Source organism: Haliotis rubra, unplaced genomic scaffold, assembly GCF_003918875.1.
Source record: "Haliotis rubra isolate DU_JTF1 unplaced genomic scaffold, ASM391887v1 Scf658, whole genome shotgun sequence".
Classification (NCBI taxonomy): domain Eukaryota; kingdom Metazoa; phylum Mollusca; class Gastropoda; order Lepetellida; family Haliotidae; genus Haliotis; species Haliotis rubra.
In genome coordinates, this window is record NW_025767366.1 from 525934 (window position 1) to 598022 (window position 72089).

General features: G+C 41.0%; 3 protein-coding genes across 3 annotated transcripts in view; 2 read left to right on the plus strand and 1 right to left on the minus strand.

Moving 5' to 3' along the window:
• Positions 1-8136: 8136 nt before the first annotated feature.
• On the minus strand, positions 8137-39064 carry LOC124257313. The gene is made up of 27 exons (XM_046691347.1): positions 38972-39064; positions 34304-34393; positions 33554-33746; positions 31819-31959; positions 30143-30290; positions 27431-27552; positions 26382-26555; positions 25744-25818; positions 24968-25045; positions 24012-24230; positions 22748-22939; positions 21406-21627; positions 20559-20720; positions 20129-20287; positions 19300-19495; positions 18933-19123; positions 18455-18607; positions 17681-17911; positions 16915-17085; positions 16503-16703; positions 15372-15665; positions 14799-14993; positions 14338-14493; positions 12489-12530; positions 10207-10321; positions 8778-8873; positions 8137-8747 (listed from the first exon to the last, which is right to left on the minus strand). The coding sequence occupies exons 2-27, from the start codon at positions 34382-34384 to the stop codon at positions 8582-8584; spliced, it is 4173 nt and encodes a 1390-aa protein (XP_046547303.1). The 5' UTR covers positions 34385-34393; positions 38972-39064; the 3' UTR covers positions 8137-8581.
• A 102-nt stretch (positions 39065-39166) lies between these two features.
• Positions 39167-48785, plus strand: LOC124257316 (protein eyes shut homolog). The gene is made up of 6 exons (XM_046691351.1): positions 39167-39618; positions 40361-40555; positions 43047-43160; positions 43396-43642; positions 46955-47152; positions 47860-48785. Exons 1-4 carry the CDS (start codon positions 39294-39296, stop codon positions 43452-43454), a joined length of 693 nt encoding a protein of 230 aa, XP_046547307.1. The 5' UTR covers positions 39167-39293; the 3' UTR covers positions 43455-43642; positions 46955-47152; positions 47860-48785.
• Positions 48786-57971: 9186 nt separating this feature from the next.
• LOC124257314 overlaps positions 57972-72089 on the plus strand; it is a 26302-nt gene continuing 12184 nt past the window's right edge. Inside the window, exons 1-14 of the mRNA XM_046691348.1 lie at positions 57972-58045; positions 59771-59875; positions 63487-63616; positions 64123-64247; positions 64573-64764; positions 65939-66121; positions 66235-66489; positions 66808-67011; positions 68044-68256; positions 68551-68720; positions 69188-69479; positions 70353-70514; positions 71004-71165; positions 71725-71932. Of these exons, the coding sequence (XP_046547304.1) occupies positions 58024-58045; positions 59771-59875; positions 63487-63616; positions 64123-64247; positions 64573-64764; positions 65939-66121; positions 66235-66489; positions 66808-67011; positions 68044-68256; positions 68551-68720; positions 69188-69479; positions 70353-70514; positions 71004-71165; positions 71725-71932 (2423 nt within the window). The 5' untranslated portion in view covers positions 57972-58023. The remainder of the gene's footprint in view (positions 58046-59770; positions 59876-63486; positions 63617-64122; positions 64248-64572; positions 64765-65938; positions 66122-66234; positions 66490-66807; positions 67012-68043; positions 68257-68550; positions 68721-69187; positions 69480-70352; positions 70515-71003; positions 71166-71724; positions 71933-72089) is intronic.

Here is a 72089-nt window from a genome sequence, read left to right on the forward strand (position 1 = left end):
TTTAGCGAAAGTGGGTATGTCATACAATTACATTACGAAACATAGGTTCATTAAAGAAGTCACATAAGTCGAAAGATGTGACTGGCAATTGGTGGAAACATGCAGATAAAGTCACCCCCACTCTACACACACGTTTCAAACAAACCAAAATAGCGCTACCCAATCGTCAAACGTAAACCTCTATTTCCCCGTCTTCAGTGTGGGGAAGAATTGCACCGGTCTTCAAAGAAATACATTGGGTACCAATGGGATAGGGAATCATGTTCAAGCTACTGATACATATTACAATACATGGGACGATCACAATCTGGTGTCAGGCCAAGATTTCTGGCGTACTTGGTTGCTGTTGTCGCTTGTGAAGAAACTAACATTTCTGAACATCCATTACGTCATGTTGTATCAATATGTTGACATATGAGAGACATGTACATTTTTTGACAAGAATGCTTTCTTTCCTGTACACCTGTTACTGCAGTCTTGATAATTTTGTCAGGCTAATCCATATTAACTATTGTCTTGAGAATTTTACTATGCTAAGTTTTTGTACCAACATAAATACATTAAATTGCCTTGTACGTATAAAGAAAGTAACCAGTAAATCTGATATTAAAATGTGAAATTCAACGTAATGCAACGACATAATCATAATAATTCGTCTTGGACGTCTCCCTTGTCACATAAAGTAAGTAAAAAGGAAATCTGATATCACAATGTTTTATCCATTATATACATTGTATCTAATACACTCAAGCATGTATGATGCGATGTACCTATTTGTCTGCTTTTTGTATTATGGGCCTCTGGCCTAGAACTACAGAAATAAATCTGTCTGTCTGTCTGTCTGTCTGGTGCTCAATGCACTGAATTCCAAACCATGTGGATTTGAAAATGCGGGAATATGGCTGTCACTCAAGAAAAGGTTACGTTTATGTTTGAGATAGATGTGTTAAGAGGCAAAATGATAAGGGATGAAAAATAGATAATAGCAAGGTTTTTCCGTGATCCGATTGGCAAGGAGACTGACAGGCCTCATACGAAGGTTGATAATGACAAGGAACAGAAAAAAACAACTTCTAACAAAGGAAAAGAGCCGACGGATAGTTGAATACAGTTCTTGTAAGAAACCAAGGGTCATCCATTCCGACAAATAGTGGTGGACAAAAGCTGAAGTGGACTTGAACATGCAGTTAAAAGTTGATCTAAGTTTCGATTTAATTTTAATGACAAAGTTATGAAGTTTCTTTTAAATATGATTAAGAGCGTAGTGTATCAGTATTTAACAGCCAGTGTCAATGTATGTTAATCTCATAAGCACTATTCAGAGAGCTTTTAAACATATATAACCAGGATCTGTCAGGACAATGAATATTTTCATAGACTTAACAAATATGGTGACTTTATTATTTTCCTGAATGTTTCTTAATAATAAAAATAATGCTTCAATTGTTTCTCATTAATTAAGGCAATCCCTCAAAATCTTTTGAATAATGAATTTCGACTGAGTGTTTTTAAAAGGATTTTCTGATGTGTCAACAAATAAGATTCATGATTCAATCTTCGTTATTTGTTTGCATACAAACATTTCAAGACCTGTTCTCCCTAATTAAATTAAATTAAGAAGATGAAGGGAGTAATTTGTTTAACTTGCATATTCTGAAACACAAGTACCTAGAGGTTTTTGGACAGTTTAAGGTCATTGCTACTTTGAACAATAAATGTACACTAACAAATTAGTTTATAAGTTATGTTAACACGTTTCTGATAGTTTAGGGTATTCATGACAGAGAAAGAAAAGCTTCATTACCCTCAATGGGAATTTGTTTTACATCATCACAGAGCACACATTGGTACTTAAATAATTAAGATATAAAAGAACTTTTCACAGGCAAATGTACTGTGAAATAACACACACACACACACACACACACACACACACACATAAATGTACATGCAGAACAGTAATAGTAAAAAACAACAGTAAAATGAAAAAACAAAGGTATAAAGAAAACAATTGTTTGTAAAGTATACTTTTTACAGTATTTGAAAGTATGAGATTGAAATAATACCTCACCTGACTTGAATTTAAACTCTTTTATAGTTGATGGTCCCTACAAATGACCTTCAGGACAGGTTCACAACAGTCCTGTGGACCTGCAACCAGTGTGTGCTACCACTTGACGACAGCCTATGACCCGTTGCAAAGAAACCGTCAAAAAGCGATAAATCTCTCCAAAAAAAAACCAAAACAAAGTGGCAGTTTTGAAGAACTGACTTTGTTGTTGTACTGTGATACAATGTGACATTTAAAGAGTCTCTATTAAAAGTTTGTAGCATATCTTACTTAATTAAGAGTCAATACATGCATTCTGTCAGGATTTCATATAGTTTCCTTATATTATTGATATATAAACTGTCTAAATCTGAGAAATAAGCATTCTCACAATAAGGAAACCCTCCTTTTATTGTCAGGGTACAGTAGTTGGTTCATTAGAATTGAGTGTCTATACGGTCCGCCGCCATCATCCAGGAATAATCCTCTCACACACTGACTTTTTAGATGATTTGTCAAAATAGTTCGCATCATATCCAAGAAAACAGTGCATGTTTTTTGGACACTTTAATTTTCACTTTGACGACAAAGCAAAGTCTGATGTGAAGAAAATAGTGTCATTGTTAAATTATCACTCGCTGAAACAACATGTCACGTCAGTCTACTCATAAATCTGGTCATATCCTAGACTGGATTGTGACTGCTCAAAACAATACTTCTCTTGTCAACAACATAACTGTTTCTGATCACTTCCTAATACTGATATCGCTTAACATGCAGAGACCAAAGAATTCAGTTGTCACAATGGAAAGTCGGAATATCAGAGGAATTGACAAGGTGAAATGTAGAAGTGACATAGCAACGTCTGATCTTATAACCAATCCTTTATCAGATTGCGATGTTCAAACACAGCTATACAACATTTCACTGTCTAAGCTTCTGGACTGCCATGTCCATCTTAAGGAGCGAACTTTTGTACAGAAAACAGGTTGCCCATGGTACGATGACATTGAGTTAGCACTATAAAACCAGCTTAAGTCTGGGCTGGTACAAGCAGCCACACACATGCAGGCACGTTGTCATATGAGAGAAATATTCTTAAGTACAACGCAAATGGCGAAGATCCCAAATTGAAATACACCGTCAAATATACAAATCCCAAAGAAATGCCTTCTGCAAGATTGTAAGAGAGCAAAGGCGCATTTATTGACAGCAACATTGACAGTAGTTCTTCCTATTCATGACACTATGTCCGTCTTTCCCAGCTAGCCTGTGATTTCAATACTTTCTTTGACAATAAGATTCTTTAGATCAGGAAATTCCTTGAGGAGTATCAACAGTCTATTGTGTTGTTCACAGATACGTTGTTTGTTTCATACCTTGTACTCAAAAAGAAGTACTGGCTCTCATCAAGTCATCTAACACGGCCACCTGTCACTGTGATCCGATGCCAAGTAATCTTGTGATAGATCATCTGCTGCAAGTTATCACAGACATTGTCAACAAAAGCCTTTCGCCTGGAGTTGTCCTTTCCCGCTTAAAAGATGCTGTCGTCACACCATTGTTAAAGAGTTCCAAACTAGATAGTAACATTCTAAAGAACTATCAACAGTTCCAAATTTGACTTATATATATCTTTCAAAACTAGTGGAGAAAGCTGTTACAAAAAGACTGATGGAACACTTGAATGTGCATGACATCCTGGATGACTATCAGTTTGCTTATCATCCTCATGACTCAACAGAGACGTTGCTCTTGAGCGTTGTGAATGCCCTATAGTGTGTTGTAGATTCTGGAGATATGGCACTGTTGACTCTCTTAGGTATTGCCGGAACCGTGCTCGCCTGGTTCACATCTTGACTCTACAACAGAAGACAATGTGTGTGTGTCTCTGGAAAGTTATTCTGAGATAACAGTGCTCTCTTGTGGTGTGCCGTAAGTTTCAGTACTGGGTCCAGTTTTGTTTCTTATCTATGTCAATCATCTCAAAGACGTCACCGACAAGTTTGACACTCCTCTCTTCTCATATGCTGGTGATGTGGAATTGATGAATAAATTCAATATAGGCTCTTTACTTAGTACCCCTCAGCAGATTGAAAACATGCACGTCTGTAAATAAAATCGTGGATGACTGAAAAGAAACAAAAACTTAATGGCGAGAAAACTGAGGTATTGTTAGTGGGAAGACAGCAACACACCGACAAGGTGAATATGGATGAAGTGAAGATTGCCTCTGCCTGTATCTCTCCCTCAAGACGAGTCAAGGATCTAGGATCTAGGAGTGCAGCTGCATTCTGACCTATCCATATCCTCACAAGTTGAACATCTGTGTAAGATCTGCTTTCAACATCTTCGTACCATTGGCACAATCAGGAAGTATATCACCAAGCAGAGTGCACATCCTAGTTAGATGTCTAGTAGTTTCCCGTCCTGACTATTGCAATAGCCTTCTCACCAGACTCTGTAAAGAACCTATAAAAAGGCTCCAGAAAGTTCAGAATACCACAGCCAGAATTATTTCTAAATATGACCATATATCTCCTGTCTTACACTCCCTACATGGGCTTCCTGTTCAATACCGGATAGACTTTAAAGTTGTGTGCATCGTCTATAAGTGCCTCAACAATCCTGCTCCTTCATATCTATCATCCCTGTTAACCCAGCATGTTCCATCCAGGATTCTTCGTTCTCAAGATCAACATATACTGGTAGTTCCCCCGGCTCGCCTCTTTTCCTACGGAAAGAAAAGTTTTCACAACGTTGTTCCACTCCTATTGAACTCTCCAAATATAACTTTGTGAAACAACTGATTCTTTCAAGAAAAATCTGAAGGCCCCTTTCTTCACTAAAGCCTTCCAGTGACTCTTCATTTTCCTTGTACATAGATTCTCAGTGCCATAAGCATGCATTCGTTGGTGGACACTGGCGCTTTAAAAATATCCCAATTGTTATTATTATTTTCTGTCACCAACTTGAAAAGAAGATGGCAAACTGCACTTTTTTCCTTTAAAGTTTCCTTTTTTCGACTACCCGGCCCTCATCATCACCAGTTTGGATATGAGTAACCAAAATAATGAGCGGTTGTGAGCATACGCTTTGAGGATAACTCTGTATTTCATTATTATCATATATTAATGTAAATATTCTGATCTTCAATATTCTGAGATTTACATTGGCGTAGAACGGTTATAGAGACATTGAATTCAATACATGTCATAGGTTTCAGTTACGTTCAAATATGTCAACCACCTCCGTGGCGTAGTGGCTAGAGCGTCCGCCCGGAGAGCGGAAGGTCGAGGGTTCGATACCTGGCTGCATCATACCAAAAGACGTTAAAATATGGTACTTGTTGGTTCCTGCCTGGCTCTCGGCAGTAATGGGTACAACAAGGACTGGTCGGCTCGGAGTCAGTATAATGTGTCTGAGTGGGATATTCATGCACTAGCACTATAAAACCAGCTTAGGTCTGGGCTAGTACAAGCAGCCACACACACGCATGCACGTCGTCATATGAGCGAAATATTCTTAAGTACAACGTTTAACCCCATTTCATTTCATCTCAAATATGTCAACGTATCTCCGGGTGTTATAAGTCAAAGATGCGTAGTCATTGGTCAAAAAAAGAGAAACAAAATTGGATTATACCCATCCAAAGTCTGCCTGCCCTCCATGGAAGGTCTGGAGTTGTTTCCACTTACAATGCCTCAAGTAACGTAGCCCTTATATGTAGACATCATAAGGTAAATTGTTTGATGAAAGAGCTTTGGTATGCGTGCCAGCACGTGGATTCTCAACAACGCAAAGGATTTGCTTGAAGTTTTACAATCTCAGAAACAGACCGAGTTCAGTTATATCAAAACAAGTGATTTTTCAACGTTGTACACCACTATCCCACTTGACAAACTTAAGGAAACACTTCATCCCTGATGCATGGTGCATTTGTAAAAAGCGTTGCGAACAAAGATTACCTACACATCTATTTTAAAAGGTTGAGGACAATTTGTAAAAAGCTACAGGAAATGCCATTTGAAATGCTGGCCTTCCCCATTAGTAACATCTTTGTACAATTCAGTGGTAGACATTGTGCTACACTCCTTGTGGATCTGTTTTCTGCACGGGTTGGCAAAATCAAAACAAGGTAATTTGGCCAAGAAGTTTAACTTCCACTGATTTACTAACCTTAGCTTGAAATTAAGGAGACAAGTGAGACAGCCTCAACTGTTTCATATTTAGATCTAGGCATAAAGATTCAGAGTAAACACTCTCAGAAAGCTGTATGGCAAAAGGGATGACTTTCCAATAGTCATCTTTGAGCACTATTCAAACAGCTCCAGCCTTTCACATTTTTTTAAGGTACAATATAGCATACTCTTATGACTCAGAAGTTGTTCGATCAAGCTTACAATACTCAAAGCCTATGGAAGGCCTGTGACGGACATGATATCCTATGCATATCCCTATTTTGACTTCTGACTCGATTGTTTGCAGACTGTGTCTTACAGCTGTTATACTGCTGATTGTGTCGTCAAACATTACGTACAACAGGCAAAGGGCCATATCTGCTTGTCAATGCACCATTCCCAGATCTGTCTGGTAATTTTGTTACACAGAGGTAGTTGATCTGCGCTGCTTTTTCCTCAAAGAACCAATGTGTTGAAGTACTGACCCCATTCACTACTCCTCCCAAAGCTGAGTTTAAAAGCGTCTGATTTTACAAGCTGAGGTTGAGGTTGTTCTAAGACTTGAGGCCATAGGCAAACAATATCCATTGTAAATCATCCACACAATCAGTGTCTAACTTTGCTACAGCACCTTAGTTTCTCTATTGTAACTTCAGGTATTTTTTTATGTGATTTCTAAATGTTTGTAATACACTGGTCCGAACTTAACCCTCGATGAACTAGCACTCAACTGTCCTATCACAGCTGACAGTTCTCTGATTGTTAAGTTTCCTTAGGAAGTACACCAGCACAGGTCTGTTTTATTTTGCCACACAGCCCGGTGGGAAGTGCGTCTTGCCATTCTGAATCTCATATGCTTTGATCCAATATGAAAAGATTAATATCTAGTTCAATTCGGTAGCCCAGTGGAAGAAACTGTCTGTTTGACCGTTTTGAAAGATATCATATTGTGAATGGCTAATGTCCATTGTTTTGATTGTTTTGCCAATTCCAAGCAATAGTTGCACAGGAGACAATTGGTGAGGAAGACAATTGGTGGCCTTAGTATGACTACGTCTTGTGTAAAATTCCCATTCCCATGATTACACATCTTGTATGCAAAGATAAAGGTTTCAGGAAATAATGAACATCCATGACATGGCATCTTACCTTTTGATTTTATATTTAGGTCTTTCAGTTTCATTCATTTTCTAGTTGCCATTGCCATTTTGACAGGTTAGGGTACATTTTGATATTCTATTCCCAAAAGCAGTCAACCAACTGCTTGAATGTATACGTCAAGACAGGCTTCCATACTTTATTTCTGAAAGTCACTGCAATATTTCGGAAAGGCTTAACATAGGACAGACTGACAGAAACCACTCACAGAACATGACATACAGACAACTTTTGAAAATTGTGCGTGAGGAATAGTCAAATGTTAGCAGTATCTAACGTGTATAAAATGTCTTCACATGCAGCACAGCCCCTTGTGACTTTTATTCTGGATTTGTCCTATTTGTGTCGGATGACCGTCTGATTATGATTTGGAGATTTTATGTGCGCTTTCAGATATGATGCTTATATCGCACACGTCTTCTTTACATGCAGCACAGTTCCTTGAGACTTTTATCCTGGATAAGGTCGTTTTGTCTTGGAAGACCATCACAACTGTGGTGTCTGTACACATATATACTCATGCCAATAATGGTTGTCACGGCCCTCACCACCCATACCCCCCACACCCCCTCTCCAATTAAAAAAATTGAAGGGGGTGACAACCATTATTTGCATGTGTATATTTAAACATGTCCTTTTTTCGCTGACATGTACGTGTCAAATGAGTGAAATCATGCAATTGGAGGACATCGACGGAACGGTCAATTTAACATAGGTTATCAGAACAGAACGAAAAACGAAACATCCTGACCTCTAAAGAACATGTTTTACAAATACAGTTGAACACAAGAGAAGATATACTCAAAATACAGAATGTGAGGCTTATCAGCTTATTCCTACATACTCTCAGAACGTAACAATATATATATATATATATGAATTGTATTAGACTATCAATGACTGAACCAAAAGAGGAGCACACACTCCTGATACATAAACCTGATAATCTTTATAAATATGTAAACTTTCATGTTTCAATAACATGTTCCTCGTGGTCTAAAGAGGTATTTTGTCATTATCGAACGACAAAGGCGCACATGTGCCTGATTACTAAATGCAGCTTATAACATTTTAGAACCTAGCAACATACATAATAGGTTCATAGCTGTGTTAGAATGTTTATTGGAATTGCGTTTCAATTGTCGACGGAAGAATCTATTGACCGTAGGTTCGATTCATCATAGGTTGCATTTCAATTGTTGACGGAAGGATCTATTGGCGCTTTCTCTGCTGGGACTTCCTTTACTTCGATTAAACTGAGCTTCGATGTAGGGGTCATATTTGTACTGTAGGGTGGCGGAGCTGTGGGTGGCGGAGTGGAACTTGTACCGTTAATGTCAAAGAGCGTGGCCGGAGTGGTAATAAATTTCAGTTCATTCAATTGAGTGGAGGGTCTCTTAGAGTAGGGCGGCGGGAGGGAAGCTACCGACACACGATGATGGGACATCTTGTAGAACGATCCAGCAGTGGATGGTCTTGATGGTCTGAAAGTAGATAAACAGCGTGAATAATATATTTCAAAAGTAAAGAAATTCAAATTCCCATAAATTCATTCAAGACAAGTTTATTTCGGAAACGGTTGTGATGAAATCTCCTTGTGAGAACAACAGAAGTCCCTGCCGAATTCCTGAAACACTGGAAGTACCGGTCAAACCTCGTACAATTGATGTATTAAGTTGGTGACCGTTATACTTCCCAGTTGGCCTTTCAATAGAGAGTAATGTCTGATTTAATCTCAATTCGTCCAAAATAATGGAGCCAAGGAACTACAGTACATTCGAGGAATTACGCGGATATTTCCCTACTTAAATTAGATTTTGAGTGACTATGTGAAACATGTCATGATACATTTCCTACATACCATTGTAGAAGTTTCAAAATTATTGCGAAAACATATTCAAAAATAATAATCGGTGAGTAGCGGCCCCTCATTAAGTGACTCACGCTGTTGTCCATAACTGCATAACATGTACACAGCGTGTAATACATGCACGGCAATAACTACACTGCTGTCGGCCTATTTACTTCTGCTACTTCTGCTATACTTAAATCAGCCAAGAACATGAACAGAAGTCAGACGTGCTGTTAATTCTCAACCATGTGTTGACTCTGACTGTTTATTATGGCATGGAAAGAGATAGATTGCTGAAGACATTTCGGCGATTAAGGGAAAATGTGTCACGTCAGAACTTTGTTAACGCTGGGAATAAGTATAATACTATCATTCGTGACAAAAAGAGACATCACATATGGGACACATGAGCTATAACCTATCACCCAATATAAACAATGCGAAGTTATTCTAGAGGACGTTGAAGAATGTCAAATTTGACGTTAAAAAGCCACCATTTATATCTTCAGATCATTGGCTTAATCATTTTCATAATTTGTAATGGCACTGTGAACGATTCATTTAATACGTTTAACACCCAAAATGATGATACTGTTTGATAACATCTTGGATTCATCCATAACAGAGAAGGAAGTCTTGAACGGTAGAAGTTTGGCACATCTTCTGGGTTGGATGGCATCATTCCTGTATTTATTGTTTCAGCCCAAGATATTGAGCACAAACAGTGTATCATGGGCTTCAAGTGAATGAACACTTCTTCTTCTACTCTCCATTCCCTATAAATAATAGAGCACTAAAACAAAAGAATGACGCCACAAATATAATTGTGGCGTAAAATTAAAACTAAAATACAGGGTTAACTTCATTATGTGCCCTTAATTCATTCTCAAAGACTTCCAGGCCCTTATGTTGGTACGGAAAATTGTAATAGAACGCGTATTTGAAATAATTAACATTGTTCTTACCTGTTCGTGATTTTGCAGTTGCCCTTCTTCATCGCCACAACGATAACACCAACAACGATGAAGCAGGCAGCACCGAGACAGCCCAAGACTATGGCTGTTGTCTTCGACTGAGGTTCTGTAAACATTATTAAACAGCTACATTGTTTATTAGGCCACACAGTGCAGATGCAGGTAACTAAAACTGTGCACTTGACTCAAATATCTTGGGATTGTGATTAATATGTCCTGGATTTATGAGTAATATATCTTGGTATGCATGTTACAGGAACTATTTGATCAAACACGTTGATTGTGTGAGGAGAGGCTAAGATAACTCTTCTTCTACTGAGCGTTTATTCCAAAACGTCCCAATCCACACGTTTCTAATATATTACAATATACATGTAAGCAAGAATGTACAAATACTTAGTTTAGACAGTTTAGATAGAGCATTTAGTAGACGTTAGTCACGAAGACGCTCGGAGACTACAACATAGGAAGTTAAAGCGTTTTAATTAATGACGGTTTGGTTATAACTTATTACAATCAGTAATTATTAACCATCATATTCACAGGTCAAATAAAACTTAAGAGCCATTCAAAGTCAAACACCTCATCCAGATTTCAGGATAGTGCCCCGCTAATGTGATTCCGGTAAACCGCAAAGGAAGCTTTGTTAAATGTGTCAACGGTCCAGGATAGCTGTATAACCATTGTAAGTAATCCCCAAGACCAGAAGGAAGTGGTGAAGGAACGTTATTTGATGTTTGTGATGACCACCAAAAGACGAATGATTAAGAACCAGTTGAGACAAAGATTCCAGAGACAGATCAGGAGCGTCCGACAAGAAACTAAACCATTTAAGAGCTCGAGTATTCCCGTTGAGAGCAGTACTAATACCAAGAAGGATTGGATGGGTCATTATTTGAAATTCTTGAAACCGTTGGATGAAATACATGGCAGGACCCCAGAGAATCGATACACACCTTGTGAACATAACCATCAGTGAGTCCACTGAAGGTCATCCCTATGCCCAGAAAAATGTGATGGATCCTCCCTTAATATCCACTGGAGCTGCCATGATGGATGAAATGAATGACAGGACTCCAGAGAACACACATTCAGCTCCGCTCGCAGAATTTGCGCCAATACGGTGGGTGAATTCGACCAGTGGAAGCCTAAGCTATTGATCATTTTGTGATCGCTTGAAATCGTATTAAGTTTAGAGTCTGCCAACTATTAACATTAGGTGTCATGATCAGTAACCCCAATGATGTCAAAAGGTACGTTGGTCCAGAAAGGAATAACTTGCTATTCACACGGACGTGAATAAACTACCATTGGTGAGGGGAAAATTGACTTATATAAAATGCTGAAAACACAAAGATCTCCTTTGAGTGGCACAAAGATCGAATGAGTTTCCACACACAACTCCCAATATGAATCTAATGACACCAAAATAAATACAGGTATCTTTGGTAAATATGTTTATTTGGATGTCCATGTACGCATACAAACATGACTGCCATTGTAATCAGCTTCCATGTGACGAAATGCAAAGAAAGCCTCAAAATGATCTGGAAGCGAAACATGAGAAGTACTTAAATCCTGGAAGAAGGTTATTTCCACGAAGGTTAAACATTGATGATTTTAGAGCGGTTAAAATTGCAAGTTATGAGTACGTTGCAGTCTTCATATTGGTAATTTGTATATTGGGTATTTTGTATACTTCTCAAAACACTTTCTGGTTCCCCAAACAAAGTCGCGTGTTTGTCTCTGTTTTACACTTTTTGCATGTTTGGTGCTTAACGCCGCATTCAGCAGTTATACAGCTATTTCATCGCGGTCTGAAAATGATTGAATCCGGACCAGACAATCCTGTGATTCAAATCAGGATCATCGATCTACGCAATTCAGATACGATGACATGCGTCAATCACGTCAGCGAGACTGACTACAGAATTCCCGATTTTATACAATTATTCACCACTTCAGTAGGAATTCAATAGTAGAGATTTCGTTGTTTGTTGATATAACAGAATTACCATTCATGTTATAATATACATAAATATACAATGTCAACGGCAGAACATAACCTGTTATCTCTATTATCTGCCGAAACACATTCTGCACATATATATGTATATTATATTTATGTTAACTATGAACTAAATATACTACAAGAGGGAGCTGGTTTGTTGTGTCTATACAATATGTTTCTAGGAGTTATCCCCCAGACGCCAAATATATTCAAATGCACTATGTTTAGAATGTTTCATAAACCCCCTTTCTTGCACACTTACCATGCTCTTCTTTCGGGTCCTTCTCATTCTTCTCATCTGAATCTGTTTCGAAATTGAAGAAATATTACAGCTAATGGTTTAAATGCCACCCAGTTTGTAATATCAATAATAATAGTCACTGCATTAATATATGAAAATTGTTTTAACATTATCAATTGAACAAATCAAATATATATACTCATCTAAGTGTGCATTTGGACCAATGATTGCATTTACATATACTGATTTATGTAAAGATTTGACTATAAGCATTCTTTAATAGTTTCAGTCACACTGCGTATTTGACAGCCACATCTGATGATATAATGAGTAAGCGAGTAAGTGATTGATTGTGTGAGTGAGTGAATATAGCCCGTAAAAGTGTACACAAAATTTAAGTGTATGTGATCCATGAAGATCATAAAAGGATCAATGTTAAAGCTTAAAGCGTTTTATACTAACGTGTAAATGACGTAAGATGGACAGTACATGCATATGTTAAGTAAATGATTAGTTATGTGTTGAAAGTGAAACGTTTACATGCATCACAAACCGAAACATGAGTCTCATTAACCTATTCAGACAATGACCTACTTTTTAGCCGATCCGAATTTTCTCGTGTGAAAGAGAAAATAGACATTACAAACAACTATGGTTACACTGAATTCCAATTCCTTGTTTCTTCAGAAAATGGTATTTACAAATGAATTTTAATTCTAAACTTTAATAACATCGTATTTCTATATTTTATGGCGAGAGGTTGGCAGCATGACCATAACTAAGACGTCACAGACTGCCCCTGTTTTATGAGGACGTAAAATGATTCACAATGCATCTGGCTCACTGGTTACACCTGTTATGTGTTTTTACGCATATTCAGAGTAGTTCTGTAACACACAATGTGATTGATATACCATCAGTTCCATACCAGACCGCCAAACTATTCTAGCGGCAGAGCCTCGTTTTGAGATTTCCACGTTTCCGTTTGTCAGAGCTCGCTGTACGACAGAGCACGCTGTACGACATGTTTGCAAAGATTAAAAGGAGCGTAGTGTTGCAACATACATGTGCTTAGATGTATCAAATAATACTGATTAATATGTATGTATCCAGTTAAATGAATTGGTCTCAAAATTCTGGACTGGTTATTGTACTAAGTTGCGCAATAGGACGGAACCGAGACTGTTGTGTAATAAATGTTCTGACTTGTGCCACATACATCAGTTCCATCAGATATTTCCTCACACTTGAGTGATACAAGCAATGGCGTTAGCGGCACATTTGTAGATTAAAGCTGAGATGCTGAGAAAAGCTGTTGTATAGCGATGATGAACGTGGGAACACACAACACACACACACACACACACACACACACACACACACACACAGACAGAGAGAGAGAGAGAGAGAGAGAATGAGGGGGGCACACACAGAGGCACACACTCACACATACACACGCATGCACGCACAGACACGCATACAAGCAAACAACACAAACACATCCTTATGAACAACATTTATATAAAATGTCATTTACCTATTTAAATACTGACACTGTGGAGCTGGAAAATTTCATTCTTATCCCAAGTGTCAAATGATAAATATATGATACCATGATATTGAACTTTTGATCAGTAATCGTTTTAAGTGCATTTATGGTGAACGTATGGTGATACTGCAGGAGGTAGCGACCTGGAAGTTAAAATTATGTTAGTAACTTGGTACTATGGATAATTATATAGTATTATAACAAATACATTTGTTTCAAAACTGTCAAAATCGTAAGACCTCTTTCCTAACTTTGTTAAGGTTTTATAGACAAACAGCGATATTACATCGTTGAATTCGAGAGAGACTATGAAAACACTACCTATGCACTGGCTGACATCATCCGCGCCCACTCCAGGAGTTGTCGTTCCTGACGGGCACATCAGGCAGGAAGTGCTAGCTGTTTCGTGTTGATAAGTGCCTTTCTCGCACAACTCACACTTGCCGTTTACCTCCTTTGAACCCGCGGGGCATTGTCCTGGACAAATGAGAGAATATTGCAAGACTGACAATTCTAAGATTTCAAAGCATGACGTTTTTGCACGACATTTTGCTTGTTGAAAGATATGATAATTCGAACACGTTGCCAAAGTATTGGACTTTATTCTTTTAAGAATGGTATGAAACTATAAAATCAGTTAATTCTTTTAAAGTAACTTGAATAACATACAAAGAAATGAATTTACAAATTCACAGCTCTAGTTTTTTTCCAATGAAAGGAAGGAAATGTGCTACAGGCAAATATATTGTGCGATGGAATGAAGTTGACCGCCGTGAACTGACCACAGACACCCTCTGTGGGCGTTGTTCCAGAAGGACAGGTGGTCACTGTCGTGGTGGACATTGAATCTGTATCTACCAGATAGGTGGCGCCATCTATGCTCAGTGTCAATAGTGTTTTACTGCTGTTGACAAGTGACTGGATAGAAAGTTCGGTCTTCATCAGTTTGTTCAGGTAGTTTGTAAGGCCTGTAGTTACTGTGAAACATAATTAAACATAGGTAATTGTTTGATTAGGATTCTGGAAGCCGGCCAATAGATGTGGAAATGTATTGATAACAACGTCCTGTTATTTCTCTCCAAGTCGTGTTTCTATGTAGATTCCTTGAACATTATCAAACATGTGATAACGGTGTAAGAATATACATCAAAACGTGTTTCAGGTGTTGTCCAGAAAATATGTTGCTTTAACGACATTTAGCTAAATGGCATTATAACAAAATTACCTTATAATAGAGAAACGTATTGCCACCGTTTTCAAGCGATTACTCAAACAGATTGATTGGGGATATTTTATAGATTGCTTAACATCTAAATATGTTCTACCAATGTGGACAGATTCAACGTAACATTTACCAATGTTATTTTCAACAAACTCGGTGAGATCAAGAGATTCCGTGCTGCCCATGATGGTGGAAATGAGAACGGATACAACGGTGGGTGTTGTTGACCTCTTGCTCACTCCATCCCCATTGCAGCTGTTGATTTCAACCGACGCTGTACATATGTTCTCCTGGAGGCAGGTCAAGTCTTTCACACTGTCAGAAACTTGGGACTTGATTTCATCGGATCGACCATTACCAGAGGTACATGGGAAGTCTGGGTATGTGACGGTGTGGGTCACGTCGTAACGGGTGGCTCCCTCAGCAGCTAAATATGAGATGAAAAATCATTAACGTCATGAAATGGATTTAATCATCAAACGATAAATATGTAACAAGGTTAGAAGATAAAGTTGCCAAGATTTCGCGGCAAAATGCTTGAACGTACAATTAAGAACGGCAGCCGAACGGATATGGAATTTGATTATTCCGTCGAACGCCCAGGAGCCATTCCATTCTTGGGTATAATGGAGGAAACTCAGTTTTGGATCCCCCGCCGTTATATAGATGGACAATTGCGACGTAAATAAGCAGTCTGGATTCTTAACATATTCTGCTGCCCAAGAAAGATAAAATGGCCTTGAATGTTATATGAGAGGATCACTGAAATTGATGACTTATAATATGTCTGCAGACTGATCTGTTCACACACAAAAAAAGAAGCTTTTGAACCAACTGGACGTGTTCATTCACCATACATTAATTTTAGATATGCATGTTCTACGATCAATGGAGAGCTTCACGTGCTTTTCATGTACCCGCCATTAAGAACATATCAAGTCTCAGTACACTGTTCTTACAGTTCGATAACTTGGAAAGTCAACTGATTTCGTTGTTTATAAGCAAATATGGGGTCTCCTGAACTGACAACAGCTCAAAGATGCAAAATGCTGTCATGTCACTGAAGGCTATTGCAAGCAGTGTTTGTTTCCATCCATCGACTATCAACCGATTGGCCAGTAAACAACAGCAAACTAAGGACCGTCGGTATTCAGACTGACCATGAGTGACGACTCTTGAATAGATTACAGCCCAATGTCTTTGACGTCACAGTTAGTGACACCAGTGGTAGATACATACACAAGTAAATATGGAATCAACTCACGTCGACAAGCAGGAGGTCTGGCGTTACTCTTGTGTTCCTGGTGGTTCCACACATAGTTACTGCCAGAACCACACTCATACACAGGTAACGGTTTCTGGGAGAACACCATATCCCCTCGGCATGTGATAGTGCATCTGGTGTAGCCCTCAGACTCTGTACAGTTCTTCACATTTCCAGTGGACAGACGCAGTGTTGGGCACTCTAAGTTAAAATATAACAATAAACTGAAGCATCATGCAAACTGACTTGTATCTTGTTACTTTTCACGAAACTGTTATGATATGCTATGATATACAGCTTCTAACACAAACACACCCTGAAATGTGACTTTTGGTCAACGATTACAACAGCTAAATTGTACCTGTTAGTATCTGCCAGTAAATTAGATCTTGAGTGCACATCGGCTAGTTACCTGGGCAGGCGTCTATATTACATTGTTGTGTCTCTTCAGAAACGCCATCACAAGCGTCACCACCCTCGTCAGGTGGCGGGCTGTCACAACGACGACTTCGTGATCTGGTTCCGCCTCCACAAGACACTGAACACTCTGTCATCTTTGACCATTCTCCCCAGTTGCCATTGACTTCAATAAGAAATTTCAGAGATGTTACTGCGGCATGCTTGAACATTTATGATTCTCATTCTTGTACAGAACTAAGTCCCAATGGTCTCGTGTGTGGTGATTTACCTTCAGTTGTTGGCAATCTATAGCCTGATTATATATTGTATTTGCTCTCTTTAAAAATACCGTTTTAAGACAACATGCTAGTTTTCCTTTTTTGAATCTGTGATACACTGGTAGTTTTACTGTTCTTCGTCAAGAAACTTTTACTTTCTAGTTTTATTGTTCTGTAATACAATACTTTGTTATTCTCGTCACGATATGGATGAAATATTGCCGATGTGACGATAAAAAATAACTCACTCACTCTTGTACAGAGCATTTGAAGACACGAATATCTCATTACAGTTGATTTCTCCTAAAAAAGGCATTTTCAGTTGATAGTTACATGACATTGATGGTTATATGACCTGATAGTAACAAAATATATTCCATGGCACATGTTTATACTGTATACCCAGTCGTACAGTAGCACATATCCCTGTGCGTGCTATGGGATTTGGGATTTGGGAATTTGTAACTGGAATGTACTGCACATTTCCAAGTTGAAACACACCTACAAGCTCTTGACACAGTTGCCCCTTGAAACCCTTCAGGCACTTGCACGTGTAATTTCCGTTTCCGTTTTCACAGATGGCGCTGTTCTGACACTCGCCATGTGCGCAGTAGTCTGGTGGGATGCTACACGTGTCCCCTGTCCAGCCATCTTGACAGTCACATGTAAATCCTTCCAGCTCGTCCTTGCAGGGGTTGGAGCCACAAGGGTTGGTAAGACAGCCATCAACAGCTGCAACAGATAGTCGTGCTGTTGTACATATCTCGCCAAAACGTATTGGCGGTGGTGTAGGCTAATGGTTAAGGCGTTCGCTTGTAACACCGAAGACCCGTGTTCGAATCCCAACGAATGGTGTCTGGTGGCTCATTAGCGCACCAAAAGGAAATGATGGAAATAACGTACATATCAATGCAAGTTGTAACTCTCCAAAGTAAAACTAGTAATATGAGTGCACCAAAATAGTCAAGTGGAAGAAGAGTTCACTTTGCAATAATATGGCGATGGCAACATTACCCTTGTGACAAATAGTTTCTCGAATAAATTAATTGAAATGTACTGTAATGTATCATGAAAAACGTAGTTTGGGTTTTGTATGAGCGTTCATACGACCACAATAGTAATTGACATTTGACATGTAAGGGCACATAACTCTTTCTGACTGCTGCTTCAATCTTATCTGAAGCCCATGGTTGTATCATAGCACGATAAGTAAATGACTATACGTCATCGAATATCAGAATAAGAGGAATACGAAGAATTGATTTTTAAACCCACCATCACATTGACTTGGTACAATGAGGCTGCTGCCATTCTTTATGAATGTGAACGCTGAATCTTGTAGTATGGACACACAGGAAGTTGTCTGAGCCTGTATTTCACCAAGGGACGCAACTCTCTCAATAATGTTGATGGCGCTCAAGGTAATATCTAGAGTAAAAATACCACCAAACATCGTTGTATTGAAGGGACCTACGCAAATATTTAGCGATTCGATTGAGGAATAAGGATTGACTAAATAAGGAAGAAGGACCAAGCTTTTACTTCGAGACAACCGTACTTTCGATATATCAAAGTTCCACAAAATGGTGTTTGAGTATACGTTCTGTTACACTGACGATATCTATAAAACATGAATCCAGTATTTCAAATATTACCAGAACCACATTCTCTTATCGTCTGCATGTGGTACACACATAGCTAACTTCAGATAAAATGTTTTCGGCAAATTACACAAGGTTTTCTATGTTAATACCTCCATTTCCTGATACAATGGCAACCTCGCTGTCACGTGGAACAATAGGGGTTGTTAGCGACGCAATGTTATCGGAGTAAATCGGGTTTCCATTCAGGTAGAGAGCCAGGTCCTTGTTGCTGCCATCTAAGGTCAAGGTCAGATGTTGCCAGTAGCTTGTTGCAGGGTTTACACCTGTATCTAGGAGGTTTCTATTTTGAATAAAGACCGTTTCTAAATACGTGTTGTTGTTGTTGTTGTTCAAAGCAGATATATGACTGCCACATATTTAAACCAAAATACAAAGTGAGTGTATCTTTCAGCAATCCACTCATTTAGAAAAGAAAACATGAAATGTTTACAATGACAATGATGTAAAGATACCTACCCTTGTATATTCAGAGATACGCTGTTGGTGACGGAGAGCTCGACGACGGTGTTGCCGTCAGTGTCGGTAATGCGTGTCAGAGTGTGTCCAAGGCTTGTGTCCGAGCGGCTCCAGAAATACATGGTCAGGGCGCTCAGGTCCGAGCTGATATTACCGAACACAGCCTCCTTGTTAGCACGAACCTTTAAGTCAAAAGCTGAATAGAAAACAAAGTCATATGACGCCCTTCTGACGTATACTGTAAGAGAATATGTTTTCGTGTGACCTCACATGCCTCTCTGTAGCACGTCACTACCACCCTGGACACACGAGTCCCTTCCCTTTGTCAGTATATGATGATGGAATGTTTCATTCTGAATAATATTATTTGTTTACCAGCACCAGTCCGAAGTATAACATTTCCCCAGCAAGAAATGACTGTCATTCTTTGTAACTTCAATCTGCTGATACGTGAGTGGCATTTAATAATGTGCTGTTATGTTGAAACAAAGAATGGGCCTGGTCAAGAATATTTGTTTCTCAACATTTGTGGTAGTCGAAGTTGTAAAGGCCAAAATGTGTGAACTGTACTCATTTTGCATTGTTTCATACAAGCTGTGTTCATTATTCAATCAATCTTATACTACCACACATATTATTATAACAATAAGAACGAAGAACGATGGATAAATAATTATTTCATTCAAGACTTCGTTAATTCGTGGATTGTATAGAAATGTTAAAGGTCTAAGACCTGCATCACTTTGGGCTAGAGAGATAATGTATACAGTGTTCATTTCAGTTTTCGCATTTCGGAGTTCCGGATCTGCGTCCAAAACAACAAACGTACCAACACAGGCACTGGCGTCTTGAGATCCTTGCGGTGATGTAGTACCGGTCGGACACGACGTGCACGACGTCTTCCCTTCACCATTTTGATACGTCCCAGGGGAACATGGCGTGCAGGGTGCCATGCCGTCCAATGAGAAGGAGCCTTTTGTACAGGTATCTATAAACACCATGTCATGTTGCATTAATGGCCGAGTTTACACATTAGTTATTGGTGATGGTTCTCATTCGAATTGTAATAGCTTTCCGTTTAATGTCATAATAATCCTTTGCTTACATGTTTACGCTTTGTACAGTGGCATTACATCATTAAAACTAAATATGACATTATGTTTACAAAACGTCTTCATTAATAGCCTTGACTATCCCCAGACATGTATCAAGAACAAACATCAGCGAGACTACGACATGTTAGTAGCTGTACATCTCACCGATACAATCGTTCACAGATCTTGATGCGGTAGATCTGGTCGACTTCCCCTCGCCACACTGTTTACAGGAATCCGAAAAGCCTTCATCAGCATAGCTGCCAACGGGACAGGACACGCAGTCTCCAGAGGCCGGGTCTACATACGTCCCTGTGGGACATCCGGCTGAAAAGAAATGTGATTGCTTCTGTTAAGTTTGTTTGTTGTTTAACGCCGCACTCAGCAATATTACAGCTATATGGTAGCGGTCTGGACCAGACAATCAAGTGATCAACAGCTTGATCATCGAGCTACACAATTGGGATACGATGACATGTGTTAACCTGGTGAGCGAGCCTGACCACCTGTTCCCGTTAGTCGCCCTTACGAGCATGGTTTCTTTACGGCCTGAATGCTGCTACAAATGGGTTGATGCTCATGCCATGTATACTCGTGCCATTAGAAGCAAACATTTTCTTGATTAAACAAATGTAGGGCAAACGAACATAATCTGACTGATAAACACATGGTCACGATTTAGTCGGAATTGTACTTCTGGCAGAGATTCATGGACGGGTCCAGGAATTTTCCCTGAACGCCCCTTTAACTTTAATAAACATTAACTTCAATGTGGCCTTTAGTCAATTTCAACAAAAAAACAAAAAAGCGGGGGGGTCGGGGTGGGGGGTGTAAGGTTTGTGGGGGGTGTTTCGAACCCTTCAGATTACTTAGGGATGAGGAAAGGATATTGCCGCTTTTCTTTAATGGGATTGCGTCAAAGCAGAACAGTAAAAACATAGTTTTGCATATTATAAGGTTTAAGTATAGGAGATTGTGTCCCTAACGATAGAGATACAGAATGCAACCTCACAGCATGAAATGTGTTCGTAGTTTTCTTTAGTTCCAAAAGGACAGTCAAGCGCCGCGTTTCCTGCATAGAAGGAGTCTTCTTGAGTGTTCAGTCCATACTGGGACATACTGAGGTCTCCATTGTCAAGCATTTGGTCAATGGAACCTATGACATTGTCGAAACCTTTCTCCGACCTTGTTCTTGCAGCCTCAGCATTTTCATTGGAACCTATATCAAAGGGCACTGTAATAACAAACGTTATGACCGTAGGAACTGTTGATCGTTTGACTTTGGGATGGACAATCTCTGTGACAGATCCTTCTACAGAGCGCTTCCTTCTTCTACCTACTTCACCACATTGTATATCGACATATTCCGCATGACATACTGGAAATGCCGCTAAACATGTATGGCTGAAAGCGCTGCTCGTGTTGATGATGTTGACGAACTGTTGTGCGATGGCAAGCTGGGTGTTGTTGTCAGGACAGGATCCGGAGTAGTAGTAAAATTCACTGGCAAGCTTCATGTTGCGTGGATTTCGCTTTTCTGAAGATAATTCAGTATGGCATTTAATTAAAAAACAAACAATCAGCGATCAGTGGTCACATTACATGGATCAGAAGTAGGATAAGTTGTACTTTTATCTTAAGATGGGCATAGATGATGTGGACATTTTCTGCTGTTAGACCATAAAAGAGACAATAATTAAAAAGGACACTAACACGTTATAATCAAAAATGGTTTATGATCATAACTTCCTGAATTGGACTTGTATAATTCGTTCCTAAGTATCTTTGGCAGTTGAGTAGCCTTTGCATGTGTTTGTGACGGATGCTCATGGCGAATCAGGATACGTTCATCCTTTCATGACCATCAAGTAGTATTACTATTGGATAGTGATTCCAAAACACAGAATTAGTTGTTGCGTTCTAAACTGCCCTGATTGTAACAATATATTCACCAAATATTCAATAGTCATTAAATAAATACACAATAAATATTCATAAAAATCTAGGCTAGGCTGAATCACACTGCCAGGAGACACTAACACGTTGGACGTAGATGATAAACGAAGGTACTATGTAGATATTAAACTTTGCAACTTTGTACTTAGTTTCAGGGCGACATCTTTCTCCTCCATCGAGTACATATTGATTTGAAATATCTAAATTATCATGCATGATGATTTGTATTACATTACTTTAATGGACAAATCTAATGGACCAGCCGTAGCCTTGAAACAATTACAGACAAATGCGTTGATTCCCATAAGAGGTGTCATGTTCTTGATGCCTGTCAAAGTATTCTTTGGGAAAACTGGGCACACACGAATCACAACAATATACAATACCAGCAAGCTAACCTGTACAGTCCAGGACGTCGTCGCTTGGAAACCATTGCCCAGTTTGTTCTCCACAGACGTATATGTCTGGGACACCCCTCGTCACATCGTATGCCTCGTTACACAGCATGGTGCACATCCTGCCACCAGAACCCCAGGCGTCATAGACGAGAGCTCCATTTTTAGGGACCGGCAGGTCGGCACACACGGTTTCTGACAACAATATGACACCAACCATACTTCACCACCTGCTTTTCATACATATCTGACAATACAGATCTGCCGCAATACTTTAATCAGTGTTTTTACATATACTCCCCATCAAAGGTTTAGACTCACTAGTGTAAGTGTAGCCACTTACTTCAATCAACTGTTCTGAACTAGAGTTTGTAAAGTAATCCATACAGTTTAAAAGTACTGTTTATATATGAGCTGATGTATTGTAAAACAAATTCATGACTTTGAAAAGTTTATTGACATGTGTTCAATAAATGACGAAACTCGGTGAAAAATGGAATTCTTTTTATCAAAACTTTACACCAAAACGCAGCTGTTCACATGCACGATATTTGCACATGCTTTTCAGCAATTTGATGCATGATCCTCGTGCAATGAATCTGCATAAGGTTTTCAGATGTTTCCCCCAAGTTAGTGGAGAAATTCATCTTCGTTGTAACCATATGTACATACATAACATATAGTGATTGATTTAAGCGAGTCTAAACCTTTGATGTGTAGTATATATCACGGAATGTCCGGGACGTGTCAGTTTGAATGATTCATCTAACAGAAACTACACCCTATTGCCATCTTGGTTGAGTTACTAAACAAAAGCGGGAATTGTAGAATGTGTAGAATTGCCCAGTGTATTTAACCCTGGAAAGAGAGGGAAGACTCAACCGTAATTTAGAGGGAAGACCCAACCGTTATTAAAGATATGCTTCAGATTGACAGCCCTTACCTACAAGAGAGGTTCAATGATTACAGATAAAAGCGTAAGGTAGTGTGCACAGTGACGAAGTCAAGACCTGCACAGCTACATGCACGCTGATTCGGAAGATGAATGATAAAGGTGGATGCAATCTTCACCTGCAGCAGCATCTTCCTTTAGCACCCGCCACTAAGCGTGGATGGTTTGCCAGTGGCTGACACAGTTCCCATATGACACCCCTAGCAACGCTCGGAAACATCTTACAGGAATGAGATGACATTTTCTTACTGGACACACACACCAATTCGTATGCAAAGTAGAAACTACCCGAAAAATAATTTCTGAAATCCTTACTTCTGCAAAAGGGCTTAAATGCATCCGAGGCCCACGTCCACGATGCCGTTGGGGGGAAGACGTTGGCGTCTTTCTGACAGAGGATGGAGTCGGGTCCCTGCAAGGGGTAGCCTGAGTTGCAGGAGAGAGAGCAGATGAAGCCGTGGCCGTGGCCGTCAGGACAATCGTACTTCAACTTGTCGATGGGATCCTGGAGATCTGGTTCCTGACAGTACAGACCTGAACACAAGGATATCTATATAAACACCCCAGTAAACATGATTTTTCTATGGGCCATGGCATCCAGGGTGGGTGAGTTTAGGTCTTCGCTGCTTTTAGCAATGTTACAGCAGTATTATGGCTCGGGACACCAGAAATGGACTTGAGACATTATACCTATGTGAGGAATGGAACGCCTTAACCACTTGACTACCCCGCCACCCGTTTGGTATCCCACCATATTGGAAGGAAATCATTTAAATGCTTTGGAAAGAACATGGACAGAATGATCTGTCAACCTATGCCTCCCGTATTTTTAGGGTTAAGGGTTGCACAGATTTTAAAGATCTTAACAAAGATCACATCTTAAAAACTCCTAATAACTGTAGAGACATTTTCACAACTTTCCAAATGTGTCAATGCTTGTGATATGCTAGTAATCTTTCCCTAGTTTTTCAAATGTGTGAATGGAAAGTTACTTCTTCAAATGCAAGGGCTCGTAAATCTTAACATTTGAAACTTCATGAACGTTAATTCTAATTCCTTGCAGACACTTCTATGCCCTTATAGTTGTCCAACTTGGCATACTTACCATTGATGGTGACTTTAAATGAACACTGAGCTGTATTCCCTTCAGAATCTGTGGCGGTTAGTGTCACCTTCGTCTCGCCCAATTCAAAGACCGCTCCTGATTGGTGACTTCCTGTGATTGTGACCTCTGAACTGTCCTTGACAACTGGTTCGTCCCACGTGACTACCTTTCCCCCCGCCCTTCTTTTCAGAATAATCTTCAGCGTCATCGGGGCAGCCATTAGTGAATGATGGTGGACTGATATCTGCAACAGAGATGAAGGTACAAAGTTCCAGTCGGGGTGCTCTCCCTTCAATTCTATTTATTCAATATATGTTTTTTGTATTGTATTATCGCGGCCATTGAATTCACCTGTGAATAAATCTTCAGGTTTTAAAGAAATAACTGATTACTAGGTGAGCTAATTTCCCATATCCCTTATTACACCCAACCCACTGCAAACACCTCAACACTGCAGAGTCATGACAAGCATCGGTTGCTGAAGACCAATTCTAACCCAGATCTTTACAGGTCGTGTGGTGCATCGTCATCTTCAACCTACTTATAGATCTACAGAGTGGTCGTGGATACTGCCAACAATTTCATAACAGATACAAGACGTCGCCGTTGTATTACATTTCTCAAAGATAATCCGTTTGGAAGGATAGTAAGACCATTAAACTGGTTTAACGCATGTAAACGTAGTTTTACTTCAGTCACAGAAAAGCAGGTCGTGGAAAAGGGTAAGCTACAAAGTGAATTACACTGACACCATGATAATCCGGACGAATCTGAGATTCGAACCTGGACTTTGCGGATCCCGGAAAAGCCATTTGGCAGCGTGGCAGCAAATTATACATACCTGCGCAGGTTCCGGGCGGGGTCCATTGCCCTGTTGCCAGACATGTGCTCATCATCATCCCTCGTGCTTGATAGCCCCTGTCGCAGGTCATCAAGCAGTACGTGCCGTACACGACGTCCCCCCCAGACACGTCAGCTGCCCGTTTGCCACACTTGGCGGTGTACCACAGGAAACAGCTGTGAAAAGCGGGAAGACAGGCGACACTTGTAGTGTAAAGATACAAGCCAGGTCAACAGCAACAACATAATACCGATGTACTAGGTGTATTAACCATGACAGCTGTAACTATCCTATGCATATAACTTGATCAGCAAAAACACCAGGTGTTTGCGAAAAGGGTACACAAGCTGCCCTCTTAGTAGCGTCCGCCACTTACAGTCGGTTTGTTGTGTGGCATATAAACAAAGCAGACTTATTGGCCAGAGCTCCAGTGAACATTATGGGCTAACTGACGCACCGCACATGGAAGATCCAGGCAAATTGTATAATTTCAATGTCCAATACAGCCAAACACCTTTTTTATCTCTGATAAAGGGTCTATAAAGATGCTTTGAGTTATGCAAGGCTCGACACACCAGTGTTCCACACACTGGTGTTTGACTGTCTCTAGGTAAATGTTTGGTAAACGAACCTACAGGCCTACCTGCTTCTAATGTTATTTACAGGATGGTGACTCGAGGCTCAGATAGCTTGATCCAATGACGAGTAATGATAAGAATATTCACAGAAATATCCATACCTTTACACCTTGGTTCTGGATGAGACCAGTCCCCTTCTTCACACTTGATGGGGTTAGAACCGTCAACGGTGTAGCCGTCGTCACAGTACACGGTGCACTCCGATCCTGACATGTCCCTCTTGGTGCATTGGAGACGACCATGGTCAGCATACGTAAAGGGGGTACAGTGGATCGCTGAAACGTGAAGTAAAAACTCTAATTTTAATTTGAGGAATGTGTCAGGGCGTACGGATGTTACGGGTTTGGTGGTACAGAAACGGATCGAAGGGCGATGGGCGACAGGATCAGCTCGTATATGATACAATATACATATATCTGTGATATATAGTTTATATATACAAGTTATATAAATATATACCGAATTTCCGGTACGTATCATATATATGTGTGTGTGTGTGTGTGTGTGTGAGTGAGGGCATATAGCTCAATGTGCAAACCGGATCATATATGACATGTAACATGTAAGTGACGTTACATAAATCTCAGTGTCCACGTGACGTTCTAACAGTCGCGTAAGCAGACTTTACGCCGCTCTTAGAAATATTCCAGCAATATCACGGCGGGGGACACCAGAAATGGGCTACACACATTGTACCCATGTGGGGAATCGAACCCGGGTCCTCGGCGTGACAAGTAGACGCTTTAACCACTAAGCTACCCCGCTACCCCTTGAACATATAAACGCCTGGAGTAGTGGATAGAACGTTGGCCATGTTGGCGGAAAAGTGAGGGTGGATTGTCCAGTATTGTCATCATGCCAAAGATTAAAAGATACTACTTTTGGCGGTTGGCATCAAGAGATTGAAAGAACGGGGTACCCTGTTGCACTGAGTGTTCTCAGCGTTATACGTACATCTTTACTAAACCTATTACAACGTATTGGTATACGGTCAACTTAACACTTTGTGCAAGTGATGCAATGATCGATGCAGGATGGCATCTCAATGGAATAACACCTCAGATATATCTTGGCTAGAACAAGATCATAGACACACAAGAAGAAGCACAAGCAAACACACATGTACACACGTGTGAAGGTCGTAACTTACTGTTCACTGTGAAGACAATATCACAGTCTGCGGACAGTCCACCACTGTCCACAACTCGGTACTTGATAAAGTGTGTGGCCGCAATGAACTCACTTCCAGGAGGTAACCCTGATCTCCTAGGGCTGCAACAAGTTATGGAGCAATGTACATGTTATTCATTGCGTATCTTTCTGTTGACAGTCAAGTTTCTGTTGACAATTATAGTCAGGAGCACTAGTGTGCAACATTCCAGTGTGATCTGACAAAATGAGTTTTAAAACGTTCAGAAAGCTTTGGTTATGTAAACTACTGAGCAAAAGAACGTTATCACTTTCAAAGTAATTGTATAAGAAACAAAAACGCTTGTACAGGTTTGAACCCAAGCAGAAAACATTCAACAAAACATTCAACAAAACAACGCAGCTGTCCTAAAACTTCGTATGAATAGAGAAAAGGTCTCAATCGTAATTGTTGGACATTAGACAAAACGCATGTGTATAATTGTGACATAAATACGGATGTTAGACAAAGCAAACATGCAGTAACCAAAGGTGAGGTGAGGTGAAATTGGGTTTAACGTCGTGCTTGAGAATATTTCGCTCATATGACGACGTGCATGCGTGCGTATGTGTAGGTGCGGCTGCTTGTACTAGCCCAGACTTAAGCTGGTTTAGTATCCAATTGGCAAAGGACCACCACGAATATGCCAAGACTTACGCAAGCGCAATGAGACCGGGTGGTCGGTATGGTCAATATTTGGGTCAGAACCTTCAACTGCAACCAGGCCACCATCAGCAAATTGATAAACCGCTACCAGCAAAGAGGCCAGACCCAATACCACCCAAGATCGGGAAGACCAACAGTCACGAAGACCGCTACATATCCGGAACATGTTCTTGACTGCGACAGCACTAGGACACGCCATCAGCAGATGAACAGTCCTTTTAGGATTTGTCATAGCTGGTATGCGAGCCTAAACCTACCCCTCCCCCTTCCGTGGAATGGCACTGACCCGTCCGTCTACACCGTCAGCGCAGACTGCAGTGGACACGAACTGTACGTCGGTGACTGAGAGAGAGTGCTCCTTACAGGTGTGTGAGTGAGTGAGTTTAGTTTTACACCGCACTCAGCAATATTCCAGCTATATGGCGGTGGTCTGTAAATAATCGAGTCTGGACCAGACAATCCAGTGATCAACAGCATGAGCATCGAACTTTAAATCGCTAACACTGCATCATAAAACGAGGAGCCCGCAACTTCTATTTTGCGCATGCGCACATTGAAGAGGAAGTATCGACCGCATGTTGACATTCCTTTTTAAGTATTTCTGTTGTGTTATTTGGCATTTATCATCATGATACTTGTGTGCACACTTGTTTAGTTTACTTTCCATTCGTATGAAACGATTGACAGCAATTATTTTGACATATTTAATACTTTTTATACGCTAGGCGATTCACGGTTGCTCGGAAATTGGAAAGAAGCCCGGATCGTAATTCGCATGCGCAGTAGAGGTCAAAGTTCGCTGATATAAAAATGTTGCAGTTTCATAGTTTTTAGTTGCCGTTTTTACTGTTTCAGTAGCGAGGTAATGTGTTTATGTTGCTATTTCCACGATTAATGTGGGCTTTTCTGCGTTTTTCTGACCCAAGCCATGCGGCCATGCGGCGTCAGGAAGCGGTTTCTGAGATACAGAGGGCAGATACTGGTCCTCCTGGGGTGTTGTGACTGGAGGGCTGCCTGATCGTGGCCTGCCTGATCGAGGTCAGTCCTGTCTGACGATATCGCTCCATTAGTCTGGTGAGGGTGACGCGATGACAGCCAAGCGTTCTTGCACCATGGGTGTAGAAGGCTCCCATTTCGATCATTCCGATCACTCGTTCTCGTTGTCGAAAAGCTAACTGAACCATTCTTTTGGTGTATTTTGAATGGAATAAATGTCTGACAACCCGTTTGCCTTGGTTTTTATACCCGTTTGGCATTTAATTTTTTCACTTTGCGTAAAAAACATGCAAACCATATTTGGACAAAATGGTGAAAAAGCATACATGGCCTATTTCCAAGTGGAAATTATTGTTGCGTTTCGGCGATGTGTCTTCATATGATGGTGATTGCAGCTGAATTTGGAAGATTTTGGTAATTGAAGAGTTCTACGTAACTTCTCCGACGTCCGATAAACGTACGATGACTTCGAGAGAACCGCGCGTTCCACACATCGACGATCTTTGGAATGCCGTTATTTTGCTAAGCTATGGATTCGTAAATTGCAACAACAGGTGTAAAAATATCAACTCTTGTGACACTAAGAATATTGCCGACACTAGGTTCCACGAACTCTCCTCTCTTCCAGTGAAAAACTGTTAAAAATCCCAAAGTTCAACAGCAAGACAGCGCTCTTTCAAATACAGTGCGCCCTCAGTTTGGAATGCTCTCCCAAATGAACTCGGTAATTCCCCTTCTCTAGTTCATTCAAGATCGGTTTAAAAACATTCTCATTTAAACAAGCTTTCCTTGAATGTGTCCTTTCCGTCCCTTTTTGTGAAAGAAATGCGCAAAGAGTCCTTTCGGAGATTAGCGCTATATAAATGCTCTCCATTATTATTATTATTAAATAGTTACTGACACTGAGGATGTTACTGATACTAACAGAGTTAATGATAACGGGAATGTTACTGAGAGTGTTACTGACACTAAGAATGTTACTGACACTAAGAATGTTACATGAAAGAGAACCTTAGACTGCCATCCTCGTTGTCCGTTCCCTTCGGTTCCGTCCAGGTCACCACCATCTTGTCTCCCGTCTTGGCAAACTGCGGCCCAACATACGGACAGTCAATCTGAGGGAACGTGTTTGGCGGTGGGCCTTCTTCTCCTCCATCCCCTGATGGATAATTACCAGTAACACACAATAAACGTCACACGTCACATCTGTCATATAGTATGACCAGAAATTATTGAGAATTTTAGGAATATGTTTAATTGAATTTCTAGTATAAACAACCTTGACTAGCTATCAAGTGTTTGGTTTCATTTAAGAGAGACAACTCCGTTAATCCTTTTCCATTAGTTTATGAAGAGTTATCCCCCTTTGTTTACTTGCTAGCAGACGACATTTTCAGTGATCTTCAGTATGGATGATTTAGAAAAGGGGAAGTTGATTTTAGAGTATTATAACAAGGACATCAGATCAGCTAAAGTGATTTCAAGTAGAACAGGCATCCCTTTGTCCACTGTTTATCGTGTTTTGAAAAAACGCCCCTCTGTGTATTTAAAGGGAATATGAACAGTGAGCAGTACACAAATATTCTCGAGGGACATTTACTTCCATCTGCTCACGTGTTCTATGGAAATGTTTCGATTTTCCAGCAGGACAACGCCCCAAAACATCGTTCAAAGCATTCGCAGGCCTGGTGTCGGACCCAAAATATGACATTATTAGATTGGCCAAGCTATAGCCCTGACCTAAATCCAATAGAAAATGTTTGAGGACTTATGAAGGAAAGTGTCAATAAGAAAAATCTGACAAATATGGCTGAAATGAAAGAAGAGGTGGTCCGATATTGGGACAGCATGGACCACGACTTTCTAACTTTCCACGACGTTCTGCTAATATTCACATTAATACGTGAGTAATGAGTGAAATAAATATAAAAAATTACAATCTTTAAATTCTCAATAATTTCTGGTTGTACTGTATAACAATTTTCTTTGTGAGATGTGTGTGTAAATTGGTAGCAGATATGTATGTCTAATGATTTACAGTTTTTATACATTTCGTGTGCCTAACGTTCGATATCCACTTCGGTTTTGAGTCATTCATATACAGTTATATGGCTATTACACTCCACGGGTGTTATTTCGACAGATATTCGTTGATGTTTTACATTTATCTATTATGGTGATGTGTCTTCATAAATGTACATGGAAAGTTAAGAAGACGAATCAATCTACATCTTTTTATTACGTATAGCAACGGTTTGCTTGTTCTTTTTATCGCGACACCACTTCCCCATAAAAGGTAAAAAATGCGTATGTTCGTGGATGAATCGCTACAGCCCTTACTGACTCGATCGCGTATGGACCAACCATGCACTGATTCAACCCAAGAGGCATTAATCCAACATGAAATTATACACGCACCCATGTCATATTGTTATAGGTTATTTTACTCCAAAATCAACTTGCCTAACGTTTGCAGCCAACCTTGCATTGGGAAGCTCAAGCAAATCATAGGGGTGATGCTATGCATAAATGTACATTGAGTTTATCGACTAAAAAAAAAATCACAAAAAATGAATGATCATATGCCAACAATCTCACTGGCCTTTACATATTTTTGGTTTCAAGATCTGGGGTGTCAGTCTATGTATCGTATGCCAAACTGTCCTTGACATTGAAAATATACATACCGCTATCACACAGAAACATGCAGAAGATGTTTGCAATTCCAGATGCAATGTCAACTATAGCTGAAAGAGTCTCCAAAAATCGCTTTTCTCTGTGATGCCGATCCTCAGGACGTTTTAACGACCGAGCATAGGAGATTGGTACTGAAAGTAGAATTGGGCGGGTGCATGAGTTAATGAGTTGCCGGGTGGGTGAATGGGCGGCTGGGTTTGTGGGTGAGTATGATGGTGTGTGAATACAAGCGTGGGCGAGTGGGTGAGATTGGCGACTGGTTAAGTGATGTATGGGTGAGTTCGGTGAGACAGGCGAGTGGTTCAGATAGTAGACTGCGCGAGATAGATGAGTGGGAGACACGGGCGAGATGAGCGAATGGTGGAGAGTTGTAAGATGGGCGAATGGTTGAGATGGCCTATTGAAGAGGTGGGTTTTGGGTGCGTGGGTTTGGGCGAGTGGTTAGGATATGTGTGTGGACGAGATGGGAGAGTAGGTTGAGTAGGATGATCATCAACGATCCACCACCGTCACATTGTCTGAGCCATGGTGATGACAGCCTACATCATCAACGATCCACCGCCGTCTTATTGTCTCAGCAACGGTGATGACAGCCCACATCATCAACGATCCACCGCCGTGACATTGTCTGAGCCATGGTGATGACAGCCTACATCTTCAACGATCCACCGCCGTCTTATTGTCTCAGCAACGGTGATGACAGCCAACATCATCAACGAACCACCGCCGTCACATTGTCTCAGCCACGGTGATGACAGCCCACATCATCAACGATTCACCGCCGTCACATTGACTGAGCCATGGTGATGCCATTCCACATCATCAACGATCCACCGCCATCACATTGTTTCAGTCATGGTGATGACAGCCTACATCATCAACGATCCGACGCCGTCACACGTCACATTGTTTCAGTCATTGTGATGACAGCCTACATCATCAACGATCCACCACCGTCACATTGTCTCAGTCATTGTGATGGCACCCCACATCATTAACGATCCACCGCCATCACATTGTCTCAGGCATTTGTCTGATACTGGCTTGATGTTCATCTTGAATTTGCCAAACACAAGGACACTATCAAGGAAGTGAAAAGTGAATCGGGACAGAGGAAAACAGAAGTCGTAACCAGTGACGATATTGATTATGTCATTGACGTCTGTTGGCAATATGGCGATTTCCTAGGGGGAGCATGGGGATGACTGACTGACTGACTGAGTTTAGTTTTACGCCGCTTTTAGCAATATTCCAGCAACATCACGGCGGGGGACACCAGAAATGGGCTTAACACATTGTGCCCATGTGGGGAATCGAACCCGGGTCTTCGGTGTGACGAGCCAACGCTTAAACCACTGGGCTACCCCACCGCCCCCATGGGGATGAGGTATGCATGTTTTTACCATAATGTTTTACACATGTTGTACTGTTGGCCTCATGGCCATATATACGTAATACAAAGGATGACATGGGGATGAGGTGTACGTTCAGTGTTCGTCTGATGAAGGACCAACAAGAAGCCATGAACCTCAGTGATAAACGATCAAATAAGTCTCACCAGTACAAGTTTCATAAAAAAAAGGCAAGAATATGAAACGTATGCATTCTGTCATTTGCAATATGTTTAGGACATTATCAGTTATATTGGATAGACAGATAACATATAAAAGTGTTTGTGACAAACAAATTTTAAACAAGCAAACAAACAAGATACAAGATTACTACCTTGGACCCAAAGCCCTCCTTTACAAGCAAAAAAATCCAGCGAATGTCTAGCCCGGCATACAGTCCCCGTGTCAGCCATTGTGATTACGTGCCCGGCAACAGAAAATGCATCGTAGGTACTTCCTTTGCACTGCACATCCCCGTCCAATCTGTCCAGAAGCTCACACGCATCCCGAGTCTCCAGATCCTGTATCTGGAGAACAGAACAAGGAGCGAGTGAAACAGTATTTCAGTTATACCACGGCGTGTCAGCTTAGATTTATATGGAATCCAGCAGTAGGTCAGGTCAGACCGTTTATTGAACTGACAAACATATATTTGGAAACATATATTTGAGAGCACGAGTATTCGAAAATGCTATCATATGTTTCTGATACAACTAAGGGATGTAACTCTGCAACGCGAGTGTTTAAGAGTCCAAAAATATTACGAGAAACATTTCACAATTGTGTCAGTCTTCAGTCAACTTATGTGAAAGAAGACACATCTTACACTTATGTCTTATGCATCATGGTTAGAATTGATCTTCAGTAACCCATGCTTTTTGTAAGAGGCGGCTGACGGGATCGGGTGGCCAGGCTCGTTGACTTGATTCACACATGTCATCATATCCAAAACGTGTAGATCGATGCTCATAATGCTGATTACTGGACTGTCTAGTCCAAGCTTGATTATTTACAGATAGCCGCCATATAGCTGGAACATTGCTGAGTACGACGTGAAGCAAACACCAGACTAAATGCTACTTACCCTGTACAAATCCTTTGTAAGAATTCGACTTTCAGCGACGCCGACAATGAGAACCAAACACAACCACACTGAGCGAGCCATGGACCTGAACTGAAATGTTTAAGTGATTGTCATGTAAATAATAATCATGTTAATTATATTCAACTCGAAAGACCTGAACCAATTCAGCAGCGTGCGCACCATAATCACACGTTAAAGAAATACATTGTATAGGAACACTATGAGAAGGCAGATATCAGTGATGTGAGCCTCTATGTGTGCAGGCTATTTCCTTGAGGCGAATAGCAAAGTATTGTATAATGTGCTACTGAGACTTCACTGTTCAGGTGTTTTTTCTCTCGCTTTTGATGGAGTGAGGGAGTGATATTTGCTTAACGCAAGATCAGCAGTTTTACAGCTACTCGCGAAGTCAAATTGTTGAAAGCTGTTCTAATCGGTTCAGTTAAAGTATGAACATTATTATAAGTGTTGACAGGCACGTTTAAAATCTACAAATTCTAGCTAAATTTGCTTTATATAATTACGTTACGTGGAATACACATTACAATGAAATGTATTATAACTGTGTCACTGTAAAACATTTTCATCATCGTGATGAAGACTAGTCACACAAATGTTTTGTGGAATAACACTTTCTTAGTAAAGTGTAAATTCTAGTATTTGGTTGAGTTCAGTGCGGGATTCGAACCCACATTCTGCGAGTGAAGCATCATCCATTCGCCGCGATCTAAACCACTCAGGCACCAAGTCGCCAACAGAAAGGAGGTACAGAATGGGAGTGACCTCAAGTAAGCATCTTGTTCAAAACATTGGTACTCCAACTCTTTTCTCATATTGTCTAACAAATTAGGGAAGTTTGTTTTTAAGTTGACTTGTTAAGAGTAGTCTCCCTCTGCATGAGAGATCCTTCTGATGCATGCATATAACAATACATGATATCCCTTTCAGCTGATAGGCAACCATTTCACCGTTTAAATTTTAGCTAGGAATGTACTATAGATTTTTTTAATGTTTGCTTGTCTGTAAATAGACTATAAATATATGACAATATGCTTTGGGAGGATTTGTGAATATATTGTAAAGGTACACCTATAACGTATACACATGTATACGTTCCCACAATCCCAGAACGCCCTTAAAAACGTGAGACTTAGCATGCTTGCTTTTCATGATCCAGAATGTTCCTTGGCTTCACAATTAACGAACACGGACCCGAAAATAAAAATAAAATGGAATAAAATAAAATAAAATAAATAAAATATCGTAGGTGAAGATGTGCTGCATGCGGTCATGCGACCGGTTGTACAGTGCCATGTCGAGGATCAACATGAATAACCGTACTTCTACATGTCTTACAGCCTATATATCAGTCCTTGGTTATCCAGTAACTGGCGAGTGCCAAGCAGGGTTATATATGGAGTAACATGTTTTACCTTGTTGATGCATGACTGGGCCGGTATCGGACTAGACGCTCTATCCCCTACACAATGGAATCCCTTTCGTTAGAATAGATAGACACCAATATGTAGATAGACATCGAAATGTTCATGTGAGACTTCAGTACGAAATATCACTGTCAGTGAACGATAGTTCGGGTTTCTAACATTAAAGAAAGGAAATGTATATCTTCAGCGACGGTAACAGCCACCAGTATAGGTATAGGCCATAAGGCCAGCTGTATGCGTTGTCGCTGTATATGTACAGTATAACCAGAAATTATTGAGAATTTAAAGATTGTAATTTTTTATATTTTTTTTCACTCATTAATCACGTATTAAATGTGAATATTAGCAGAACATAACTCCAGATTCAAAGACAGTATTTTGTCAAGTCACCATGGGCAGCAATGCAGGCTTCAATGCGGCGGGACATACTACTGATCAAAGAAGTTAGAAAGTCGTGGTCCATGCTGTCCCAATATAGGACCACCTTTCTTTCATTTCAGCAATATTTTTTGATTTTTCTTATTGACACTTTCCTTCATAAGTCCCCAAACATTTTCTATAGGATTTAGGTCAGGGCTATAGCTTGGCCAATCTAATAATGCCATATTTTGGGTCCGAAACCAGGCCTGTGAATGCCTCGAGCGATGTTTTGGGTCGTTGTCCTGCTGGAAATCCAAACATTTCCATAGAACACGTGAGCAGATGGAAGTAAATGTTCTTTCGAGAATATCTGTGTACCGCTCACTGTTCATATTCCCTTCAAATACACAGAGGGGCGTTGCCCCTAACTTAGATATGCCACCCCACACATTAAATTTCGGACTGTACTTTGGGCGCTGATACAAAGGTTTTTCAGTTTGTTTGGTCGAGAATTTCAGTGTATTAGGACACAGCCACACAGAACTTTCATCTGAGAAAATCACATTGTCCCAGTTAAATTTTCTATGCTGTAAGCACCAGTTCAACCTTCGCTCCTTTTGTTCAGGTTTCATGATCGGTTTCATGTTCTACTTGAAGTCACTTTAGCTGATCTGATGTCCTTGTTATAATACTCTAAAATCAACTTCCTCTTCTCTAAATCATCCATACTGAGGACCACTGAAAATGTCGTCTGCTAGCAAGTAAACAAAGGGGGATAACTCTTCACAAACTTATGAAAAAGGATTAACGGAGTTGTCTCTCTTGAATGAAACCAAGCACTTGATAGCTGGTCAAGGTTGTTTATACTAGAAATCCAATTAAACATATTACTAAAATTCTCAATCAATTCTGGTCATACTATATATGACATGCAAGAGGAGCTGCAAATGATTGAGTTGCTAGGTGATTTGGTGTAATCATTTTCTGATGACGTGATATGTATCTCATAACATTAACCACTGGTTTTGCCGGCTTATAAGAAGAAACCATCTGGCTAAATTTTACAGACTGCGTAGCTAATTGTTCTACATGTTGCTGTGAGTTCGGCTTCATTCGTATACTTAATGTAATTACTCGAATGAGGTTGAGTGGACCCTTGCTTAGTAAGTGCAGTTTTAATATAAAAGACCGACAGAAATGTTTCGGCATTTGTTAAACTGTTTTTAATGGTATACACATTCCAGTAAAGTACATGTGCCCACATATTAAAATCACCTGCGGAATATGTGGCACTAAAAATAGAATAATTCGGAATTCGGATTACGGAAGAATATAACATAATGGAGGTCGCGAGTACATACCTCTAGATTTTGAGATCTTACCCTGAGACAAGCAAATACTGTTTGGAGGACTACATGATAATACCATGAGACTATGAAATAAAACGCAAAGGTCACAAGACGATAATGCCTTAATGTCGCAGGATGATAATTAGAGGCCATAAGATAATACCAGATAAAACCTCGTGGTCGTTAATTAATTACCTGACACACCTGCGGGCCGCAATTAATCTAAAACACACAGACCTCAAGAATATTGGTAGGAGTCACGGCATCACACCTCACACACACATAACTAAACAGAAAAACAAGAGGGCCCTAGATAATACCTTAAATCTCCGACATAATAATCCGAGGCCACGAGAAGATACTCGTAATCCACAAGATAATACCCGGAATTCTTAAGATAATACCCGGAATCCTTAAGATAATACAGGAATCCTTAAGATAATACCAGGAATCCTTAGGATAATACCAGGAATCCTTAAGATAATACCCGGAATCCTTAAGATAATACCAGGAATCATTAAGATAATACCGGAATCCTTAAGATAATACCAGGAAAACTTAAGATAATACCCGGAATCCTTAAGATAACACCAGGAATCATTAAGATAATACCAGGAATCCTTAAGATAATACCAGGAATCCTTAAGATAATACCCGGAATCCTTAAGATAATACCAGGAAGCCAGGAACTTATTATTATCTGAAGGCCACGGGATAACCCGACTAAATACCTCGAAATAATGACAAATATATTTGATAATGAAAGGAGAAATATTATATGCCAGGGAATGAAGCCAATACTGCAAACATTTACGTTTATGTAAGTAAATATCGGAGATAAATTATTATTTTAAGATTATCCTGGACACCGGTAGAATATTAAATCGATCGGTGACTGGTCCTGAAAACATAACACTGTTAAATCTGGACTACGAGTCGTGACCTCAATATATGACCTTGAAGCAACAATATAGCGTTTTCAGCATTTGTTGGCATCGAATCTTCCACAGTTCCATACTACAGGCGATAAGTGTAATTATCATCGGATTCATATAATCATCATAAACCAAACGAGTAAAAATTGAATTGTTCTATTTTCCTTTTAATATGCATAGGTGAAAAAACATTAGGAAAAATGTCTACGATGTGTAAAACAATGACTTAAGAATAAACCTGGAAAAATATGTCATATGTTGGCGTAAGTTTTTCATTTTTCATTTGATCCGACAGCTCAGAAAATATGTTAATAACATTGTACTATCGTTTTCGTGTATATTTTTGTATGACTAATTCTTGAATTCTTCCTTCAACTTTGCAACTAGCGATCTGCGTGTTCAGTTTAGGCTGACAGGGCTTTATCCAGTAATTGAGAACTAACCAACCAGAAGACGTCACTTATAGGAAATCAAAATGAAAATGTAAATATCTGCAAGATTGATACTTCAGCTTACACTCATAATACCTATCTTGCTAAATGTACTTAAGAATTATCTGTAGCGCAATATTCCACTTACCCCTGCTGGTTGCCTGAAGTCTGTTTCTATGCCTGTAACGGAAAAGCCTGTTTCGGGTGTAGATCATGTGAAGGCGGCATATTAGATTACACCTTGTCGTGTGACGCCTGTATTAAGTATAGCCAGTATGGATAGGCGGTCCCAAATCTACCCAATAGCCTTATCTCAACCGACGTCTTTGTCCAGCCATTGAAGAAGTAATGCAAGGACTGTTTTCCGAATCTTGTCTCTAGAAATAGATGAAACAGTCAACAGGGTTTTTTGATGAAGTTTTCATCCGGATAGTATCTTCTACAACCAGAAAAGGGTTTACAAGGCCACAATGTTTTCATGTATATGGTATATATTTGTTCTGCTGATGCTGCCTGCTGCGTGGAGTCAGAGAGCTCCAACATGGGATGCGTGTGAATGCAGATGGGATGTTTGGCAAGAATGGTCGAAATGCTCAAAGCTCTGCTACGGGAGGCAGGTGAGAAAGAGGAAAGTGTGGGTGCTTGACAGTTGTGGGACTTTTAGACACTGTGATGGTGGAGCCGGCGGCTCTGACTACCAAGACTGCAACACCCACTGTACCTACGGTTCGTACGACTCCTCCTACGGCGGATGCAGGTGCCCGGCAGGAAGATACGGAACATGCTGTGATAATGGTAAAGTTATTGAACTAATCACATGTCTGTATTTCATCCTCTGTTTGCTGATTAGTAACCGCTTGTATGTTATTCTTCGAAACATAAAACTGATTTCACCTGGTAATATCCCCCACGCAGGTCGGGAATGTTTGTATAATGACACAGTACTTACCTAAGATATTTAACAGTCTTCAGCAACCCATGTTTGTCGCGACTAACGGGATCGGGTGGTCAGGTTGACACGTGTTATCGTATCCCAGTTGCTTAGATCGATGCTTATGCTGCTGATCACTGGATTGTTCTGGTCCAGACTCGATTATTTTCAGTCCGCTGCCATCTATTCTAATCCGTTTCTTCAAGGGTCAGTTAGTGATAATTGGTCTTTCTTCGGGTAAATGTCGCTGCACGTGTAGTGGGTGAATGACCCTTTGATTTAAAGCCGGCATAAAAAGTCCTCCTAATATCCTTAAATTTAGCACATCGTTTCCTTTAACAAATTTCGTAGATGAAGGAAAAAACCTGATCCAGAGCCAGTGTTACGTAATATATGCCGATGACAGTATATGTAGTCTGTACATATTTATGTTCTGATGAATGGGCGTGCAGATATCGACCAATATGAACGTATTTTGTCATGTTCCTCTCTCAGTAATTCATTTTACAAAATGTCTCTCTCAAAGTATTTTCTATTTTTACCTCATATAACAAACCGCTTTATATGTCTATTTTTATTCACATAACGCTATTGTCTTTATGTAAGTTGTTACCTGCGGTACGCCACAAACAACGTCTAAAGGTGCCTACACCGTCAGCAACAGCTACAACTACGGCAGTGTGGCCACATACACGTGCAGCGACGGATACAACATAACTGGATCGGCCACAATGACGTGTTCAACATACAGCAGCTACTTCACATACGGCTACTGGACAGGGTCTACGCCAAGGTGCCTATGTAAGTCATGACTCGTTAATGAAAATTATCATGGTTCTACAGCAATAGTTATTGCTGCATTGCCGCACTGAAGCATAGAATATTGAAACAGAACCTTTAGACCTTTAATGTTGAATCTTTAGACCTTTAATAATGGTATTTTTTATCCATATGGTGAAACATAACCAGTGTCATATATACCATATGTGCACATGCGTACATATGACTTTTGCCAAGCAACCATTGTTTCTGTATTTCGTCATCTGTGACGTCATTAAACAGTTGAACGTGACATCAGTGAACAGGGCAGTCACACTTGCTTACCGTGTTTTACTGCACATATGTACATGAATAAAATGGATTAAAAAGAAATTATTACACTCGCAAGTGTGCCACACGACTTATACGAAATTCGTGCAAAATTGCATATTGCTCGAGCGAAAGGAATTTTACACTCGTTTCGTATAAGTCGTATGAAACACTCGTGTAATAATCTCTATGTTCATAGCGCATGGATCATCCTCTTCAAAGGAACGTGCGCCTGAACGATGTAGATAAGTCGGATATGAAAAGCGAATGAGGTAAAACAACACTGGGACCACCATGGAACACTCTAACATAAAGAAAAGGTTTCCCATCAGTCATTCAGTACCTCTGTGTATGCGTGTCACCCTCTAGGGAATTATCTGAAACCGATCTCGGCCATTGATGCTATTCATTAGACACAGTAGCACACATATCCCAACACGAGCTGTACTCGACGTTCTGGTGATTTCGACGATTGCATTGCTCGCGCTATATCGGGTGAGTAGTTGTGCGATCGGAGTGAACAAACAGTTTCACTGGTAGGGCGGGTGCCCAGCCGCTGTCGTGAGAAGTTTTATTGACAATGGAAGTCGGGAAGTAAAGTTATGTGAAAAACAAACAAACATCAATATTATTTACCCGAGATCGTTAATACCACTTCAGATGCAAAATCAATTGCCTTTATAACAAATAATAGCAAGCGAAAATTCAGTAAGATCAGTCGTCTGCTGGCGACAGGCAATATATAAATAGGAAGCCACGTGATCACAACACTCCCTCGCAGTGCGGAGCAAAAAGTATGGCTCATCGTCGAAAACCCATACAAAATACCCGGGTGTTACGAGCGGCCACTGTTTCGCCGATACGATGTCATCAACGCTATTTTTGTATGAAACACTTGATATTTTTGTGTGAAATAGATGAATATATCCTTTATCACCCGAGGTTAGTAAAATAAAACTTTAAATGATATTACAGATAAAAATTACGTTTTTGTCTTACATCGTCGAAAACCCCTGACACCGGGATATATATCAGCTATCGACACTTTACTATAATGCAGTATTTGTTACCGAAAACATGTCACCTACACTGTGCTGAACGACTAAGGGCTTTTCCATTCTTCAAACTGCAAAGTAGAACTCAACGAGAGACATCCACTGAGTACAAACCTTGACACATCGGCACATTCTTCCAACGCCAATTGGGATTAGGTCTGGTGTGGCGTGGTCAGTGTGACCATTAGGATGACCGCCAGAATGCTGTTGTATAGTGTCCATGGAAGGGTAGCTGAACAACTCAACCCAAAAATCGTACTGGTTGTGCGGTTTGCAATCCTGGTCCATGGATGCGGAAAGGGGTTTGTCGCTTCTATTGTGTATGAAGATGGTGAGGCTCGTATCCACCGTACACACATCGTAACTGACTACCTGGAAAACATCCATAGAATACAATGACCAGCCAAAAGTCCTGGCCCAGAGCACGAGTGGGCCTTGGTCGTTGAAACTGCGTCGTTTTGGGGTCAGGTGTTGAGAGACAAGAGTTTATGAGACCCTCTCAAATTTATATCCGTTCGGACCATGCCACATAAGCAGATGCTTGGCCAACGATGAGGTGTGTGGTTGGGTGTTGGAGAGACAGTGTTTAGCCACCTGTCGTCTTTCTGTTTGCACCCAAAGAATACACCGTGAACATGTCTATTGCAATGTTACAACTGGTCCTACCTTTCGCTTGGCCATCCGTTACCAGTGCCCGCCAACTCGCTGCAATGACTTGTTATGTATACGTTAGCACCCTCTTCAAGGTTGATTTGAATCCATATCACCCGCAGAGGGGTGTGTGTGTGTGTGTGTGTGTGTGTGTGTGTGTGCTAACCTACTTACACCACGTGGGTGCCGAATGGACTCGTCCATTGCTTGTTGCACGTGCGTTTCCTGCACCGCAGAGGTTGTTATCCACATATCAACCTCTGCACGTGCAGATAGTAGGTTGATACACAGAACATCAACCTGCCAGAACAATGGACATAACATACCCTAGTGGTATAATCTCGAATATCCCCTGATATAACGAAGCAGCTACAATACAACAACACGCATTAAGTGATCATGGTATGTCTTGTCAAGTCTATGGCATTTATTGCTACACACCACGTCAGAATATTTCAAGGCGTTTGTATAACGGTCACATTTGTTTGTGTCTCCAGTCGCTGAATCCTGCAACAGCAACCCCTGCCAGAACGGAGGCACGTGTGTGAACGGCCTGGACCTGTACACGTGTGTGTGTCCACCTGGATGGTCAGGGGTCAACTGTGAAGAAGGTAAGACTTCCAACATGTCTGGTCAAGTCAGAAAATTTGCCGCCATTGAATGCTAATAGCACCTCAAATCTGAAAACACGCTTTTCTCCCAAGAATTCTTCCCAAGACACAAACGCGATGGAGTGGCATGTTGTTGAGTATGTATGACTGTTTATTCATTATATGTACTTTATATCTGATTTTTCAACCTTACAAATAGAAACCATATACACAATATTCCCTAATATTGCTCCAGACGTCCAACCCCCCTGTAATGAGTGGCTGTGGAAACAGGACAGATCTCAATACAGCTGACCACGAACTGACCCACGAGTGGACAGTGCCAGCCTTCACAGACCCACTTGATAACGAAGTCACTACGACATCCAACTACGTCAGCAACTCCTCCCGCTTCCCCTGGGGCGACTTCTTCGTCCAGTACGTGGCCACCAAGACAAACAATGGTTTACAGAAGGAGTGCAAGTTTCAACTCAGCATTAGACGTAAGCCATAACATACGCCCACGCACGCGCGCACGCACACACACAAACATGAATGCATGCAAACATACATTCACGAACACACGCAAGTACGCACGCACGCCCCCACACACATACACACTCACAGAGTCGGGAGTGGTCAATTCAGGTGCTTACTAGAATGGCATCCTGGCTTCATGCCAGATCATGGGTTCACATCCCAGGGTCGCCGTATGATAGGTTTGACTGTCAGCCCTATATCTGTACTCATGGGTTTTACCACTAATGCGCATCTAAAGTCTGTACATTATGCGAAGTCACGACACGTAAGGCTGACATGTCGTAATATGATATTATGGTATAGATACGTTAAACCAGAACCATGTGTGTACATGTATTTACATTCGTTAGTAACTGCATTGTTAACGGTCGATATTGCGCGATGAATTGGCAGACACGTTAAATGATAAACCATGACATATTACATTATGAACAATGGTCTGTGAGGGGCGTTCTACTTCCTCCTCGCCACACAGCTACCTGTTCTCCTTTGTGTGAGAATGTACATAGGCAGTAGTCCAAAGACAACACATCAGATATGACAAATGCATTAATAATTTGTGTCATATCTCCCGGATCTTAATTTACGCCATCGAACACATTTCAATAGCTTGTTCTACCTGTCCTCATAGCTCATTGTTCTTGTTTGAATGGCCGGTAGAATAATGCTAATGGGTTTGGTAACAACCTGACCTCTGGGTTAAGCCTGAGAAATGTATTCACTGAGGAGTAATCCAGGCATATGACGTCGGACTGTAATTTCTGTTGTCTGAACAGTGATATATTGTCTGTACAGTCTGAACAGAGACCCAGGTCGTCCTTGTACAGAGACATGCTGTCTGCATGACACAAAGTGTGGCCACCGATCCATTCATCCTCTTCTTACAATCAGGTTATGTTGTTTGGGATCCGTTTAACATCGCTACTTCTTGCAAGTATTTATTAAAACTCACAAATATGTAGGACAAACGCCAACAAACCTTATGTTACTCGATGCAGTTATAATATGTATATATAATAACTGTATTTAGGCCATTTGGGGATATATGCATGGGTGGTTATGTGATGTTGGAAACTGTGTATGGACAGTAGAAGTTTTGGAGCTGATAATGTCATCGTGATACAAACTGGGTACTGAGAAGATAATAGGGTTTATAATTCAGAAGTAGTAGGTTTGTTTGTTGTATAACGCCACACTCAGCAATTAGGCGGGCTTTAAATAATCGACTCTGGACCAGACAATCCAGTGACCAGCATCATAAGCATCATTTTTTGAAGCGATGAAATAGTCAGCGAGTCTCAGTCTGCACACAAGCCCGCCTCTTACGGCAAGCATGGGCTGCTGAAGACCTATTCTAACCCGGTACAGCAATTGGTAAAAGTAAAATCCCTTTCCACAACCACAATGGTAATACGGGTGTTCGTAAAAAGATGAGCGTTTCCTGCCTTACCTGTGACACTTATCATAAACACACGGAGAACCTAGACAACTGCTCATATGAAAAAGCACAAAGCATATTGAATTAGTCAAAATGTAAAACTATATAGGACCTTTTGCTGACTGATGTGTCAATTCTGGAAATGTCTGGAAATACCGCGATTTCTGAAATCTTTACTGAGACATTGAATGTTCTAGTCATGATAAAACAACTTCTCAGCAAATCTCTGGTAAATCTTTTAGTAAATGGTACATGTCAAGTATACCCGTTAGAGTTCCTGTCAGCATTCAGGTCCCTAGCAGAATTAGCCTACATAAAGACGGCCACTAAATGGATCGGTGGTCAAAGTGGTCATGCTTTGGTCGTTTGTACGCGATCGAATCCAAATGTGTGGATCGAGATGTTTAAAATTTAAACAAAATGTTTTCTAGTCCAGACACCATTATTTACATTATCAATATATCGATATATCGATGAATGCAGCGTTAAAGAAACCCAACTGATGTCCGGTTTTATACACCCAACAATATGCACCCAGTTGTTATATCGTTCTAAAGACATAAACCATAATATACTATAGTACAACCATAAATTGTTGAGAATTTAAAGATTGTAATTTTTAATATTTTTTTCACTCATTACTTACGTATTAAATGTGAATATTAGCAGAACATAACTCCAGATTCAAAGACAGGTGAACAGTTAGTATTTTGTCAAGTCACCATGGGCAGCAATACAGGCTTCAATGCGGCGGGACATACTACTGATCAAAGAAGTTAGAAAGTCGTGGTCCATGCTGTCCCAATCTCGGACCACCTCTTCTTTCATTTCAGCAATAATTGTCAGATTTTTCTTATTGACACTTTCCTTCATAAGTCCCCAAACATTTTCTATTGGATTAAGGTCAGGGCTATAGCTTGGCCAATCTAATAATGTCATATTTTGGGTCCGAAACCAGGCCTGTGAATGCTTTGAACGATGTTTTGGGTCGTTGTCCTGCTGGAAAATCCAAACATTTCCATAGAACACGTGAGTAGATGGAAGTAAATGTCCCTCGACTGCACTTTGGGAGCTGATACAAAGGTTTTTCAGTTTGTTTGGTCCAGAATTTCAGTATACTAGGAAACAGCCACACAGAACTTTCATCTGAGAAAATCACATTGTCCCAGTTAATATTTCTATGCTGTAAGCACCAGTTCAACCTTCGCTCCTTTTGTTCAGGTTTCATGATCGCGATCGGTGACTTTTCTGCCAACCAATTGCATGCAGCTCAGTTCGAATTGTCTCCTTACAGACAGCCACAGTTCCTCTATCAATCATATCCAGCCTTAAGTTTTCTAAACGCCTTCGTTTGTTTTTAGGAACAAGAATAGCAAGCCGCCTCCTGTCACCGACAGTCACTTTTCTGGGCCTACCTGCGCCTCATTGGTGTTCAATGCCATATCTATTTGCAATATTTTTCAAAACACGATAAACAGTGGACAAAGGGATGCCTGTTCTACTTGAAATCACTTTGGCCGATCTGATGACCTTGTTATAATACTCTAAAATCAATTTCCTCTTCTCTAAATCATCCATACTGAGGATCACTGAAAATGTCGTCTGCTAGCAAGTAAACAAAGGGTGATAACTCTTCACAAACTAATTAAAAATGATTAACGGAGTTGTCTCTCTTGAATGAAACCAATCACTTAATAGCTGGTCAAGGTTGTTTATACTAGAAATCCAATTAAACATATTCCTAAAATTCTGAATAATTTCTGGTCATACTATATTTAACGTATCTTCATTAAGAGGACGTGTGCTTAATTTCAAATTTCCCTATTTTCTTTTACAGCTTTTCCATGCGATAACCTGTCTGTCCCCGAATTTGGTTACGTGGCCTGTAACGGTTGGCGACCAGACTTTGGACAATATTGTTTGATTGGCTGCCTGGCGAACCGAACCCTACCACGTGACATTGATGGCAGCCAATGGTATGCATGTGGAGCAGGCGGAACCTGGTCTTCAAACCCAGGAATGATCCAGTGTGAAGGTAAGACATTTATATTTTGAAAAAATATAATTATTAATGAGTTTGAGTATTTGTTTCATTTGTATTTGAACAGTGGTGAAGCACGTTCATTGTACGAAATGTTACACCGATATGTGTGGTAGCTTTGTTTACTGAGAGTTCGCTAGTCACCCAGTTCTATTCTCTACGTCACTACACTTTGAGAAACAGTTTGTTTGTTCGCGTTGTGATATTTTAATACTGTATGATATTGCTAAAAGAGCCATAAAGCAGGGTATGAAATAAGCCCTAAAACCCAGCCAGACATCAGGGCTGGTAACTTCAAAATGTTACCAGCCCAAAATGGATTTAACCAGACCAAATATGGTGATTTTACTCAGACATATGGAACATCTACAATTTTTACCTGGACCAAACAATCCCGTGATCAACATCATGAGCATCGATCTGCGCAATTCGGAACCGATGACATGTGTCAACCATGTCAGCGAGCCTGACCACCCGATCCCGTTAGTCGCCTCTTACGACAAGCATGGGTTACTGTAGATCAATATTCTAACCCGGACCTTCACGGGTATGAGCTACATTCCAACGGGGTTGTATCGCTATCATGATGTTGGTATGTGGCTATAAATATTATGATGTATATCGGTATCTGTGAACGTGAACTATTTTTGTAATTGGAATTGATATATTGTAAAAACATCAATGTATGAATTTATACGCAGATAAGGCTGACCCCATCGGTGCGTCTGGTGGCATCCTCGGCAGTCCGGATTCTTGTGATGACGTCAGTGCCGTAAAAGAACAGTATATCTCATCACTGAAGAATTCGGATTTTAACACTGCATGTCTGAAACACACCGATCTGTGTGTACCTGCTAATGTCAACATTCGATGTTGATAGAAAACGGACTTTCAAACATTGTTATTATTATCTGGATAGCTCTGGCTTCTTGCCCAAACGTGGTAGGCCCAGTAAAGTCCAGTTGCACTGTCAGATGTAGATTTCCTGGAAAAGCAAAGTGAGTCATGATGTCCCTTGGCATATAATTTAGAGACCTCAATGGCGCGTGAAGAATATTGAGGAGATAATGGACTTGCTCTCCATAATAGGGACCGTTCATAATTTATAGTTAGGGCGTGTATGTACACAATTGCTGACCCCCCTAGTATATGTGTATAAAATTGATGACCTCACCCCCCCACACACTACCTTCCCAGAATAAATGGGCGACCCCCTTAAAACCATCACGCACGCACGCACGGACACGCACGCACACACACACTAGCCATAAATTATGAACGGTCCCTTACGGTGACGGATGGTCACATTCAGCCTTCGAGTTAAACATAGGCATTTGCTAAAACTGTCCGGTAATGAAAATACGCTGATAACAAGCACAGGTCATGGTCGTTTCTTATCAACGAAATCTATTGTCTCAATTTACACACATGCTTCTGAAGTAGCCGGAATAGTGCAACGGACTCTACTTGTAGTTGAGATGTTTTTATGGAAATTGTTTTGCCGTTTATATAATTATTCATATCTATGGTACTCTTTGTGAATATGAGATTGTGATTATGATTATGATGCCATAGGGCCGTTTACTTGTGATCATTGACAAGAGTGAATGTAATAAATAATACAAAATTCATTCAGATATCGGCGTTTACTATTTTCTGCCCGTCTCAAAGATTATACATAATCCTCAATACCATCGTGGAATGTTCGCAATGTTCACAGAAAGTGTTTGAGACAAGCGTATTAAATAACATGTGGATTCTCAAAAAGTCAAAAGAATTGCTTGAATTTGTACAGTCTCAGAAATGGACTGAGTTCAGAAGTAACATTTGATTTTTGAAGTAACGTTGTACACCACATGTCCATCTGTCTCTGGTCACTCTCTTGTTGTGTCATGTAAGCAAATAGTTTCAGTTTTACACTTTTGGTTTGATACATAAAGACTGAGAGCTAAGTAAAGTATAACTAGTTGTGTTTCAGTGTAATATAAAATTGAAAGAACTGTCACCAAGTTTTAGCATTAACTATTTGTGGATCATCCATTCCTGCAGCTGTCAATTAAACGTAAGCGATGACGGGAAATTCTACGTAAACCTTGTTTTGTTTCAATGAAGATTGAGATATACTACCCATCGAAAGTTTAGACTCACTTAGAGCACTCACTATATGTTATGTACATATACATGGTTACATTAAAGATGCATTTCTCCACTATCTTGGGGAGACCAACTGCAAACCTTATGCAGATGACTTGCACGAGGATCATGCATCACATTTCTGAAAAGCATGTGCAAATATCGTGCATGTGAACAGCTGCGTTTTGGTGTAAAGATTTGTTAAAAGTTTGACAATTTTCACTGAGTTCATCATTTATTGAACTCATGACAATAATCTTTTCAACGTTACAACTTTGTTTTACAATACATCAGTTCATGTGTAAACAGTACCTTTGAACAGTATTGAATATTTTGCAAAATCTAGTTTAAAACAGTTGACTGAAGTAAGTGGCTACATTAACACTGTGAGTCTAAACTTTTGATGGGTAGTATATAAAATGAGACTGCAATTCCATGACATGTTTGAAATGTTGCTAATATATCCCCCCACAAGCAGATTTATTGATTATCAAAGACTAGATGTGTATAAAGATGTCCGTCAGCTATTATGTATTTGAGCAAACATTTATACTATTAATGTTATAAGTAGCATACAAAAATATGTTTTAGAAATACATCCACATATCTTGGAGTGCTGGCTGAGCGCAAGTGTAGTCCAGTTTTTATTGACAACCATTATTGGCATGAGTAGATTTAATATCATAAATGTTTGTAATACGTTGTAATATTTAAACAGTAAGTGTATACGTTGTGCAATATATTAATCCTATGTATATATTTCAAGTATTTATGTGAAAACCAGTACCATGGACGAGGTATCTGGGACACGTGTATGAACACGTGAATGAACACGTGCATGAACAAAAGATTTAATCAGGAGTTAATACATAAGGTATTTACATGATACAACAACCTCGATGACCAGATAGGTCTCCGCGAGTAATCATTTCAGAGCCTACACAGCAACAGCTGCGTTGTGATGTAAACAATCGAACCAGGAAGTATGTGCTAGCCAATCACAACACAGCGCTACCCTTCGGAATCCCAACACAAAATATCTAATAAGTGCTTGAAAGGCATTGTTAAAGTCAAAGACAATATTTTACGGATACTGGCGACGGGCCAGTCAGCAGTCAATGACAGTCAATGACAGACGTGTATGTAATCATCCAAATACCCGAGATAATCCGAGGTGTCTCAAATTCTATCACTCGTCGTGTTTATCTTCGGTCTATTGTTGTTCGCGTGTCAAGACGTCTCTTTGTAGATGGCAGATAAACACCATAAATTCGATTTATATTTCGTTTTCTTTGTTTGTAATTGAAATATCACTTTATGCCTCACATACGGCTCTCAAGAAGGAAAACTCTTAAGTACGCAGCAATTTAAGTTGGAATAATAGAACACGCAACATTCAAACGCTTGAATAACACAATGGACGAAAACAAAGTGTGTTATATCTCAGCAATACAATGTATACACATTTATTTCGTGAGCAGAATGATAAGGTGTGAACACAATCTATCGGTAGGTTTAGATCTCAAATAGCCTAAACACAACCCTGGTGTAAACAAAATCTACCGGTAGGTTTAGATCTCACCTAAACACCACTCTGGTGTGGCATGTGTTATATCCCAGATGATCCAAGTCAGGTAATTTATTATACGAGGGGTATTGAATATATTTTGCAACTTCAATATAAGACCAAGTCCCAGAATTTCTTTTGCACTTTTATTTTTCAACATAATCTCCATTCACCTCAGTATACTTATTCCATTTGTCCTTCGCGCTATTAATACCACTTTTATAGAAATCTGCCACTTGGTCCTCTAACCACGCCTCTGAGGCAGCCTTTGTGTTCTCTGTGTTCTTTGTGTTCTCCGTGGATGCATCTTCCACTTAGGGCAGATTTCATTTGCCGGAACAGGAAGTAGTCACTGGGGGCTAGATCGTGCCTGTAGGGCGTTTGATTTAACTGTTCGAATCCACATGCATGTATGGCGGCCTGGTGCAATCCTCGACTTGGGAACCGAAGCATTGTCAAGCGAAAGTAGGACACCACGTATTAACATCCCACGGCGTTTCTGGCGAATAGTTTCACAAATCATTTCATTTAATTAAATTGGCATAAGATTGCCCAGGCTGAAAAGTAGTTCGTTGTCTGAATTGGTTCATGAGAATCATGTTTCGGTTTGAACTTGTTATGGCGCGTGTCAGTCTGATGTAATGACTAGTGTCACACCTGCCACAACATGACATAATTTGTGTAAGCACAAATGCCCAAGTTGCAAAATGTATTGAACGCCCCTTGTATCTGTTCTATTATATCTGAAGTATCTGCCTCTAATACTAAATATTTAATGAACGGAAATATATAACGTATTGACTATCCTGTCCTACCAGTGGGGCGATGGGGTAGCCGAGTGGTTAAAGCGTTCGCACGTCACACCGAAGACCCGGGTTCGATTCCCCATATGGGCACAGTGTGTAAAGCCTATTTCTAGTGTCTCCCGCCGTGATATTGCTGGAATAGTGCTAAATGCTCACTCACTCACGCATGCATAACGGATTGGCAACAACGATGAAATCGTACAAAGTGCACACAAAGTACAAAGATAAAGGCTTGCGTAAAATTAATGAAGATCACACTGTCTGTATAACGAATGTACTTCATGAAATTGTGTTGCATGTGCTGTGTTGTTTTTTTTGTTGTTTCTTTTGTTTTGTTTGTTTTTGGGTTTTTTATTCATTCAAACACCAAGCCAAATATGCTTGATGGTGATGATCGCTCAGTAGAGGTCATTTGATGACATTGCCAGAGATGTACACGGTTCCCAGTAGGCGATTCTGTACTGTTCTCGTTAAGACCCGGCGAAATGTGTACAAGTGGTTCTTCAGAATGGTTGTCTTTGAGTGAGCCTCAATAGTTCCCTGTCTTCACGTTCCGACGCCATCCTGGCAGTGTGTGCCCTTAACCATGAAAAGCTGCGACCCGAAGGACCCAAAACCATAAAGGGTTATGGGTCCTGATCAGAATGAGTAGGCCCTATATTTTAGCTACAATATAAGTAATTCCCAGCAGACAAAAATGTGACAGCTAACAAACTGAGTTTAATTTAGGTCTGGTGATTGACTAGTCTTCATTTACAACAAAATCAACATCCATGTCAAGATCCAAGTCTGAATCAGAAAGTTCAGACAGGAATATGTCAGAGCAGTAGAGTCATACAGTGCAGTTTGTGCACCACTGACACCGGCACCCACTGTTGCAGATATCAGACTCCTCGGCAGGTTCCACAGCATGGGGCAACACTGGATTCAGGGCGTCGGGGCATCTTCTTTAGTCTGCTTAGATTTCTTTTTCGGGGCTAGCAATCTAGAAACGACCACATTCTGACAGTAGACTAACAGGAACCACGATGTCAAACCAATCAACGCCACCCTATGTTTTTTACCATTATTTGACCAGCTGCCGATCGAGATAAGATCTAGAAATTATTGAATGATTTCTTCTGAAAAATAATATTCTTAGTTTTGGGGCTGAAAAAGCCGCGGGCCATTAAGGGCGTGCAGGAAACAAAAACTGTGGGTCCAAGTGTTTTTCAGTCGGATTCGGGCGTAAGGACCGACGTTAATTTCGAACGCTGCACCTTGGCGAGAACGTTGACGATCCATCACATCATTGGTTTCTCTGCGTTTTCTGACCTAACGACTAGCAATTATGTAGTGGACTTCCCGACCAGTTGCTTTAAATGACATACCAATATGCATATCAATAATTAGTCATCGCTGGTCATTTGATAATCTCCAGTGGCATAATGATGATTGAACATTGTAAATTAAATACCGACACGACACGGAACGTGCACAAACTGCACTTATAAAAAATCGTGGGTTTGCGTGTGGACATGCTCAACAGGGAGTTCCACCAAGTACACTTGGTAACCGTGTTTGGTAGCTTGGCTCCTGAGAGTTTCCAGGACTTCAGTCCTGCCCCACAGCGAAGCACACGTGATACATGTGGCCTCAGTTTAGGCAAATGAGTTTGTTCAAAATTGCCCCTGTAAACACAGCAGAAAATGGGTGCCTCATGTAACCACTAACCTTCTAGCACCCCACAGGCTCCCTCTACCGCAGCGAATGGGACTTCTCCCACGAAACGCTGCCTTGTCGAAACCGCCAAGAACTTTCCGGAGAATATGTAGACTCCCCAACATTGCAGCCTTCTGCATTACCAAGAGTGCCATAAGGTATGTGCTTCCAATGGAAAACCTGGGCAATCTCCTGATCTGCGCCAAGAGATCAGGAGGTACCAAACCAAGATCACCGAGAACAACGGTGTTCTTGGGATGCAAGCGAGACATTTCAAAGGCGAGATCCGCATATTTAGCATGCTTTTGGTGAATCTTTCCAATCACGTTGCTGTTAAAAGGAACAGAAAATTCAATAACATAAATAAATTCATTGGCTTTATCAAAAAGGACAAGATCAGGTTTGTTGTCATGAATTCTGAGACTGCATATGGGCCTGTTCCAAAGAGGTTTAAAAGCATCATTTTCCATGACGCCCTGGACATGTTCAAGGTCATACCGTGGATGGACGTCAGAGCCAAAGCCACAGGCATGGCGAAGACGACAGTAGAAGCAACGAGCCATGCCATCATGTCTTTTCAGATATGCTGTTTGTGCCAAGGAAGGGCATCCACTGACAATGTGTTGGACAGTCTCTGTAAATTTATTGCAAAGTCGACATTTCATATTGATATTTTGTTTAAGAATCACATTTTGGCGATTTCGAGTGGGAAGTGACTGGTCCTGAGAGGCAAAAAGGAAGCTCTCAGTTTCATATTTTAGACCAGTCGACTTCATTAGGCGAAGGCGAAGGATTACTGTTCTGTTCCACACACTGCATGTACACACGATGCAATGGTCTCTCAGAAAGTTGACAAATGACCGACTCTGGGCAGACTTGGTGAAGGACATCACCTGGTTTACTCCCATCGCTGCACCGTCCAGCAGTAAACCACCATAACAAATTAACCTTTCATCATGGGTCTTGACATGCATCACTTGGGGATCATCTGATAAATAAATATGACGTGTAAATGTACACAATAAACTTCTGTGATGAAAAGCCTCCACATTAATCAAACCCCGGCCTCCCGAATTGATTGGCATATATAAACGATTAAGAGAGGGACGAGGATGGTGGGATCTGTTATCAGACATGATCCTTCTGGTCAGGCGGTCAAGACTCTGGATATCTTGTTTAGCCCAATCAACTTCTCCAAAAGAATAGGAAAGGACTGGCACAGTATTGGTGGCTTTGACCTTGTTTCGAGCACCAAAAAGCAGAAAGCTCAAAGGATTTAAAGACAAGCAAAAACGCAAAGGACTAAAGGAATCCCCCTGGAATATCCCCCTTCTGATTGGAATAGATTCCGAAATCTCCACCTGCCCTTGCGAGAACGACTCAAGTTGAGTCGACCAGCGACTCATTAAAGACTTGAGTAAATCAAGTAGTCGCTCAGGAAGGTCAATACAACAAAGAGACTTCAGAATCCATTCATATGCTTTTTTGTAATTAATCCAGCACATGAAGAGGTTGCGATGATATGTTTTAGCCTTTTTCCAAAGTCATTTTCTGTACAAGAAGTTGATCCTTGCACCCCCTTTCTGTTATCTATAAATTATATCATTGGAAGAACAGTAGGATGACACGAGGTTTGTCAAACACCCTGTGAAAATTTTATACTGAGTATTCAAACATGTGAATGGGCGGAAATTTTTGGGATCAGTCAAATCTCCTTCCTTGGGAAGGAGTATTTTCAGAACCATGGAGGAACATCAACTGTGTCCACAAGAGAATTGAAACAGTGAAGTAATGGAGATTTGACGCTATTATTATTATTATTACACTTGCAATAATTTCTGAAATGAGCATTCTTATGATGCGTATCATCATACACAAGCTGAACTTGAACATCGTTTTGTTAGAGGTCATTATATTTTCACATTGATATACATATCTTAATCAGTCATATTTTTCTATGTCAACACTATATATTTATTACTTGGATGAGAAGCATGGTCTCGTTTCCATATCGCGGATCGTAATCGACATGATCTATATGTCACCTTTCCGCAACTAGATATTTGAGACCGTAGCCAGTGTTCAATCTAATGGTGGCCTGTAAAGGCCAAACAATGCCTTCAAACATAGCACGTTCAAAGCAACATCTTTCAATCTAAGCAAACAGTATTACGACTGGGCAATCTTGAACAGTAGACAATATGGAGTGCTTCGGGTTTTTATAGAGCACATAAAGACAGACTCGCAAGGCACAGCTAAAATTCAAAGTGAACTTTGAAAGGCGACAATGGCCGTGAATGAATAGTGAAAGTAATATTTGGTATACACAAACCTGTCGTCAAGACAACAGACAGTCCAACCAGGAAGTCCTGCAATAGGGGAATTATTGGTATTTCCCAGAATTCACGGGAGGTCATATTCTGAAACTCTACCCCTTGATAATAACGGCGATTATGTTAACGTTGGCAGCATAAGTCATAACACCTGCCTGGCTAAGGTTAAGAAAGTCTTAAGTTATATATAGACACAAGTAATGAGTTCAGAAAAGATATCTCGCGGATCACTCGGAGGAACGTATGTTAAAAGGATATTACACTAAATAGAATTATTTGTTTTTTTCTCAGTCCATTCAGATACAAACAGATGAAAACCTACCAAGGACTGAGTTGGATTATTTAGTCTCTTGTCTCATCATCTATACCTTTGATACCTTTGTCACAGACCCGGGTTCGATTCCCACTAGGGCATAATATTTATACCATTTATGTCTAGTGAATGTATGTAAGCCTAGTTGTAATAGCGTGTGCTCGTCATTTAGAATGCCCGGGTTCAATTCCCTGATTTAGGTGGTGGTGGTGGAATTGGGTTTAACGTCGTGCTTGAGAATATTTCGCTCATATGACGACGTGCATGCGTGTGTATGTGTAAGTGCGGCTGCTTGTACTAGCCCAGACTGAAGCTTGTTTTATAGTGCTAGCCCACTGTGATACCATGCCGCAGTGAAGTATGAATACCCCAATCAGACACATTATACTGACTCCGAGCCGACCAGTCCTTGATGTACCCATTAATGCCGAGCGCCAGGCAGGGACCAACAAGTACCATATTTTAACGTCTTTTGGTATGACGCAGTCGGGGATCGAACCCGCGACCTTCCGCACTCCGGGCGGACGCTCTAACCACTACACCACGGAGGCGGTTCCCTGATTTGGGGGATAAATGCGATACGTACTGTATGTGTAAAAGATTAACTCGGTCGCACAAACAATCAGTCAATCACTCATTCACCTTGCATATTACTTTTACTGTCTCGAGCCTATAACACTTACATAACACGCTGTAACATGAAGTCTGGATGTAGAAAAACACGTGATTTCACAACATGCACTGCCATGCACTGTTTCCTTGACAACCTGTTTGACACTCCTTCGCTTGTTCGATAAGTTAATTTATCTGCTTCGAATCACTGGGCAAAGTTCCAAAACGTCTGTTCATTTCGTCGTCAAATTTCCTCGTAACCCAATGTCTTGAGGAGGAAAGATTGCGAAGCGGCTGTCACTCAACACAGAGTACCCTGTCAGTCAGGCTTCACCAGCCACGCCTATTTTACACTCGGAATACCCATGAGACAAAACCCGCTAGTCAACTTAAAGACGACGCTGTTGCTCGACAGTGGCAACATGGCGGCCAAGTATTGGCTTGGTATTGCCATCTGCTTGTCTGTCGTATCCGAATACAGCTGTCAGGTAAGTTACTTTCCACAACGAAACCCTCTGAATCAGGACATTCCCTATATCTGCACTGATGGGAATGTTGGTTTAACGAGTTTTCACTCTATGTGTAATGTGATGTTTTGAGCCTGTTCCACGCATTGTTACACAATACTCAGGTGATAGCGTGTTTGAATGGTTAATGGAATGAATGAGTATAGTTTTACGCCGCATTTAGCAATATTCCATCAATATCACGGCGGGGAGACACCAGAATGGGTTTCACACATTTTACTCACGTGGGAACCGAACCCGGGTCTTCGGCGTGACGAGCTGACGCTTTAACCACTAGACTACCCCACCTAAATGATTAGTAGAAATAAGGTAGTTTACCGACATACACCAACATAGGCTGGCAATTTAGTTATGACTGCAGCTACAAACATTGAAATCATAACATGTCATCATGTCATTCCCTCGCCATGGTGTATGATGACATGCCATCAACAGTGTCACCCAGTCAGTTGAGTAGCCTCGTGTAGGCTGTTCGTGGTCAGTTCTTGCGAAACATGTTAAAGGGAGTAGTCCCAATGTGCAGTGATATGCTTCTTATGAACATTTGGTTGTTACGTCACCACCCGTGGTCACTCAAATTGCAACCGTCTGCATCGGATCTGTTTGGGCTTTCCTTTCACACAAGTCCGTCGTCTTCTGTTAAAACTGTAACATTGTTCGCAGCGGTATCAAATTGTACCCATTCTGTTCCAGCGTACCTGCAGTCTGACTGCTGGCCGTCTACCAATTTCTGTCGGATACTGTACTGATGAAGACGGCAACCGGATAGCTGCAAATCTTCAATCCAGACTCCCCAGCCGCAGTACATGCAGAGTTACCTGCCTTGTGGATGCAGAGTTACGGTTCCTGATCTGTGACGACGGGACATGGCATATGACACCCAATCTGTGCAATGGTGAGCATAATTTTGCAAGTATCTAAACCACCAGTTAGACAGCACATTATGAGTGAGTGAGTGAGTAAGTGTGTGGGTGAGTGAGACTTACATCAGTTACTTCATGTCGTGTCAGTGTGATGTGGGAAGTTCAGATCTCGCACAGGTGAAAGTCCTAAACTGTACCAGTTTAATGAAACCATCATGCAAGGATACGGTGCTTCCAGACCTATAACAGAAACAGGACCAAGAGGGATTCGAACCTGCATTCACAGGTTTCAGGCATGAATTTGGGACGCGGCTCCGCAAAGTGATGGTTGCTCCCCTGTGCCCTTGAGCATACCGATCAATGTGTTCCAGGCCAATAGGTCCCCCATGCCCTCTAGCATACCGATCAGCGTGTTCCAGGCGCATAGGTCCCCCATGCCCTCTAGCATACCGATCAATGTGTTCCTGGCTATTGGGTCCCCCATGCCCTTGAGCAGACCGATCAATGTGTTCCTGGCTATTGGGTCCCCCATGCCCTCTAGCATACCGATCAATGTGTTCCTGGCTATTGGGTCCCCCATGCCCTTGAGCAGACCGATCAATGTGTTCCTGGCTATTGGGTCCCCGAAGCCCTCCAGCATACCGATCAATGTGTTCCAGGCTATTGGGTCCCCCATGCCCTCTAGCATACCGATCAATGTGTTCCTGGCTATTGGGTCCCCCATGCCCTCAAGCATACCGATCAATATGTTCAAGGCGAATACGTCCACCAAGCCCTCCAGCATACCGAGCAATGTGTTCAAGGCGAATAGGTCCCCATGCCCTTGAGCATACCGAGCAATGTGTTACAGGCGAATAGGTCCCCACACCCGCCAGCATATCGTGTTGTGTGTTCCAGGCGAATAGGTTCCCCTTGCTCTCCAGCATACCGATCAATGTGTTCCAGGCAATAGGCCCTCCATGCTCTCTAGCATACCATGTTGTGTGTTCCAGGCGAATAGGTTCCCCTTGCTCTCTAGCATACCGATCAATGTGTTCCAGGCGAATAGGTCCCCCATGCCCTCTGGCATACCGATCAATGTGTTCCAGGCGAATAGGTTCCCCTTGCTCTCCAGCATACCGATCGATGTGTTCCAGGCAATAGGCCCTCCATGCTCTCTAGCATACCGAGCAATGTGTTCCAGGCGAATAGGTTCCCCTTGCTCTCCAGCATACCGATCAATGTGTTCCAGGCAATAGGCCCTCCATGCTCTCTAGCATACCATGTTGTGTGTTCCAGGCGAATAGGTTCCCCTTGCTCTCTAGCATACCGATCAATGTGTTCCAGGCGAATAGGTCCCCCTTCCTCTCTAGCATACCGATCAATGTGTTCCAGGCGAATAGGTCCCCCATGCCCTCTAGCATACCGATCAATGTGTTCCAGGCGAATAGGTCCCCCATGCTCTCTAGCATACCGAGTAATGTGTTCTAGGCGAATAAGTCCCCCATGCCCTTCAGCATACCGAGCTGTGTGTTCTAGGATGCCCTCAAACTACGTGTTCTCATATTTGAACACACCGATAAATGCACAGTACAGACTGATTTATGTAATTGATGAGGTTTTGTTTTCGGGATATCATATTCATTTATAAATGCTTGCTGGATCCACCTAATTAGCATACTGCTTTTATTATTGCCAACATTATATTTTAACTCATTCGACCACTTTTTTAATCATATGTTCATGGTCTAGCATAAAGATTGCATATATTCTTCTAGGTATGGAGGATGTCCAGCTGGTACCAAGACGACGTCAAAAACGTTGGCTCTGGATACCAATATTAATAATAGGGTGGTGGGGATCAAGACCAGGCCCTCCTCCAGGTAATGTAACTCTTTATTACCTACGAGGACGAAAATATCGGGGTTCATATTTTCATACGATGCTCTAGGGCAAAATATCACTTTGTCATGGTGACGTGACGTCATGAACAATGCTATGACGTCACATTTCTTCTATGACGTTGCGTTCTACATGCGGCGACGACGGGTAGCCAGCCTATGTTTTAAAGTAGGTTTAGGTTTATTTTCCTCAATTTGACGACTTTGGTAATAAATAGAATATTATATTCGTGCACATATCACACTATGTTTACGACACTTGTGCCTAAATATCGGTATATTCCTCGCTCTCGCTCGGGATATACCATCATTTAGGCACTCGTGTCGTAAACATAGTATGACATGGGTACTCATATAATATCCTCTATTTATTCAGTTCACTCTGGGTAAACACATATATAGACATCATGACGTTCATCGTTAGGTAAGTAGGGACACGGCCCTGCCGTGGCACCATTCTACCGGACCACGGGGTAGGTATTATGAGCACTTGGTGTAGCTTGAAGTTTTCGTTTTACCGACAACGTCCTGAAATGAACCTATTGCGCAGAAGCGTACGGCAACGAGCACTTGCAACTCGGGAGATAGAGTGGATCTGTGGGAAACACCATGGCTGATGTCATGTCTGACTGGATGGACAATCCTGAATATGTCGATGTCCGAAAGCTGAATCGACTAAGGAGCTCTATATACTCAAACAATTCCAACGGGTTTGTTCTGTCTCTTAATATCTGGTTTCTGTTCAAGTACCGTCTGCGGTGTTGATACACTACAGCCGCCATTGCTCAGCTACGCCTGCCTAACGCCATCTGGGTAGGTGGCGTAAATCCGGGACGTAAAATAAGACGCAGCTTTTCTTACGTCGTGGATATGCATTAGGGCGTAGATTTGTGCTTGGGTGCAGTTCACCCTTACGCCAGGACTAGGACTTACGCCTGAGATATGCATGCGGCCCCATCAGTAACATCCTTCTGTGACAGTTGTGGTTATCACATTAATGAAACTTTCACACAGTTTGTTCGGCCTTCGGAGCTCAGTGGTGGAGCCGTCACAGATGGTTCAAGTCGTTGTACCAGAGGCCAGACCAGCCAGGTCATAGCTCTTAGATGTGATTTCTCCCGGAAGAAGAAGCCATACCTCTTGGCTTGTCAGCAAAATGTTTGTGTCCATTGGCTTCACCAAAGTGTGAGCTATCAAAACGTTATACGTCAGCGACCGGCTACGCCAAGCTCACAACCTCAGATACAACCGATATATTGTTCAAAGATGTTTAAGCCAGCTCACCAACTGCCTTCACCGAACTACCACTAGTACCTGCACGTCACGATTCTGAGAGGGCTGACTGACCTAAACATGTTAACGTTACCGCAACGACACAATGGACTAACCGTCACGTGAATGTCTTGTTACATAACACCGCCTGACGGTAGCATTGACCTTTAAGATAAACTCACGGGCGAAAGAAACGTCACCAAAATTATAATTTTTTTTATCTTTTATCGTACTCTAAGTGATTATTAACATCTGTAGTTCACACTTTCATCATTCAGAATGTTGTGAATCCATTAATTTTCCAAATAGGATTGTTAATTTTCCAAACTCTGAGTTTGTTGTTTTGTGACATGTTAAAAAAAGCGAGGTGACGTTTGTTTCGCGCGTGAGTTTACATTGCTCAACGTGAAATTGTATTTTTGTCCTTATTCATTTTAGGCATTAGAACAATGCCTCTTTAATTGCGCCGTGATTTTGTACAAACTACAATTCATAGTGTATCTGTCCGTTTCGTGTTAATAGTGAAATCATACAACGTCATTGTAAAATAAGCGTTACATTTGTGTACATTTAGTGTCAAATACTAAAGTATCTTCCCGTGTTACTGAGAAGGTTTGCCAACATTAGATGTCAGAATTGTGACATCTTGGAGGTTAACTATAGATTAAGGTGTCATTTATAGAAGATCTCCTCATTTAGGGCTACTACCGAGGTACTCTTGCTTCCTTATAGCGCGACACGGGTTAAAAAATGGTCTTCAGTAACACAGGCTTATCGTAAGAGGTCTAGAATTGTTCCACTCTCCTTCCCAGAGTTCCATGCGGCAAGCGAGCATAGTACCTCTGCCACAGGCCAGAAAGATGTGACGATTCGTCACATCTTGCACCGTCCATTCAATATAATCTACATATTTCTTAACTCTTGTATTTTTGACGAGTCTACACATCTAATGAAACATCTTTGATAGAATGGTTTGGTTTCACTGAGAAAATATCCTAAAACGTGTAACACTATTTCGATTTGCGTAGCGATCCTTTGTTTACATAGGTTGTACGGCTCCACGTGCTGTCATCGAAGCTGATGGAGAGCTAACGATGCAGCCAGTTTAATATCTAAATATGTTCTGTCATAGACCTTACTGTCGCAGTTGTGGAAGAATATATATGTAACAATGTACATGTAGATCACTGTGAAGAGCGCGCCGAAAAACTTGCGTAAGGCCAGTCTCTTCTTAAATGAATATGCGCGTTTGTTCACAAACAAGAGACAAAAGTCCGGTCACGTGATATGCAAATTAGCCTGTGGCAGTGATGTTATGCTAAGTCATCACTGCGCCGGAGTGTGGAATTGATCTTGTCGTAAGAGGCGTCGAATGGGATCGTGTGGTCTTGGCGTGTCCCAACTGCGTATATCGATGCTCATGCTGTTGATCACTGGATTGCCTAGTCCAGGCTCAATATTTACGGACCGCCGCCAAATAGCTGGACTACTGCTGAGTGCGGCGTTAAACTACGAAACAATCAACCAGTCCTTATCACGCCATTATGCCACCAACATTGCGCCATTTTCCAAATACATCACGCCATTTTGAAATGCTTGTGAGTTACTCCATATTATGACACCAATATCGCTAGGCGTTCGCAATGATATTTTCAGGATACAAGAGGGGACGTTTATGAAACGAAGGTGACGTAATAGAGTAGCTCTTCCTCATGTTCGGATACAGTGTACACTGAATTAATAAAATTTGTCTAACTCAGACAGTTCACTGAATTAAAAAACACAAGCTCTCGGTTTGTCGGAACCTGTAATAGAGGCACCTGCTACAATTAGCAGTCCGAAAACTTTAACTCACTTCCTATGATGGATAATAGGCCGAAAATGACGTATATCACAGTAGTTAATCTATGGCGATCGCCACTGGCGCAGAACAGTGCACACATTATCCGTGATAACGCCAGTTGCCGTAGATATCCGAATATCGCCGCACATTCCCGTGGATTACTAACAGATTGCCGGAAACTTTAGTATTTTTTTATAAATCGACGGAGATTGCCCCTGATCGACGCAGGTTGTCGTAGATTACCCTTAAAATGCCGTAAACTGCGGTAAATGTCTATAAAACGATAGAGATAATAGCAAATCATCAGGCGATTGGTTCACGTTGTTCGGCAAACCAGGTCGTGGAGAATTATACCCCATAATAAGTGTTTTCCTGTAAGAAATAAATCAGTTTGCATTATTATATGTGGAATGAATCATACATGAGAAACTTGAGTCAACTGTTGTCGCCCGATGTAATGTTCTCCACTTGTTTACAGACCGATCTCCTCCAGTGGTCAACTGTCCAATGGATATCCATAAGTTCTCAGACCCAATCCAAACAAGCACTAAGGTGTACTGGAACGACGACGATGCGTCAGCCTACGACAACAAAGATGGACATGTTGCGTAAGATAACTCTGCTCAGCGTTGTTGGTACTCTCACACTAATTTCATGACTTGCTTTATTTAGTAAATTCAAGACTCACTGTTTTAAGATACAGTGTAACGTATGTGTCTAGAAATGTATCGAGATAAAGAACCCTTAGGTTGTTTTTTGTCAACTGGGTTACATGCTATTTTCCATTCTGATCGAATGCGGATATCCACTTGTCCACATGTCCAGTCCAGTCAGGCCACCACCCCCACCCCTACCCCCCGACACCAGGGTCCTCTGTCTCAGGCCACATAGAAGGGTGCTGAACTTTACATCTCATCTAACAAAATTTGCCTTGCCCACATGAGTCAGTGAGTTTAGTTTTGAGCCGCTTTTAGCAATATTCCAGCAATACCAAGGCAGAGTACTCATATCGGAAATCGACGTCTCGAGCTCTAGGCTACCAACCGTCCTGTTTCCACTTGAGCTCTGAAGTTAACCCTATTGAACCAAAATCATACGTTTATCTCTACTACAGGGTAAGACGGGCGAGCAGGAAGCGGTCCGGGTACTTGTTTAGTGAAGGAAGTACACCCATCAGCTACACAGCCAGAGACAGTGCGGGGAACATGGGCACATGTGTGATGACAGTCACTGTGACAAGTACGTCCTACACAAGCTGGCCAGAAACATTCATCTTCAGTGATAAATATTAAAGTTAGATTAGTAGACAAAGATCAACATTGTGCTATAATTTGCGATTTCCGACTATCGGAATAAAGAATTAACTCTGTCCAGACATATCTGTAAGTCCGTATGTAATGGATGGTTGGAGAATATCAAAGATTGATCCTTGTGCGTCAGGAGACCCCCACGTCTTAGAACTGTGACCTGATTGGTCTGACTTCTTGTTCACATGTAAACCTTACAATACTTCGTGTGATATGACCAATTTTTTGTGTGCCTTTTTATAAACAATATTCTGCAGCCATCAGATGTTCACCTGGGCCAAGCAAGACCTTCAGGAACGGTTACTATATCTGCCATCCAAGCGCCGACTTCGTCTACGGTACCAGCTGCAACTACGGCTGTTACTATGGTTACACGATAAAGGGTTCAAAGCGCAGAGAATGCTGGCAAAGTGGCAAATGGTCAACGACGTTAGAGCCGACCTGTGAAAGTAAGGGTTACACCAATCATTCCTCATGTGATCAAAGAACATTTTAATTCAAGATTTCTTAATCGTATTTTTTCTACGAACGTAAAAATACTTCAGCACTGAATATGCCCATGTCTTCCCAAAGATGGACGTTCGTGGTAAAGGAAACTGAAAATACATTCCCAGTTTCATTGTGACACAGATTGTATTGTCATGCAGCTAGATAGCAAACCTGTTTGGCACTATCATGAATATATCCTTCAGCAGCAGCGCTACAGCCTTTTCAGCTTGACCTGAGCTACTCTACATATGCATGACCCGGGAGGTCAAATGGCACAAACGGCAGGCCATTAAATAGGGGAGCAGAGAATGTTATTAATGTTGCGTACATGCATACATGGATTCGTTACAGAAATTGTCCTGGAAAACAACACTTCTGAAAAAACAATCACTTCATGTTTTAACTGAATTGTTTATGCTGTCATATGCTATCTAGTTTGGTTTACTAACTTTACAATGTACAGACATAAATTACTTTCACAATCTGATTCACTCTCGCTATCACTCTCTACACCCAGTTGCTGCTGCTGCTCACTGCCTAAAAGCCCGAATCGAAAACATTAAACCATCTGTAGCTTCTGTTTTTTTTAAAAAGACATTGCTGATCATGGCGATTTCTCGACACTGAGATGTCAAACGGCGACCTTGTCTCGGCTGTTCGAACGTGTTGACAATCAACTGACAAAGCTGCACCCCTTCACAATAATAGACCCAACCAGATGTGACAAGGTCACGCAATGCATTAGTATTCACTTGATCAGGTCAACCTGAACAAGCTGTAGTTAATATTAGTATCCTAGTTTCAATATGTAAACAATTCACACATTATCACAAATTCCACTTACAGTACAAATTTGATAATAAGATATCAGAAAATTAATGACTGTGATTATTTTATCATCTCAAATTTGGTTGGATTGTATATATACATACACATGTTAAAATATCAGTTATTATTTTATAACTGAGTTATTGTATACCACAAAATGCCAAATAAATACTAAAACTGCTCTTTATAAACACCAGAATTCATGAGCAGCGCAAGGACTAATATTTTTTTGTCTTCAGTCAGTCAACCCGAAGTGTGAACCAAATATTTCGCTACCCTTGTGCACGCATATCGTCCATATTTCAGCTGTCACGTGTCCACCGCAATCCATTGCACCTGACGCCACGTTTATGTGCACCGATGGCACTAACTTCAAGAGCGCATGTTCCTACACGTGCAAAACCGGATATGATGTAAAACCTGGAAAGTCACGTGTCAGAGTCTGCGCATACGATGGTCAATGGCGAGGTGCCGTTCCGGAATGTGTAGGTGAGTGGGTACGATGACATTCAGTCCGGCAGTTCACCGTTGCTTCTTCCATCGGCTGTGATGTCCTATTGTAACCACGAGTCACCACAAGGGTATTTGTGCGTATGCTTCAGATTCAGAACCTCCAAAGTTCACCAGCTGCCCTAGCGTTGAGACTTATTACACAGAAAGGAGCTCATCTCTGGCTTTAGTTGACTGGGATGTTCCCACCGCCACAGATAACAGTCAGGAGTCCATCAAGCCTATACAGACCTCTGGTATATCTAACACAGACTATCATCCGGTGGGTGTTTATGAAATCATTTACACAGCAAAGGACAGCGCCGGAAACGAGGCCAGGGAATGCAAGTTCAAGGTTGTGGTCAAAGGTAGAGCCAGAACGAGGGCCATGATCAGTTTAGAAGTCTATCTAGAACCTGGAAACTTATGTGATTGGGATATGGCGTGCATGTATTTATGCCATGAGCTTTTGTCATGGATAAGAGCTTAAGTTCAACAATAAAACCAGTTTTGATATTTCTTCGATCAATTTACTGAAAGAGTTTCTGTCCTTGCTGACGAGATTGTAACTCTGAAAACAGACCTTGCGACCATAAACGTTTGTAAGCAAATCGTTGTTTGTGAGTACTTTTTGTAGTTATTTCATTACACACGTACAAAATTCAAAAGAATGTCCGTATTTTCAGAACTGAAATGTTTCGCCCAATACCCGCTCCCCTACATGAGGGTGGACTGTCCCGACGGCTACCGGCACGGGTCTACCTGCAACTTCAGCTGCACCGGTAACTACATCTTAGAAGGTGCAAAGGAGACCACGTGTGAATTAGCCAACTCTGACAATGGAGTATCCTACCCGTACTGGGACATGTCCTCACAACCCTCATGCAGTGGTAAGTAAACGTCTGTATATTAGAGATAGCCATCGAACGATCATATTGAGAGATGTATCATCCCCAAAATGACATGCGTTATATTGTTATTAACATTGCTGGACTTTCTATACAAGTATGTACTTGTGTTTTGGTTTTCCATTATGACAAAAATAAGGTCACATGTTCCTTAAAGTCGTCCAACCTTTGGTTGTCGTTTGATGGCTACCTTCAGCATCAGGTTTATGGATGATGTCATCATCATTTGATTGAGACATTACATTTTGAATTTATGAATGAAGGATCGTAAATTTGAAATGCATAAATTTCATTCAATATTTTGGATACGAAGATTCATATGTTTTCTTTAGAAGGATATATTATGCCTATACATTTTGCAGAAATGTTTGATATTATACAAACGCTCTGGCAATATTGTATGATTGCTACTGGTTTACCAGCATCAAATCAAACGTGGAAATGTACTGTAATGTGGATCATGGCCTTATATATGGAAATAAAACTGTCTGTGTGAATTTCTGCAACGGGCATTTTATTTTTTTCCACGGGAATCGTTAAAATTCTAAATTTGAATGATGTCTTTAACTACAGGGCTACCTCACCGCCCCTCCACGTCGTTGACTACCCTGTACACAACTATATCGTAATAAGCAGATGTTGTTTGGTACAGGGTATTCATTGTCGTGAGACCCGTGAAGATCCGGGTTAGTAACCCATGCTTGTCGTAAGAGGCGACTAATGGGATCGGGTGGTCAGGCTCGCTGACTTGGTTGACACGTTTCATTGGTTCCCAATTGCGCAGATCGATGCTCATGCTGTTGATCACTTAATTGTCTGGTCCAGACTCGATTATTTGCAGGCCGCCACCATATAGCAGGAATATTGCTGAGTGCGGTGTAAAACTAAACTCACTGACTCACTCACTCGTGAACATTTTTGATATTAATGAACTGTTCCTGATAATGAGTTTGTTGCAATTAATCATTCTCACTTTGTGACAAACGAGTTGTTTGAATAATAAATTGATTGCAGTGTTTGACACGTGTCGAGACTTAACGCCACCTCACAACGGAGCTTTGGCATGTGACATATGGGAAGATGGCCATTTCTGTCAGATGCAGTGCTCGCGTGGAACCGACCTGACAAGGTCAACAGCATTCTACGGGAACCTAATGGTATGTGCGGAATCTGGGGACTGGAAGATCAGTCATCGTACTATTGATGACCCACTACCAGCTTGTACAAGTAAGTTTGCCATCCATATTTCATTTATGTAATACATATGTCTCCATTGCAGCATACACATATCTTCATAATATTTTGATACAAACATTTTTATTTGCAAATGGATATTTTAATTATTTCAGAAAAAAATAACATTTTAGAACATAAAATAGCTAATGGACCTATTCAAACAGACAAACGGGTATTATTGGAGTTGTCCGTGATTCTATACAATGTAAGATGTGACCAAATTAGGAATGGCACGTGAAATGGCAAGACTAAATTGTTGATGCCTTCGTGAACATCTGCTCACAGTATCTAGAAGACCAACGGACACAATAATGCCAGTACATTTCTATTACGATGGTCAATGCACGAAGGAAGATGCCCAGGAGCAAATAAAAACAAACTTCCAGGAGGTTTTCAATAAGAGTCCTTTCCGAGAAATTATCGGACAGACAGGGAGGACGACTGCCAATGTCAAGGTAAGCAACGTCACAATTTAGTACAGTAATCTCATATATATGAATATATACATTAAGAAATCCCCAAACGTCACCCTTTTATACATGTATTACCGTCAGTCAATTATAACATTGTGTCACTTTAACTCATTGAGCTCATTAAGGTGGCTAACGCCTTCTACAAGCTGTCATGCCGTGATATGACTGAAATATGGATAAAAGGGGAGTCACGCCAGTTCGTCTCCGAATTCCCGACCCACACTTAAGCTCCGGGTAAGAAAGCGCCGGGTTTGTTTTAAGGAATGTAACATTGCAACCAGTGGTTGTGGTATTAGGCGACTTCGTGGATCAGGTGGTCAGGTTCGGAGACTTGGTCGATAGCGTGTCATCGACTCAGATATCCTGATATCTCATTTGTTTCATGTTTTTGTTTGATATCTTATTTTCTTATATTATGTTCACGGTTGACCCATTGACCTCAATGAAAGGTGACCTGCGGCTCTTCTGATCATGGGAAGCGAAAGCGAGAAACTCGTGTGACAGTGCAAGTTGACATCCTCCTGGCCCTCGATGGCGACGCGTCCAGAGAGACCTTTAAGGAGGCAGAGACGACTCTTCTGAATCTGTACAGTCACATTACTGATGACATAAAGGGCGACAACTCTAAACTGTTTCCTCAGCTCAGTCAGGAAGTTCGAGCTGGGATGGCTATAGGAAGGCCAACGGTTGACCTGGAGTGCCCTCCTCATACCTTCCCATCGTATAATACATATAGCTGCGGTAGGTATATGATAATACATTACATATCTTTAACATGAAGGTAGCAAAATTGGAATGATCGGGTCTTTAGGAATAACCCATCAACAAGGGGGAAATGTTTATAAATTGTTTATTTTATTGATACAAAAACATTTACATATGTTTTTTTTACTCGTAACCCTGGCGAGACATTGAACATCGTGATCGTGAATCATGCTAATGATATAGTTGGCATTTACAGTAAACATATACTGAACAAAATAAGTTAGGGATATTGGTATTTTAATGATTGATATTTTATCAGTGTGTCAATGAATAGGGGCGGTGGGGTAGCCTAATGGTTAAAGCGTTGGCTCGTCACGCCGAAGACCCGGGTTCGAATCCCCACATGGGCACAATGTGTGAAGCCCATTTCTGGTGTCCCCTGCCGTGATGTTGCTGGAATATTGCTAAAAGCGGCGTAAAACCAAACTCAGTCAGTCAGTCAGTCAGTCAGTCAATGAATAAATAGATGATTATTCATAATTTCAAACTTTACATATATCCCTAACTATTTTTGTCCAGTATATTACAGAGGATTACGTATGGCTTTTTCTTTCCTAGACACGTTGTGCGAGTGTACTGCACTGCTGAAACCCCACGGCCTTTCCGGTGACTGTATATGCCCAAAAATTCGAACTTGGCAATAAAACATTCTAAGAAGGACGCTGATCCCAATGCATCATCTCATATATACCATATGATTGAGGTCTTGGTATACTCAATGGTGTCTTCCTATTTATATGTACCTATTCTTTAGTACGTGTCAGTTACAGAGCTTGATGTCTGACAACGATGAATGCGACATTAACGCATCTGTATATCATATGATATGTTTCTCTCGTCTTATTGCAGTTGGCTGCGGTGAGGGTCTATACTACTCCGAGGAAGACAACGGCTGTGAGGAATGTCCTACTGGAACTTACCAACCCGAAGCTGAAGGTTCTGGGTGTGTCCAGTGTCCAGACGGAATGACAACCTTACAAAATAAGACTACAACCGTTGATCGATGTCTTCGTAAGCCTCTCTAGACTTCCGAATATAATTTAAAGCAGTTAAAGAGTATATAAGTATTGTTGCATGATACTTTGAACAAAATTCCCGTCATATGGGAGGCACAAAGATTGGCTCACACATGGCATCAAGGACGAAAAACCCAAAGAGATGTGGGTCTTATACTTGACAACTTTGGTCAAATCTTGGAACATGGGTATAGCGATGACCAACCTAGTAGATACATTGGGCCGAACAGGGGTTCTGAGCCATGATTATGCATAGGTTTCTGACCTGTCCAAGGGAATGTATGTCTGCACAGCTAACTGTCATGGCTGGGACGACTGAATCCTTTATCCAATGTTCTGGCACTCACACATGAGACAACTCTTCTCTCGTTTTACGTTCTACAAAACGTTTTACCTGACATACAATGACGCTTAACATGCAATGAACATTATACTAGTATCAATAAAAAGTAGAACGATGTTAATTATTGCTTTGGTGTTTCAGCAATGTGTGGACTTGGTCATTTCTCAGCAAATGGTGTTGAGCCTTGCTCACCGTGTGGTCAAGGACAGTACGCTGACCGCCTTGGTTCTACAGAATGTACAGCCTGCTCGGGTAGCATGACCACGGTGTCCCAAGGCTCAGAAAGTGTCACCTCCTGTCGACGTAGGTTGTGCACATCGCTATATGTTAAAGGTCGAGGCACACAATTTGGTTTCAGTGTAACTGGCAAAGATGTATATGTTTACGTTTATGCTGACAGGCAAGAGGACTGGGCAGGATGAGCGTTTAGAGCAACGGTATATGGTGTTGAGTCCGTTGACAAACATTGACACATGATGACCGCAAACTGTATTTCGAACCCACAATCACAAGTTCTGGCTGTAACTTTGCACAGCGAATAAAATGACGAATTTATTCATGACCGGGCTAGCCGTCTTTCTCTCTCTCTCTCTCTTACACCCCCCTCTCAAATCAGTGAAGTCTTGAGAATCTTGCCTTGCAAGCAGAAGTTTGGAATATTTAAATCAAATAAAGAGGGGTCAGAAGGAATCAGGCATATATTTCATAAAAGCTGTGTCCATTAGGTGAAGCCGAATATCTTATCGCTTCACATAACCATTTGCCTAAATTGCAGTCGGACCCCTTTCACAGAAAATATATAAGGTGTTTTAAAGCCGTGTGTAAAATTCCTTTAGGTAACTTGATATCCTTATGTTAACAGCGTTTGACGTGGCTATGTCTCCTTCTCAAGCCGCCAATGCTCAGCTCAGAGTCGACACAGAAGATTTTGAAATTCAAAACGGATTTGAACTTCGCTTTTGGCTGACGTATCAATCAGCAGGGGACGTCATCTCTCTGACACATGGAGATAAGGGTATCTTGTCTGTCTCCATCAGCACTACATACGGAATGCAACTAGAGGTTAACGGGTAAGTTTCTCAATAAGTGGTTACGACAAAACAAAATTGGCAGGAAAGAATGTTGTATTTGAGGATTGGGGGACACAAAAAGTGGAGCTCTTATGTTGGGAAATCTGGGAAACTGAACCGAGGATTTAGGCGTGCTAACATTTAACCTACGGGCTAC

Coding starts and splice junctions, on each gene's coding strand:
- LOC124257313 (XM_046691347.1), bottom strand. CDS start 34,384: ATGGCTCGCTCAGTGTGGTTGTGTTTGGTTCTCATTGTCGGCGTCGCT. Junction 25,046..25,743: donor GGGGACGTCGTGTACGGCAC/GTACTGCTTGAT, acceptor TCTCTGTTGCAG/ATATCAGTCCACCATCATTC. Junction 16,704..16,914: donor TAATATAGACGCCTGCCCAG/GTAACTAGCCGA, acceptor ATTTTAACTTAG/AGTGCCCAACACTGCGTCTG.
- LOC124257316 (XM_046691351.1), top strand. CDS start 39,294: ATGTTTTCATGTATATGGTATATATTTGTTCTGCTGATGCTGCCTGCT. Junction 39,619..40,360: donor CGGAACATGCTGTGATAATG/GTAAAGTTATTG, acceptor TCTTTATGTAAG/TTGTTACCTGCGGTACGCCA. Junction 43,161..43,395: donor AGGGGTCAACTGTGAAGAAG/GTAAGACTTCCA, acceptor ATATTGCTCCAG/ACGTCCAACCCCCCTGTAAT.